Raw genomic sequence first — 72,089 nt, forward strand, 5'->3', positions numbered from 1 at the left:
CATGTTTCATGAGCTGAATGAAAAGATCCTGTGGGATCGTCTGAGACCAGCCACCCGGACAGCTGATGAAACTGAGGAGTATTTCTGTCTGTAAGGTGGTTTTTGGTGGGGAAATAATTTGATTGGCTGGGCCCTTGCTCCCCAGTGGGTGGGCCTGGGTTCTAAGTGGGTGGGTTGATTCCCTCCCAGGCCCATCCATGGCTGCAACCCTGCCCAGTCGTGGAAATTCATAGATTAGAGCCTAATTTATTTATTTCAATTGACTGATTAAATGAACTGTAACTCAGTAAAATCAGAGAAATTGTTGCGTTTATAATTTTTAATTAGTATTTCAGGAGCCCTAACGTTATTCACTTGATTGGTCACCCCCCCTCTCTACTCAGCCGCCTAATCTTAGCCCCCCACCTCCGTCCCTGCCTCTGCTCGGCCTCCCATCCACTTCCGCACAGGCTGGGATTACCCACTAACCTCCCAGTATTTAAGGTCTGTTTCAGCTCCGGTGTTAGATCGAATGCAAAGCTTACACCCGAACCTGTCTCAGCTTTCTGGCTCACCCTGGTTTTGGGATCCGGACCTGCCCTGTTTTGGATACTCAGGAGAACCAGACCTGCTTTCTGCCATAGACTAATAATCCCCGGTAACCTGACAGCCTTCTGCCTTGCTACTACGTATTTTGGATTTCCCTTGGAACTGTACTGCTGCCTGGCTTCATCTTCCACCCTGTGTGGTAAATTTCCCCAGGACTCTGGGACCACCCACCACCGAAGGACGAGATCAGCTGCCACTGGGGGTAAGATCAGCGCATTGGACGGACCCTGTTACCCCTGGAGCCTATTCACTCCCTACTTCCTCTTTTCCTTAATTAATAAACTTTGGTGTGAGCAATTGGGTGGTGGCATTTGTCTGAACGGATAGTAAGATCTGACCATTATGGACTCACCTTACTTCTCCCAATGGAAACCGAGTGAGCATGAGCATGGCCAGCAGCAATAAAATAACAATTTTAACTCCTCACCAACCTTACCCAGCCAGTTGCTCAGACCAGCACCCAGCTTCCGAGGTTACCTGCCCCGGCTGATTGCAGCCGCTTGTTCGCGAACCGAGATTGGAAACCCCGAGCTGGTTCAACGGCGATTCAACCGCAGGTCGATTCCTGATTAGCTGCTTGACTTCAGTTTCTGCAGCCGACCTGCACGGAGGGGGGCGTGGGTATGCATCACGCACCTGACGGGCCGAAAGCTCGACTCTGGGGAACAGCAGAGTCTCAACGTCAAACCCTGCATGTGCAACCTTCGAACTGCCCTGCTGGAGTGAGATATGTGTGAAAATATGAGGGGAATGGGTTAGGTATTCGACAAGGCAGACGAATGAATTCATGAAAGAATTGGAACACTAAACTGGGGACGGCAATGGTGATATAAAGGATAGTTGGTCTCTAGGCGAAACTGCCTTCCACTCTTGATGGGGCCAATGACTGACGGTAGGATCGACAGAAGGATACAGACCCGGTCAATGTGAGAGGGGGCGCTGCAAGTCACCTACTACGCATTCGGAGAGATCGACTGGGCTCCCTGGGTAACTGACACTCACCCAGGTAGCTTGATCAGTCTGAGCCTATGTGAGATTGGGTTTAGCTCTCCCTCACTTCCTGCAAAGAGCGCCAGCAGCCGCTCCACCTCAAACCTCTGCCTCATTGGAGGTGATGGACATCGTAGGGTAAATCTCTGCCCTATTTAAGGGCCTACGGGAAGGTTGAGCTTCAATGACCATCCAGTCCTCCGACCGCAAACCCCCGCTGCAAGTTACCTCCGCCTCTCTGACTGGCCAACCTACACCCTGGCTGCTCTGGTGGATTCTGCGCAGGCCAACATAATGGATAATGGCTGGCACGCCAACTGGGACTGGAGAACCTCCGTTGAGACTCCCATTCTGCCCGGGCACTGGATTGGAGACTTGACGATGGTACTTATGAGGCCCGTGGCGGGGTTTGTCGGAAAATCAAGAAATCATCCAGTTTCACCTGCTCTTCCAGGCCAACCCCATCGGAGGTCAGACAACCTCAGCCGATCGGGTGACCGGGTGATCAGGGAGTGGGGAGAGGACTGCCACCAACCTGCCCTAAGCTGAGCTGCCGCACTACCCCCTCGGCCAGTACCTACTAACCCGCTCCGATTCTCCAAGTCCAGAATGCTGCATGGTTAGAGAGGTGTTAAGCGAGAGCCATATCCCTGCCCCCTCACCGATCGTGTGGACGACTGTGCCAACGACTCTCGGGAACATCAAGGGGTAGTTATTGTTGTCTGCTCTTTGGAAAGAAAGTCATGGAGGACTAATCAATGGAGCTCTTGTCAGGATTAATCGCCCATCTTCATCTCTCTGCTGGAGCTGGGTAGCAGATGATCTCATGCCCTGCATGATACAGGGACAACGAACACAGGGAAAAACATCTGCCTCTGCTCACCTCTGCTTGCATACCAGGGAGCCACTGTTTTTACAAGTTGGATTAGTGATACTACCCAGGGATGGGAGGGAGATGGGAATGGAAAACCGCATTCAATACACCAAACAGTGTTACTAGAGGAGGCCTCACCAATGCTCCCGCGGTTAGGCTTAGGGTGTAGCGACAGGAAATAATTTGCCTGCTTATGGGAGGATATCTAATTTATCCAGAAACTGTCTGAACACACATCAGCAAGTCCCTCATCGAGAATTTCCACGGAAGGCAGAGAAATGTGAGTTTCACGTCAAGACAGTGGGCCTCCTGGGAGAAGAGAGGCAGAATAGGGATCAAATGGATCCTGCCAAAGTGATAGAGTACTTAGGATGGGAGAAAAAGAATGCAACAGTTAACTAACTTATAGAAGTTATGAAAATACACCTCACGCTCTAACTAGCACCAAGCAACCCCTCACCTGACCGCCCCAGCAGCCGACATGGGTGTTCAGTACCTCGCAAGGTGAGTTACACTCGCCTCCCATCCTCCAGATGCCTGATGTGGGACCGTGGGCACCATTGTGGGAGGTGGACGCCGGATGTGGGAGTTGGTGGGTGATTTTAGTGGGTGCAGAGGATAGGAAGCTCCATCTCTGTGCTTTTCTCACGAGCGTCCCCTCTGAGTGCAATGACGAATAGGAACGGAGCTGCTGGCTGTGGAAATTATTGGAGGAGTGGCGCCAACTGACTGGAGGGGTCCACTGATTCATTTCTCGCTTTGGATGACTTTAGAGAACTTCTGGAGTACATCCGCACGGTCAAACGTGCTTGAACTCCAGGCAGTATGGCTGGGCCCTGGGCTTCACCAGGCTCTGCACTCTCGCTTGTCATACCGGCCTGGGGATCACAGAAACACAAGCTGAGAGCCCCTTCCCCATTAATTCAGAAGGATGGAGTAATTCTGCCATGACTCCCAGTGTCGATTCTGCTAGTTCATCAGAGGAGCTCTGACTGGGCAAGCTGAGGAGACAGGTGCTGGAGCGCTCCCCACAACCAGCCAGGTCTGACTCTGCCCCAGCTGGTCAGCCTCGTTGTCCCGAAGACCTTGAGGTCCCAGGTCATTGGGGACATGACTCCCGCCTGCGTTGTACCCTGGCTCACCGGGCACTTGCAACGCCGCTTAGGAATTCTGGTGGTTCTGGAGGAAGGATAAGGAATAAAGCCATTTGCAACGAATAATAAGTCGTCCTGTCGGCCCCTTCAGCTCCGATTGCTGTGCAGCCTTGCCTGTGCCCCGAGACGCCCCTGGTTCACATCGGATTGTACGTGCCTTTAAGGTTATGAGGAGTCTTAATCGGAGAGGCAAGATGGCACACTTCATTTCTCCCCAAGGCTCCTAACCGCCAAGTGAGATCGCTTCCAGGTCTGTGAAAGCCGGATCCACTTGGACTGAGGTGGTAATTCCGCTTTGGAAGGAGTTGTACTGACAGACCGGAATCTAATCAAGGGAGTCAGAGCGGGAAGCACGACCGAGAAGAATGCATGATTCACGCAATCCCCACTCCTGGTGCAAATTGGATATGGGTGGAGTACGCACACAACTCTTTGACTGCTCTGCCATCGCATGTCTCCTCTTCCAATGTGGTTTATGGGATACAGCACTCTCATTTACAGCCAGGAGGAGGAGGTTACTTGCCCATCTGTGACTTGCTTTGCATGGCGATGTGCCAGCACCTGGCGTACAAGCCCCGACCAACCCAGGCGGCTACTACGGGCCAAACGGAGAGAATTCTGCTCCCACCTACCATGTTGAGTCTAAAGGGTGTGGTTGTTATCGGAAGAACGCCACTCAGGGTGGAGTTGCAGAAGCTGGCACTTGGTTCATTGGCCCAAAAGAGTGATTAGCCCAACTGGCAGTCCGGCCCCCCAACTGCCCAATTCCCTGAGGGTGATCCACTTTCCAGTGTGTCTAAGATTAAGCATCATGAGAGGGCGGTCCCTGCTGGGGCACTGGTCCCTCCTCCCTCCGATCGTGCCTGGCCGATGGTGGCCTGGTTTACACTGGCCCGCCGCTGCTTCGGGTCCAGAGAGGAGGGGTGCCAGACTTCTGATGGGAGGGCTATGGACTGAGGGAGGACCTGGGTGCGAGCATTGGATTGTGGATAGGACTCTATTAATTACGCTTTTCTACTCAACGATCTTGATCAACCTGCAATCCCGTAGCGCCCAGAGGGGTCCCTAACCGCCTCGGCCTGGGCCGGGGCTTCTGTCCTGTGCCTGATCCCTGTCTCGACTCGTCCATCTCCCCGACTAAACCTCGGCTTTCCGAGGATGAGGACGCTCACTGACCCATTAGCCCCCCTCCGGCCTCTCCCCCCGCCCGGCGTGGTGGAAAAAGGTGGGAGGGGCGCCCTGTTGGGGGTTGTCATGAGCCCACTCCGGATAACACCATTACTCTGCTCTGCACTCCCTCTTCTACTCAGCCCAACTAGCCTCACACCTGTCCCTGGCCTCTGCCTCGGCTCTGATTATGCATGGCGCCTGCATTATCACTAACCTCCAGGTATTTAAGGCCCTGTCTTCAGCTCTCCTGTAGAAGAGTAAGACGAAAGCGGGCTACCGGTTTCGTGACCGACCTGCCTGGGATAATGCCCCAGGAGATCCATGATGCTTTCTGCCATAGATCTGACATTCTGTCGTAACTCTGGACCAGCCTTCTGTGCTAATACGCATTTGGATTTCCTTGAACTGTACTGCTGCCTGGTTTTCATTCCGCCCCTGTTCACTGTCAGCCCCAGGACTTCTGGGACCACCCACCACCGGCTCATAGGAGATCAGCCACTCTGGGGGGCATGGGCTGTGGTTGACGGGGACCCCCGTTACTTAGTCATTACTCCCACTTCCCTTTTCCCCTTAAGTTTAATAAACTTTCTGGGTGTGATAAATTGTGGTCTCTCCGGGCCGTCTGTCTGAAAAAGTATAAATTATTCACAGCAGTAATGGCTGCCAAAAGTGCTTCCACCAAGTATTAACTCTGGGGTTTGAAGAAATATGCAATCAGGACATGGGGGTGGGTTGGGGTGTTGTACAATTTTCTTTCACTTTGAAAATATGAAGTAGGTTGTGTAGATCTGTAGGAAAAAGATCTAATTTAATCCCTAAAAAAAAATGAAAGGCAGCAAAATGTGAAGACTGGGCAGGGGTGTATAGACTTCCACTAGGCACTCAATGTTGTGATAAGAAGTGTATTTCCTTAACTGTGGCTTTTACTCATGTCTGGATTGTAATTTGACATACAGTACATGGCCATATCTAGCCAACCTAATTTGTTTCCCTCACCAAATTAACACATCTCAAACTCAGAATCGGCTTGATATCCTGTGTGTGGCCCGGGACACTGGAACCTATAGCCATAGGGCGAGATTCCGTAATGAGCCAATAATAATTAGTGGCCGGGTTGAAATACCCACATTCCCACTGTTTCCCCATATCTTCTGTGATGTTAAGGAAGTTATAAAAAATGCGTGGTGATCGTAGCTTATGTGTTCTCCCTCATATTGTTTTCATTGAAAAATACACAAAATGTATCTCACAGCAACACAATGTCCCATCATGCCTTGTGTCTTCCCTACAGGGCCGAGCCCATTCTTCTCAGGATCAAGGAGGACAGAACCCGCATTGTCTCGCCGTCGTTTGACAACATCAAGTATGACACGTTTGAGATCGAGGAGTATCCGCTGTCTGCTCATGGCTTCGACTGGGAGCTGTGGTGTCGCTACCTGAACCCGCCCCAAAGCCTGGTGGACCCAGTACAACCACACCGCCCTATCAGGTCACTGTCAGCAAAGACTTAGGAATCAACTGTTGTCTTGTGCTATTTTACAGGCACTGTGTTGCATTGAAGAATCCACACAATTTTGTGTCTGTGGCTTATTCTATTTGATTTTAATAACATGTAAGAACAATGTGTGCGAACCTGTTGCATCAGTTTGATGTAGATCTCCTGGTTGTTTTTAGACAGCCGTTACTTAGAAACGTGGGAAATCCTCATTCTTGACGACAAATAAAAGGAATAGGCAAACAACCTTGTAGGTTTATTATTGAAAACATTTAACAATAAATCAAATGTGAAAAATCTTCGGCTGAGCACAGAGGTGTTACAAATACGCTAGGAAGTACTAGGAAGTAGTTAATAGAACCACAGCTCATAATTGACTGTTTCTCTCTCTTTTTGACATCTTTGTACCAGGAGCCCAGCTCTTATTGGCTGTTTTGTGGTGGACAGGAAGTACTTCGAGGAGATTGGCCTATTGGATGAGGGGATGGAGGTGTATGGTGGAGAGAATGTGGAGCTTGGCATCAGGGTGAGTGGAGTCCAAATTATAATCAGCTCAGTAGTATGCCAAATCCTAACTTGAGATCGGTCCCCCATTGACATCTATGGTAACAAAGAGTCACTAACAGCAACCAAAACAAAACAGGTGGGGTTCTAAAAGACACTCATGGGGGGTGTCCACTGAAAGTTGACAAGCAACGACAACTGGGAACTAAGACACCCACCATGAGCGCCCACTAAATTTGCCCAAGAAGAGGCAAATAAAATGAAAACCCACAACAAACTTAGACAGGAAGCAAACCAAAAAGTGGAACAAAACAAAAACAGGGAAGAAAAGATAAAGGATTGTTTTTTAAAATCAAAATGGAGAGAGCCAGCTAAAGGTGTTAACCCTCCACTTCTCTCAAGCCAACTGGAGCACTGTGCCAGCCGCTCTTAAATATCCCCTGTGCCAGTACAGGTGAAACGTCTTCTGACTAACGAGATGACAAGCCAGCACAGGGTAACACATACTAACGAGGTGACACCAATCAGTGCGCCTAAGGTCCAACCTTTTCCAATGGAAAAACCAAAACCTGTAACAATAATTTACACAACTTGAGTTACGTACAAACCCGGAATCTCAAGTTAGGATTTGGCCCATATTGACGACTCTTGGACTCATTAGTGTGTGTGTAATAATCTGCAGCTGCTGTATGTGAGTACCTGGAGGATACAGCCAGTCAGCTCAGCCTTCCTCCAGATGGGCCATGAGTGGAGCTGCAGTGTGCCAGGGAATACCCCAAAGCGAGCTGACATTCACCCAGCTCAGCGACTGTACACTTCCATAGAGCTGAAAGTATATCAAACAAACCCTTAGAAATGACTATGGGACATGCATGCACACTCCACATTAGTGAGACAGACACAATGGGTCTTGTGTGGATATCTGTGCCTCCTTTCCCTTGCAGCTTTGTGGTCCTGCAGCATCAGGAGGGAAGGGAACAGCCTACTCTTTGGGAGGAGTAAAAACTCCCTTCAAGACTGGGTGTTAATAGAATGATAATGGGTCAGAGCAGCTGTGGTTCAAGATGTCACTCCATAGGCTGTATCTTACAGTAGCTTTTCTGATTGGCTACCTTTATCCTGCAGAAGGGAGAAATGTGCTCTATAGCAACTATATTGATTTATGTATTGCATTATGGACCTGGCTGAATGGGAAATACTTATTGTGTGGAAATATGGCAAAAGTTCAAGGACTGTCTAGATAATCCTATTGAGACTGAAATGATGGTATAACAAATCCATTGAATTGGTGGTTCATCAAGATCACAAGTATGCTGGAGTGACTTTTCAATACAGTACGGCAAAAGTTCAGGGACCGATTTTAGTGTTGAGTGTATGGCCAACTTGAAATCCTCTATAGAATGGCTTATCTGCGCTCTCTTAACAGGATCTATATGTGCAGTGCATACGTAATGTTGCAGATAACAGACATCAAGTCATGGATCATCAGTGTTGTTGTCAATGATTATGTAAATGAGGCGTTTTCTTGACAGAATCAGGAACTGCACATCTGTCCACGGGGCATAACATCCCCGTAATGAATAGTTGTATTTAGGCCCGCCAAAACAAGGGATGGGATTTTTCTGTCTTTCTACAGATGCTTCCTCCCTGGTACCCAATAACCACATGCTGTGCTTTAATAAATACTTCATTTATAGATCTATCTTCATTATATTTTTGTTTATTTACTGCCATTAGATTATTTTAGTATTTTATTACATTTACATTTTAGTCATTTAGCAGACGCTCTTATCCAGGAGCGACTTACAGTTAGTGAATACATTATTTTTTTATACTGGCCCCCCGTGGGAATCGAACCCACAACCCTGGCGTTGCAAACGCCATGCTCTATCAACTGAGCTACATCCCTGCCGGCCATTCCCTCCCCTACCCTGGACGACGCTGGGCCAATTGTGCGCCGCCCATGAGTCTCCCGGTCGCGGCCGGCTGCGACAGAGCCTGGATCCTAATCTCAGCTCATTACCTGTATAAAAGACACCTGGGAGCTAGGAAATCTTTCTGATTGAGAGGGGGTCAAATACTTATTTCCCTCATTAAAATGCAAATCAATTTATAACATTTTGACATGCGTTTTTTGTTGTTATTCTGTCTCTCACTGTTCAAATAAACCTACCATTAAAATTATAGACTGATCATGTCTTTGTCAGTGGGCAAAGGTACAAAATCAGCAGGGGATCAAATACTTTTTTCTTCACTGTAGGTGCCCTTCTTTGCGAGTCATTGAAAAACCTCCCTGGTCTTTGTGGTTGAATCTGTGCTTGAAATGCACTGCTCGACTGAAGGACCTTACAGATAGTTGTATGTGTGGGGTACAGAGATGAGTTAGTCATTCAAAAATCATGTTTAACACTCTTATTGCACACAGTGAGTCCATGTGACTTAAGACATTGTTTTATTATCCTGAACTTATTTAGCCTTGCCATAACAAAGGTCTTGAATACTTATTGACTTTTCATTTTTTAATTAATTTCTAATCATTTCTAAAAACATAATACAATTGACATTATTGGATATTGTGTGTAGGCCAGTAAAAAAATTGGGAGTGGCTCCTAATCCATGACCGGATCTTTTATTTCTGAGGCTCCGTATCCGTGAGTGTGCAAATTCTCATGGGAATTTGGGACATCAGTCAACATGCCTAAACCGGATTAGATGCAGCTAGTTAGATCAGAGTTAAATGCCAAAAAGATGATATTCGCAAAGTCACTAAGCAAAACAAACAGACAACCAAAACCGCAATAGCCACTACAATGTCAAAACATGATTTTGTTAATGAGTTCAGTACCATTTGCATGATTCTTTGGACCCATGACTGATGTATCGTCATTAGCAAGCCAGAATTGGCTACTTAGCTAGCAAACTCTAGTCCAATACTATCCATGTGCATTTCTATGTATGCCTGACTCTCATACATACTTTCACATATCCTGCCCTATTTATCTGGGTATATTGGTTATTTGGTGTCTTTACATGTACTTATTTGCCCAACCGTTTATGGTTGAAAGTGCTTTTTGTAGAGATTGGAGCTAATAATATTCAGTCATACACCCAATAATATCCACATCTGTGGCCCTATCAAATTTGTCCTTGCTCGTAGCGTAGTTCTGTAGTACAGCTATCAAAATTGTGCCTCTGTTTTTAGACTGATAAGAATTGTATTTGACAAACTGTGTCTGTACTCAAACAGCATCTGGAGTGAATATAGCTTCATAAATGTGTAATATTTCACAACTGTGCCTCGAATGCCTTTCAATGTTTGGTTTATATAGTATTATCTGAAGGAGGAATCTCTAAAAAAGGTATTATGCATTGGCTGGGAATTGAACCCGGGCCACCCGGCTCACGTGCAGCAGGCGAGAATTCTACCACTGTACCACCCATGCTTAGATGAGTATCGGGTGTATCCTGCTCTTTTGAACGAGACCGAGAGCCACGTCACTAAGGGGTTGGCCAGAGAAGAGGGAGAGGGGAGGACTGCCTGGAGGAGAAAAGGTGAGGGAAGGGGGAGATGAGTCATTCTTCTCCTCCTGCTAAGGTGCTCTGAGCCATACCCTCCCTGCCTGCACATGTTTGCTCTGCCTCCCCCTCCCCCGCCATCTAGGGTGAGTGAGGGGGAAGTAGTGTATGAAGAATGCGCCATAAGCTGCCATCAGCCTGTAATCACATTAGGCTGCTGGTAACCCACCCCTCTCCCTGACAATAGCAGGTCAACAGCAGGAGTATTTAAGGTACTCAAAGTCTGTGAGAGTCCAGGGTTCTGTTCTCAATGTACCTTTTGTTATACATGCTCATTCAGTCTGAGTCTCTGTGCTGAGAAAATCCGCCGTCCTGCTTTGACATACTCAGTCACTTGTTTGCTGTGCTCCTCCCCTTCACTCTGGTTGGTGGTCACTCTCAGGCTAGATTATTTTGTGGAATGAAGTTCCTTTTTAAGCCATAAGCAGGGAAATTCTAGCATGTAAAGCATTGGTGGTTCAGTGGTAGAATTCTCGCCTGCCACGCGGGAGGCCCGGGTTCGATTCCCGGCCAATGCATGCATTTCCTTTTGCTCTGGTAGTGGATTTGAATAAATGGGTAACACATTTGGCATTGCTATGACTTGTACCGTGAACATTTTCAATAAAAGTTAGAATGCATTTTCTGTTTTAGCTTGTCCTCTGATGGTTTTCCACAATATTTACATTGAGGGGAAAAAAGTATTCGATCCCCTGCTGATTTTGTATGTTTGCCCACTGACAAAGACATGATCAGTCTATAATTTTAATGGTAGGTTTATTTGAACAGTGAGAGACAGAATAACAACAACAAAATCCAGAAAAACGCATGTCAACAATGTTATAAATTGATTTGCATTTTAATGAGGGAAATAAGTATTTGACCCCTCTGCAAAACATGACTTAGTACTTGGTGGCAAAACCCTTATTGGCAATCAGAGGTCAGACGTTTCTTGTAGTTGGCCACCAGGTTTGCACACATCTCAGGAGGGATATTGTTCCACTCCTCTTTGCAGATCTTCTCCAAGTCATTAAGGTTTCGAGGCTGATATTTGGCAACTCGAACCTTCAGCTCCCTCCACAGATTTTCTATGGGATTAAGGTCTGGAGACTGGCTAGGCCACCCCAGGACCTTAATGTGCTTCTTCTTGAGCCACTCCTTTGTTGCCTTGGCTGTGTGTTTTGGGTCATTGTCATGCTGGAATACCCATCCACGACCCATTTTAAATACCCTGGCTGAGGGAAGGAGGTTCTCACCCAAGATTTGATGGTACATGGCGCCGTCCATCGTCCCTTTTGATGCGGTGAAGTTGTCCTGTCCCCTTAGCAGAAAAACACCCCCAAAGCATAATGTTTTCCACCTCCGGTGGGGATGGTGTTCTTGGGGTCATTCTTGAGCAGGGGGGACCTTGCGGGCGCTGCAGGATTTCAGTCCTTCACAGCGTAGTGTGTTACCAATTGTTTTCTTGGTGACTATGGTCCCAGCTGCCTTGAGATCATTGACAAGATCCTCCTGTGTAGTTCTGGGCTGATTCTCACCGTTCTCATGATCATTGCAACTCCACGAGGTGAGATCTTGCATGGAGCCCCAGGCCGAGGGAGATTGACAGTTCTTTTGTGTTTCTTCCATTTGCGAATAATCGCACCAACTGTTGTCACCTTCTCACCAAGCTGCTTGGCCATGGTCTTGTAGCCCATTCCAGCCTTGTGTAGGTCTACAATCTTGTCCCTGACATCCTTGGAGAGCTCTTTGGTCTTGGCCATGGTGGAGAGTTTGGAATCTGATTGCTTCTGTGGACAGGTGTCTTTATACAGGTAACAAGCTGAGATTAGGAGCACTCCCTTTAAGAGTATGTATAAAAGACACCTGGGAGCCAGAAATCTTTCTGATTGAGAGGGGGTCAAATACTTATTTCCCCTAATTTAAAATGCAAATCAATTTATAACATTTTTGACATGTGTTTTTCTGGATTTTGTTGTTGTTATTGTCTCTCACTGTTCAAATAAACCTACCATTACAATTATAGACTGATCAGTTCTTTGTCAGTGGGCAAACGTACAAAATCAGCAGGGGATCAAATACTTTTTCCCCTCACTGTATAGGCTACAGTAAATACATTGCTCTCGATCATTCAATGCGATCACTGGCAACAATCAATTTATAATTTACACCTAGTGGTGCACACAGTATTAACATTGGCTACTATTTAGCTTGAAAGGGTTTTCTGATGGCTATGACTCTAAACAACCTCTGTTTGATTTCAGATATGCTCAACGCGTCGCAGGAGTCTGTGGGGTTTCAGCAACATCTGCTTCTTTACTCCCACAAGGTAAGTGCTGAGTGATGTGAATTGTGCAGTTAGTAATTAGCAGAGGTGTGGACTCGTCACATGACTTGGACTCTAGTCTGACTCGAGTCACAAATTTGATGACTTGAGGCTCGACTTGATAAATAAAATGACTTGACTTGCAGCCTCAACTCGGGACTCGACTTTGACTTGAAATTTTCTAGCCAGGTTTTGTCACTCATTTTGTGGCTCTCCACACAGCCAGACAGTAGCCGCAGCATCGACTTGCAAACAAATAAAAATATTACGTGCAACCGATTGGCTAGTGAAACGAACACTCAGCCCTCTGATTGGATCAGCGAACTGTCAACACCGGTTAAGTGAGCTAGCACAGTGGTTTTCAAAGTGAGGTTTGAACTGAATGGAAAAAATACATATTTATTATACATTTTAATAGGCTACGTATAGCCTACATTTTGTATTTTATATATATTTGCCTATTTATTTACGACCTCAGAGACATCAAACATGCAACAGGACGCTATACATTTTAGTAATTTAGCAGACACTCTTATCCTGAGTGACTTACAGGAGCAATTAAGGTTAAATGTCTTACTCAATGGCACATCAACAGATTGTTCATCTAGTTGGCTCGGGATTCAAACCAACGACCTTCCGGTTACTGGCCCAACGCTCTTAACCACTAGGCTACCTGCCAAGGTGGAATCCTATTACACCGGCTCCTCGGATGTGTCAGGGCTTGCAGAAGATAACGGATTACCAAGGGATACCCATCCGTGAGGTGACTCAGAACTCCCAAACGAGCTAAATGCCTTTTACAGTGAGGTAAAAAAGTATTTGATCCCCTGCTGATTTTGTACGTTTGCCCACTGACAAAGAAATGATCAGTCTATAATTTTAATGGTAGGTTTATTTGAACAGTGAGAGACAGAAGAACAACAAAAAAAATCCAGAAAAACGCATGTCAGAAATGTTATAAATTGATTTGCCTTTTAATGAGGGAAATAAGTATTTGACCCCTCTCAATCAGAAAGATTTCTGGCTCCCAGGTGTCTTTTATACAGGTAACGAGCTGAGATTAGGAGCACACTCTTAAAGGGAGTGCTACTAATCTCAGCTTGTTACCTGTATAAAAGACACCTGTCCACAGAAGCAATCAATCAATCAGATTCCAAACTCTCCACCATGGCCAAGACCAAAGAGCTCTCCAAGGATGTCAGGGACAAGATTGTAGACCTACAAAAAGGCTGGAATGGGCTACAAGACCATCGCCAAGCAGCTTGGTGAGAAGGTGACAACATTTGGTGCGATTATTCGCAAATGGAAGAAACACAAAATACCTGTCAATCTCCCTCGGCCTGGGGCTCCATGCAAGATCTCACCTCGTGGAGTTGCAATGATCATGAGAACGGTGAGGAATCAGCCCAGAACTACACAGGAGGATCTTGTCAATGATCTCAAGGCAGCTGGACCATAGTCACCAAGAAAACAATTGGTAACACACTACGCCGTGAAGGACTGAAATCCTGCAGCGCCCGCAAGGTCCCCCTGCTCAAGAAAGCACATATACAGGGCCGTCTGAAGTTTGCCAATGAACATCTGAATGATTCAGAGGAGAACTGGATGAAAGTGTTGTGGTCAGATGAGACCAAAATCGAGCTCTTTGGCTTCAACTCAACTCGCCGTGTTTGGAGGAGGAGGAATGCTGCCTATGACTCCAAGAACACCATCCCCACTGTAAAACATGGAGGTGAAAACATTATGCTTTGGGGGTGTTTTTCTGCTAAGGGGACAGGACAACTTCACCGCATCAAAGGGACGATGGACGGGGCCTTGTACCGTCAAATCTTGTGTGAGAACCACCTCCCCTCAGCCAGGTCATTGAAAATGGGTCGTGGATGGGTATTCCAGCATGACAATGACCCAAAACACATGGCCAAGGCAACAAAGGAGTGGCTCAAGAATAAGCACATTAAGGTCCTGGATTGGCCTAGCCAGTCTCCAGACCGTAATCCCATAGAAAACCTGTTGAGGGAGCTGAAGGTTGGAGTTGCCAAACGTCAGCCTCGAAACCTTAATGACTTGGAGAAGATCTGCAAAGAGGAGTGGGACAAAATCCCTCCTGAGATGTGTGCAAACCTGGTGGCCAACTACAAGAAACGTCTGACCGCTGTGATTGCCAACAAGGGTTTTGCCACCAAGTCATGTTTTGCAGAGGGGTCAAATACTTATTTCCCTCATTTAAAATGCAAATCAATGTATAACATTTTTGATATGTGTTGTTCTGGATTTTGTTGTTGTTATTCTGTCTCTCACTGTTCAAATAAACCTAGGATCAAATACTTTTTTCCCTCACTGTGTGTGTATATATACACTGCTCAAAAAAATTAAGGGAACACTAAAATAAGACATCCTAGATCTGAATGAATGAAATAATCTTATTAAATACTTTTCTTTACATAGTTGAATGTGCTGACAACAAAATGACAAAAAATTATCAATGGAAATCAAATTTATCAACCCATGGAGGTCTGGATTTGGAGTCACCCTCAAAATTAAAGTGGAAAACCACACTACAGGCTGATCCAACTTTGATGTAATGTCCTTAAAACAAGTCAAAATGAGGCTCAGTAGTGTGTGTGGCCTCCACGTGCCTGTATGACCTCGCTACAACGCCTGGGCATGCTCCTGATGAGGTGGCGGATGGTCTCCTGAGGGATTTCCTCCCAGACCTGGACTAAAGCATCCGCCAACTCCTGGACAGTCTGTGGTGCAACGTGGCGTTGGTGGATGGAGCGAGACATGATGTCCCAGATGTGCACTGTTGGATTCAGGTCTGGGGAACGGGCGGGCCAGTCCATAGCATCAATGCCTTCCTCTTGCAGGAACTGCTGACACACTCCAGCCACATGAGGTCTAGCATTGTCTTGCATTAGGAGGAACCCAGGGCCAACCGCACCAGCATATGGTCTCACAAGGGGTCTGAGGATCTCATCTCGGTACCTAATGGCAGTCAGGCTACCTCTGGCGAGCACATGGAGGGCTGTGCGGCCCCCCAAAGAAATGCCACCCCACACCATGACTGACTCACCGCCAAACCGGTCATGCTGGAGGATGTTGCAGGCAGCAGAACGTTCTCCACAGCGTCTCCAGACTCTGTCACATGTGCTCAGTGTGAACCTGCTTTCATCTGTGAAGAGCACAGGGCGCCAGTGGCGAATGTGCCAATCTTGGTGTTCTCTGGCAAATGCCAACGTCCTGCACGGTGTTGGGCTGTAAGCACAACCCCCACCTGTGGACGTCGGGCCCTCATACCACCCTCATGGAGTCTGTTTCTGACCGTTTGAGCAGACACATGCACATTTGTGGCCTGCTGGAGGTCATTTTGCAGGGCTCTGGCAGTGCTCCTCCTGCTCCTCCTTGCACAAAGGCGGAGGTAGCAGTCCTGCTGCTGGGTTGTTGCCCTCCCACGGCCTCCTCCACGTCTCCTGATGTACTGGCCTGTCTCCTGGTAGCGCCTCCATGCTCTGGACACTACGCTGACAGACACAGCAAACCTTCTTGCCACAGCTCGCATTGATGTGCCATCCTGGATGAGCTGCACTACCTGAGCCACTTGTGTGGGTTGTAGACTCCGTCTCATGCTACCACTAGAGTGAAAGCACCTCCAGCATTCAAAAGTGACCAAAACATCAGCCAGGAAGCATAGGAACTGAGAAGTGGTCTGTGGTCACCACCTGCAGAACCACTCCTTTATTGGGGGGTGTCTTGCTAATTGCCTATAATTTCCACCTGTTGTCTATTCCTTTGCACAACATCATGTGAAATGTATTGTCAATCAGTGTTGCTTCCTAAGTGGACAGTTTGATTTCACAGAAGTGTGATTGACTTGTAGTTACATTGTGTTGTTTAAGTGTTCCCTACATTTTTTTGAGCAGTGTATATAAATAAATAAACAAAAACATGGGGGGATTGGAATTGATGCAGACAATTACATTGATGGAAGTTACAATCTATCTGCAATATTAAGCTGATCTACCCCCTTAAAAAAATCTGGCCTCTGGCTGGGCAACTCAAGGACATTCAGAGACTTGTCCCGAAGCCACTCCTGCGTTGCTTTGGCTGTGTGCTTAGGGTCGTTGTCCTGTTAGACTGGGGGCGACGGTTCACCTTCCGAGGTCCTGAGTGCTCTGGAGCAGGTTTTCATCAAGGATCTCTCTGTACTTTTGCTCTGTTCATCTTTCCCTCGATCCTGACAAGTCTCCCAGTCCCTGCCGCTGAAAAAACATCCCCACAGCATGATGCTGCCACCACCATGATTCACTGTCGTTATGGTGCAAGGTTTCCTCCAGACATGACACTTGGCATTCAGGCCAAAGAGTTCAATCTTGGTTTCATCAGACCAGAGAATCTAGTTTCTCAAGGTCTGAGAGTCTTTAGGTGCCTTTTGGCAAACTCCAAGCGGGCTGTAATGTGCCTTTTACTGAGGAGTGGCTTCCGTCTGGCCACTCTACCATAAAGGCCTGATTGGTGGAGTGCTGCAGAGATGGTTGTCCTTCTGGAAGGTTCTCCCATCTCCACAGAGGAACTCTGGAGATCTGTCAGTGACCATCGGGTTCTTGGTCACCTCTCTGACCAAGGCCCTTCTCTCCTATTGCTCAGTTTAGCCGGGTGGCCAGCTCTAGGAAGAGTCTTGGTGGTTCCAAACTTCTTCCATTTAAGAATGATGGAGGCCACTGTGTTCTTAGGGACCTTCAATGCTGCAGATATATTTTGGTGCCCTTCCCCAGATCTGTGCCTCGACACAATCCTGTCTGAGCTCTACGGACAATTCCTTCAACCTCATGGCTTGGTTTTTGCTCTGACATGCACTGTTAATTGTGGGACCTTATATAGACAGGTGTGTGCCTTTCCAAATCATGTCCAATCAATTGAATTTACCACAGGTGGACTCCAAGTTGTAGAAACATCTCAAAGATGATCAATGGAAACAGGATGCACCTGAGCTCCATTTCGAGTCTCATAGCAAAGGTTCTGAATACCGGTTCGCTTTGTCATTATGGGGTATTGTGTGTAGATTGAGGGGGAAAAAAAGTAATTTAATCAATTTTAAAATGACGCTGTAACGTAACAAAATGTGGAAAAAAATCTAGGGGTCTGAATAACTTCCGAATGCAGTACCAGTCAAACGTTTGGACACCTACTCATTCAAGGGTTTTTCTTTATTTTTACAATTTTCTACATAATGCCAAGAGTGTGCAAAGCTGTCATCAAGACAAAGGGGTGGCTATTTGAAAGATCTCAAATATAAAATATATTTTGATATGTTTACCTCTTTATTTGGTTACAACATGATTCCATATGTGTTATTTCATAGTTTTGATGTCGTCACTATTATTCTAAAATGTAGAAAACAGTAAAAAAATATAAAGAAAAAACCCTGTAATGAGTAGGCGTGTTCAAACTTTTTGACTGGTACTGTGTATCTATGTATCTATCTATAATTTATCTTAATTTTTGTATTTTATTCCTCTTATGAATTGTGACTTGACTTGCTCTTAGAATGCGCGACTTGCACTTGACTCGAGACTCTGCCTGTTCGACTTGGAATTCGACGTGAGACTCGGACATTGAGACTTGCTTGTGACTCGAATAATAGTGACTTGGTCCCACGTCTGGTAATTAGACATTTGATCAGTTTCATCAATTCATATTTCAATTTGTTAGTTTCTCAAAGTGCTGTTTGATTGTCAGACTGCCCTCTGCAGCTGTATTAGTTGTAAATGGTTAATCTGGTGAGAGATTATTTAACAAAATAGGTATTTGTATTTCAAATGTATACCTTCCCTGTCGGCATCCCAATATTCACTGGCAGCATGTTCAGAATGAATGCAGATGTCCTAGAAAAGAAATCCAGATTGGTCTTAATAATAGTAATATATGCCATTTAGCAGACGCTTTTATCTGAAGTGACTTAGTCATGCGTTCATAAATTTTATGTATGGGTGGCCATGGCAACTGGCTGGAATGATTTCCTTTGCTCTGTATGCCCCCCACTTGGGGGGCCTGCATTTAGCATTCATATATGATTAACCACAAGTTAGCCTTCTCTTCCCTATGAGACCTCGTAAAGAAGTTCCAAAGACCCATGTTCTGCTCCACTGTGTCCACGGTGACACCCCACCCTGGCCTGAAGAGTACCACAGTCCACCTCCAACTCTCCAAGTACTTAGACAACCCTTAGGATGTACTCTATAAAACCCTTAGGATGTATCCCATACAACCCATCACATATTCAGTCAGGTCCATAATTATTGGCACCCTTGATAAAGATGAGAAAAAAATACTGTATAAAATAAATTATATAAATACTGAGCTATATTGGATGCTCAAAAACATTTGGGAAATTATTACGTCAGATGACATGAGCTTTCTGACCATGCATACCAGTGGTGTGTTTGGTGTTGAAAAACAGAAGCATATGTGACTTGTTTCAGGAAACTAGGCGTATGTCGCACGTCACTAGTTCACAGGAGAGGCATTTGAACTTAAACGTATTTTTTTTATCAATGTGTTTTTTGGCAGAAATGCCTTCTGGAACGTGAACTTTCATGTTCCTTAATAACAAACTTGTATGCCGTCTCTAAATACGAATACAATTGTTAAATAATGAGCCTAGTTGGTTTAGCCACGGAAAAAGACAGGAACCTTCCTGCTAGCCATGATTGGATGAGATAATGGATGGGCTTGACATGCCGAGAGATGAGTTCGGATTGGTCTGCCATGTAGCATGCTTCTGTCTATAACATGAGCTGCTCAGTATGTGTAGGTAATCCTTTCTAACGCTGCTTTTTTGAAAGATATCACGAAAACCTGCAAAAGTGTTGCAAATGCTCCACTTTCTGGAGGACCGAATTTTGAAATCAGTGGAATGCCCGGTGGAAGCAGAGTATGATAGCTAAGGAGATGGAGAAAATTCTGGCGTTTGATTGCAAATATGCGGAGTGAGTCAAAGACAACACACAGAAGGCTGTTGTATAAAAACACTGGATTACGTCTTCAAACTAAGGGCAACCATGTATATGGCTAAGAGAGTCTAGCTAGCAACATGTCAGTCGTTTTCATAGCAAGTTAAAGCGTACTGTTAGCTAGCTAGTTAATGTTAGCTGGCTGGCTTGTTTAGGTCAACGACATCATGAACTTTACCAAGTACCAGGACATTTTAGGCAAACTCCTGGTTGCCTCTGCCAGGAGGCTGAAACTTGGCCGCAAGTGGATCTTCCAGCAAGACAATAACTCCCAAACACTAATCGAAATTCACAAATAAATTGTTAATTGACCACAAAATTAACATTTTGCAATGACCATCTCAGTCTCTGGACTTGAACCCCATTGAAAACTTGTGGTTTGAATTGAAGAGGGCAGTCCATAAGAGCAGACAAAGGATATCAAGGATCTGGAAAGATTCTGTATGGAGGAATGGTCTAATGATCCCTCCCAACGTGTTCTCCAATCTCATAAAACATTTTAGAAGGAGAGGGTGCTAGAGTATTGAAAATCGTGGTGCCAATAATTTTGACTGATCTTTTTGAGATTTTGTATTATTATTACTTGTTTGACCAAATCTCTGCGCATTTATGTAATTATTAAATATAATTTCACAATTATTTTGAGCATACAATATAGCTAATTTTTATTTGTCTTTTTTCTCATCTTCATCAAGGGGTGCCAATAATTATGGACCTGACTGTATTTATTATTATTGACCCTTAGATTAGTGGTGTACTCCATTCAACCTCTAAAATATGGTGTCCTACTCCATACAATGCTTAGATTACAGCAAAGCCCTGAGTGCAACCTTTAGTGACGTACTGCTCCTTGCAACCCTTGTTATGCATGAAACACACCGAGAATCTCACTGCCGATAGGTTCTTATCACAGTGGGAGGCCGTTCTTTCTCTTGCTAGAACAAAAACTGTACCATCTGTGCGATGAACCTGCCGTTTCTACTTGTAAAATCGCAATGCTCGTCAGTAGCCAACAACTTGACTTTGAGCCAATCACCGAGCACGAACACCCACGTGGGGGAGGCAACAGGAGAGACAACAAAAATGAAAAAAATAGGGAATTTTCTCCGTACATCCACGTTTAAATGTCATGAGCCAGTCAACTTCAAATGCAATGTAGTATAAGGGATGGTAGTTAGCTAAGTGCACAGACTAAGTGCACACAACACTAAATACTTCCTCTAAGCTAGCTAACCACTGTAGCTAGTATTGATATTATAATTACATCACAATGGATTAGTTTCCATGAAACAGCTACCTGTGTTAGCTGCTGAGTTAGTGTAGTGTCCTTGGCTAGCTAGATAGCCATGTTGCGCTAGCTAGCGAATATGCTAACGTTAGCTAGCCAGCTACATGTTTGGCTATGGGCTGGCACTGGCAGTATGAAATTATGGAGAGTGAATTCAATTGTTTTTTTGTCATCTTGCTAGGTAGGTTTCTATCTGTGGCCATCTGTCTAGTATCAACAAGGGCTGTCTACAAAATAGTAACATTTGTGCAGCTAGCTAGCTAACGTTGGAATCTAGATCATAAACTAAGCAACACATGGACATGCATGCTGTTCCAACACAAAAGAGATGAACTGCCGACCCTGTTTAGAGGTGCCAAGTACTGTCGGCAGGCAAACGTTTGACAATCCTACCTGTTTGTCTGAGCTATTGGATTACTTACAGTGAAGCCTTCCTGTTATTAATTAGACCAGATGTCACTGTTTTGCATGGAGACGAAATGTCATGCTTGTGTCTGGCCCCGTGACTGGTGCCATGTATTCGCAAAATCTTCAAAGCTATTGTCATTTGTCTAATCCTTGACATAATACACTTAATAAATTCTCACATGAAAACATTGTATCCTCTTTTTCCACTTTGGCAAGTCACTTCTACAACACTGATAGTTTGACTTTTTTTGTGAGTATAGTATACTGAACAAAAATATAAACGCAACATGCAACAATTTCAACTAATTTACTGAGTTACCGTTCATGTAAGGAAATCAGTCAACTGAAATAAATTTGTTAGGCCCTAATCTATGGATTTCACATGACTGGGCAGGGCGCAGCCATGGGTGGGGCCTGGGAGGGCATAGGCCCACCCACTAGGGAGCAAGGCCAAGCCAATCAGAATTAGTTTTTCCCCACAAAAGGGCTTTATTACAGACAAATACTCCTCAGTTTCATCAGCTGTCCGGGTGGCTGGTCTCAGACGATACCGTAGGTGAAGAAGCCGGATGTGGTTCTGGGCTGGCGTGGTTACATGTGGTCTGCGGTTGTGAGGCTGTTTGGACGTACTGCCAAATTCTCTAAAATGGTAGAAATTAACATTCAATTCTCTGGCAACAGCTCTGTTGGACATTCCTGCAGTCAGCATGCCAATTGCACGCTCCCTCAACTTGAGACATCTGTGGCATTGTGTTAGTGGCCTTTTATTTTCCCCAGCACAAGGTGCACCTGTTTAATGATCATTGATATGCCACACCTGACAGGTGGATGGAATATCTTAGCAAAAGAGAAATGCTCACTAACAGGGATATAAACTAATTTGTGCACAAGATTTGAGAGAAATAAGCTTTTTGTGTGAATGGAACATTTTATGGGATCTTTTTATTTCAGTGCATGAAACATGGCACCATCACTGTACATGTTGCGTTGATATTTTTGTTAAGTATAGAAGTGGCAAAAAAGTTGTGCATGCATTGGCCGGGAATCGAACCCGGGCCTCCCGCGCGGGAGCCGAGGATTCTTTGGCTAAAGTGCCCTTAAAGCGTTTCCCATTCATTTCCTATGGTAGTGCTAAACCACTACGGATGCAATATATGTGTGGCCACGTATGCCCTCCGAGGCGCTGTGGCAGGTTTTACGTAAGAGGTGGCGAAGATAATAGCCGAATTACAACGAACCACAACAAACACCCGGGAACAACTCATCTGAGCCTTATTTACTTTCTGATTCGTGAATTTCTTTTACATTTCAGCATTTGATCCGAGCATTTTACGTTTTGTTACATTAGCGGTTTTAGCTACGTCAGACACACAACAGCTTCAATTCGTAAGGACTGCCAAAGGTAAGTCGTGTTTTTTACATACAAAATATGAGTTCTTTATCATCGATTGTCTTTTTTTTTATTTGTCTTCGGATCTTTTAATAATGCAATAATAGTAAATACAGCGGATATTCGAGAGTAATTTTGTTAGAACGTAATCTGAATGAAACGTGGACTTGTGGAAACTATACGTTTCTCATATATATTTGTAAGTATTATAGTATTATAGCGCGATCTAAATAAACAAGTATTCTATGTTTTCACGAATTATACAATGTGAATGCGTTCATAATAAGTCACTTAAATGATGTAGCTATTTCTGTATAGATATTACAGAATAGTCGAAAGCTATAGTTCATAATAAAGTTAATTACAAGATTGTTAATTGTTAATTACTATTGCAAGTGTTGTCCAGTGTATATGTGGGGAGGGGTATTGGTTTGTCCAGATGAGGTTGTATATTTGGGGATTGGTTATAGATCTGTATAGTTGAAGGTTGTGTGTGTATATTATACATTGTACTGTATAATTAGTACATTAGCCTGAAAGGTATCATTAAAAATAATTAAATAATTAATTTTGTTTACTCTTTGCTTCATCATTTAGATTAACATGTCACACAGGCCTCGGTGTTTTTTCCCTGGCAAGGTCCAAGTTACCTTCGGAGAGGCGCGTTAGGTTACCTTCTACAAGTCCCCTCTGATGCCGCCAAGAAGATCAAAGACAACCCTTCTATGCAGGACAAGTCTCTGCTCCTCTGAAGGAAGAGGTTGTCAGGAAGAATGCCATCAGCGTTGTCTTACAAAGAGGGGGGGGATGTGTCAGATAAAGCTGAGGTGTTGGGGGAGTACATACTACAGTTTGGGAAGTACAGAGGCAAGTCCTTCAGGTGGCTGCTGGAAAATGATGTTGGATACACTATGTACCTCATCAAAAAATTTGGAAAAAGAAAAAGAGGCAGGCCATTTCAGTACAGAGGGGAGCAGCAAAATCAGTTTGCAGTCCTTTTTGGAATATGCCATGAGCTTCAAAGATATTGAGGAGCTTTCAAAGTTTGAGTCTCACAAAACGAATTCTCCTGCTGTGACCTCAGATTGTGACACTCTGGTTGGCTTTGGTAATCGGGCCAAAAGTACATGGGGAGAAATATGGGAGAGCAGAGCTGCTGGGTACGCTTTCTTCATTATGTCAAGGAAATGTGGTACAGGTTCAAAAATGACAAACTGCAGCAGTACCTGCTAATGAAAAAAGAGTCATTGCCATCAACCGTTACATCACCAGCCTCTACTGCAACTCCTTACTCCCAAGGTATGCTCAAAAGTAAACACAAATCATCTGAAAAAATATTGCTTGTGGCATCATATATCTTTTTTGGTTTTCATTATGTTTTATTGCATAGCAATGGATGAATGAAGTTTTCCTGGAGAAAGCTATACTGAGTATTTCACCTTCCAAAATCCAGACCATGCTCTGAGTTAAACATGTTTTCTATGTATTTTTAAACACATAACCATTTTACTGAGTTTCCATTTGAGTTAGGAATGTAAGGATTATTCAACAAATAGTTGTGCTACATTTGTGAGGAATTATTGTCACTTATTTTCTAGCTATTTTGACAACTACATTAACTATTGTGTATCGTTGCTACTTTAGGCAAATTACTTCAAATCTACTCATTGTAAACTGTAATGTAACTGCTTGCAACCAAGATCATGTGTGTATGTTAAACTTTATTTCAGATTCACCAGCATCAGCAGCTGTAGGAGCACCATCTGTGTCTACTGGCAGAGGTTTTTCTCCATCAGTTTGGCAGGACTATTCACTGAATTATTCTGCCTAACAATATACCTTAGTTATTATTTTGGCCTTGTTCTGGCTTTGTTCTGGCTATGTTCTGGCCATGTTCCTAATTGTTATTTTGCTTGTGTTCTACTAACAAATCAAAAGGACATGTTCATGACAACATGTCCATCAAAACCTCCGTCTCCATGAGGGTAAGTGTTCATTTGAGTTCCCTTTTTGCATGTCCTCTGAATTTCTGTGCATGTGCATGTATGATATATTTAGTCTACAAGGTCATTCAATTGTGTATTTGTGAAATAAGTGTACTATAAGTAAGTAATCACTGTAGTCTACATGTTGATTTTTTACCTTTTGGTATTTGTGATTCCAGCACCAACACACCCTGCACGTCAGCCTGTGCCACCAGCACCAACACGCCCTGCATCTCAGCCTGTGCCACCAGCATCAACACGCCCTGCATCTCAGCCTGTGCCACCAGCATCAACACGCCTGCATCTCAGCCTGTGCCACCAGCATCAACACGCCCTGCATCTCAGCCTGTGCCACCAGCATCAACACGCCCTGCATCTCAGCCTGTGCCGCCAGCATCAACACGCCCTGGATTTCCACCCTCACTTCCACTGCCCAGATATGACCAAGAAATGATTCACTGGAACTGCTCTCAACAGCAAAAGGTATGGATGAAGATGGAGCTGGAAGCCATGGGACTGTGGCCGGAAGTCCACCTGTGAGGCACCTTACTAACTCTGTCTCTTTGTGGCGTCTACCACCTCAGCCTGAGCTCATTGAGACTGCCTGTGGGCTTCCATCCCCCAAATATTTCCAGCTACATCCATTCTTCATCTGGAAACCAGAGAATGACAGCATCATGGGAAGGCTGGAGAAACAATTATGTTCTCCCCATGTCTTCACAGTTGTTCTCGACCACAGATAACTTCATCAGGTGTAGGAAGGCCTCGAGTGGTTGTTGGCATTGTCAATCAATATTACTTGTTTGCATCTCGGCTTTGCTGCAAAGCATGCAAAAGGAATTGGTTTGCTGACAATCCTCGTGGCTGGCAAAGCTCCCTAAAAGGTATACCAACATGTTGCCAGCCCTCCTTACCTACAAGAAAGCTGATCTGTAAATCTGTGGTAGATGAATTAAGACGCACTGGCCAATCAGCTGATGGAGATGATGCACCTAAAGTATGAAAGAGCAAACCTGGCCTACCTGCTAAGTGTGCAGAACATCAAGGATGCTGAGGCAGGGTTGTATGGTCAGAGCACCATCAGCAAATACCTGAGGAGGGACAGTACACCTGCTGCATTTGGGGTATGAAGACACAGACGGCTGGTGTGGAATGTCTGGTCGTCATATTACTTTACAGACTGTCTTCTGCAGGAGTTTCAGAGGCAGGAGCCATCAATCACGCAGCTCTTACAGGGCACATTTGGACAGGTGTTGAGATCCGACCACACCCGGAAGATTGCCAGGAAAGTCACTCTTACATCAGGCACAATGTCATCTTATGCTGTGATGAACGAGAACTGGATGATCATCTGGGTGATGGTGCAGTCCGAGAGTGAAAAGGTCTTTGGAGCCCATGTAGGAAGTCTGGCCACACGCTACACTGCTGCTGGAATTGAAAAGGCCAATTACCATTGGGTGGACAGGTATTTATTATATAATTTGTTTAACAATTGTATAAGCCTTTTCAGCTTACATATGTTATTTAATGATATTAATAATTTCATTTAAATCTCAAATAGGGAAGAAAATTCATTATATTTAATCATGTAACTTTTTTTTAATCCTCTTCTATTTCTGGACATTGTTATGTTTCTTTGTACATAGGGACTGCTGTGCAGCCTTCAGGGTCCAGAATTCTCATCCAGCTGAGCACCTTTTTGAGGGAAGCCTGGAGGACTACAGAGGCTACTGTTGCAGAGGGTGACATCCGGGGACTTGACCAACATCTCTGTGGCTTCGAGGTCAAAGTTTAATGAGTTCATCTCTGTAAAGCTGGACTTGTTCCACTGGGTATGAGACGATTCTGCCGGGAGTGTGTCTCAGAGCATCATTCCTTATACAGCTCTTTCTGTCAGCCCTCTCGGCTGCCCTTCACAATTGTGGATCAGCAGGATCTGAAGAGACTGGGAAGGAGGCCTATGTCTTCTGTGGGATCGTGCCAGCAAATCCAACAAAGCAGCATATCCGGGAGCACTGCAGGACAAAGATCCCTCAGCCACGAGAGCTTGTGAAGAGAGTGGAAGAAGTTCTCCTTCACTTCCACCTGTTAAAAGATGTAAATGACATCCTCTCTTCAAACCGTCCATGCTGAAAGCCTGGAGGATCCAGCGAGTCCACATGCTGAGGGGCTGTCTCAGTGACCCAGAACGGGAGGATGGGATTCTGTACAGATACGGTGGCACGCTGCAACTCAACCATGTCTCCAGGGTGAAGGGGCATCTGTGCCCGTGTGGATTCCAATCAGAGGCACTTCACAGCAAGAGGGCTACCACTTCCACCAGGCTCAGTGGGATGACTGGGAACAAAGTCTCCCCAGAGTTATTTCAGGCCCAGGGTATGACTGGTGTGGTACGCTGGAATTTCCAGAGATTGGTGGATCTCAAACAGCCGGGTGTGGTTTTGCCTGCAGTGTTTGACCCACTACTGATCACAGACTTGAACATGGCCTCTGTGAATGTGACGGGGAGCGCCGCAAATATCCAGCACTCAAGTCTCCAACAGGGACACGGGAGAGAGGTTTGGACTCGAGTACGTTGAGCAAGGGTGCCGTGCTGTTCCTCCTCGACTGGGAAAGCACAGATCTCAGAAGAGGACAGACATGTCCGTATTCCTGACCCCTCTCCCTGTTGAGAAATGTCAACCCTCAGCAACACAGCTGCCGCCGACTGTCAGATTTCCTGATTCTGCAGCTCCTGCTACTGAGGCTTTAAAGAGAGAAAGCACTGAGGAGCCCCAGATGGACATAGGTAATTCAGAATAATACCACAAACATAGGCATATCTCTCTCACACTAACTCAGTCACACGCACCTAAATATGCTTGCAGACACATGCATTCTGCATAATTACTTTCACTGAAGAACTGTTCCTCTCTTTCAGATCTGCCCTGCACACCTCCACTGCCTATGACCGCCTCACCAAGAAGTGCACGCACGGGGCCTATCAAGACTGGTGGCCGGGTCTTTGTGTTGGACCACAATCGGTGGCCTGGCCCAATGAGGGTGGCTATTGATGGTCTGCTTGCCAGGCATCATGGACAGAAGGACATGCTGAAACTGGTGGACTTTGTCTATGCTTCCATGGTGCAAAGTTCATGTGCAGACCCCAACAGCCTGCTTCACCCAACCACCAAACACCACATTGGAAGGTATATTAAACACCTGGCCAAATTAAAAAAACACCAGTTCCTCCCTTAACACCAGTCCTGAAAAGCTCTTGGAGACCCAACAACTGTGGCAGCACTTAACCATGGGTAGTGACACAACCTGTGTCCCTGTAACAGCACTCCCACCTGCAGTTGTGAACCCACCCGCACTGCCCACACAAAATGCTCCTCTTACTGAAGCTGCCATAGAGAAAATTGTTTTGGGACTGATGGAAAAGCAGCAACAGTCAGAGCAACAACAGCAGCAAAAGAAAAAAATGACAAAAACCTGCCTTTCATGTGGCCAACCCAAGTCCCGTTACATGAATGATGGCTCCTCAATTCATTATTTTTATCAGAGTGGGCATGTTAGGTACTTCTACTGCTCCACAAAAGTATTTAAAACATATGGAGCAGAGGGGCCTCACAAACCCCAAAATGTCTTTTGAGGATTTCATGTCAACACCCTTCTTTCAACAAGAACTTGAATCCATAAAACAGAAAGTGGAACAACAGAAGGACAAACAAAAGAGGAAGTCAGCAGATGTGGTACCCTCTGGCCGTTTTGTGCAGGTTCTGCCATTTGGAACTAAAACAGGGCCCTAATAGTCCTCACATTCACACAGGGTTCCCCGGAGTGGCAGGGAAATATATTTATTGTCCTGCCAAGCTGTTCTCCCTCTACCAGGCCAAGGGTATGGAGAAAGAAATGACCTGGAAGGAGTTCCAGGCATCTGTTTTTATCATGATGAAAAGAAAAGATGGATGGATGAAAAGAGGAAATGTTGATTTACACACACACACACGCATCCAACACACACACACACACACAAACAAACAAAATGGCCATAATCTTTTAATAAAACAATTTTGAAGTTCAATACAATCTCTCTTGCCTTTAATTCATGTTTACATATTGAACATACTGTACATGAAGTCAGACAGGGTTGCTTATAATTACATTGTGGCACAAGGTACATGAAAAATCAACTGACAGAAAAGTTTGGTTTGTGTAACCCCAAATCTAAGTTAAGATTGGCAAGGAGGTCAAAGGCTGGTCTGTGCATTCAAGTCGACTGCAGGGCTGAAGAAGGTTTTTACCAGGTCATCGGATGAAGTACTTTTGTTTCCTCAACAGGTAGGGCTGATAAGTAAGAATAATCCACTGCAATCTTTAACTGAAGAGGAAAATCTTATGGTAGAATATGTGCAGTACATAAATGTGTTAATTATTTTGAAAGGTGTTATCTTTAAATTAATTTCACATCAGCATAAATGAATGAAGTAATTTGGTCTTTAAAATAACACTTTCACAAAAGCAGAAAATCCCATTACAAAATACTATTATTTTAATACACTGGATATAAACTAGTACACCTGAAATAAGATGGGGAATGTATAATATTTTGAATACATTTGGAGTATATTATCAATGTTCTGAAATATTATTCATCAATCATATGTTATCAGTATACAAAAATAGCAAGTAAAAGTGGGTCTATATTAAAACACTGAATTATACTTATACTAAATAGTATAGTAAATATAACTATTTAGTGTACAAAGGTACAATATAAACGTTCCAAGTAATACACTTCAAGTACACTGTGTTTTGGGCTTGGGAAAATACACTGCATGATCAAATAAAACCAATAGTGACAAAATCTAATTATAATCTATCATTCAATTCCCCAATACATGGGGAAAAAAATATCAGAATACAGTTTCCTTGTTTAGAATTGAACCCCCAATAAAACGTTTCAAGAAAAAGGCAGCCTGAAAAAAATAAAAAGAGCCCTAAAGCGTTTCCCATTCATTCTCTATGGTAGTCCTAAACCACTACGGATGTAATATATTTTCGGCCACACACTGATTCAGTGGCGCTGTTTCGACAAAACGGCTGTTACAGCTATACGCGACTGGCCCCCGCGTGGCAGGCGAGAATTCTACCACTGAACCACCAATGCTTAGCTGTGGAGAAAAAGGGTGCCTCTGTTTTTGAAGGAGAGAAGAATGCTACAGCGCAGCAGGGTTGGAAGGGGGGAGGGATTTGGGAAAAGTGAGGAAGCTGCAGACGTAAGTTGGGTGGAATGAACGAGTAGACCTGCAGAGAGGCTAGAAGCTGTTTGGCTGTGCTCAGATAAACATTGGGAACTGAGGAGGATCTGTCACGATAAATGTTTGCTCATTCATTTACATGGAGCTAGTTCGGACACACATACAGTGCGTTCGGAAAGTATTCAGACCCCTTCCCTTTTTCCACATTTTGTTACGTTACAGCCTTATTCTAAAATTGATTAAATTATTTTTTGGACTCATCAATCTACACACAATACCCCATAATGACAACGCGAAAGCAGGTTTTTAGACATTCGCTAATTTATATATAAAAAATAAATAAATCCTTATTTACATAAGTATTCAGTGGTCGAAAAAGTACCCAACTGTCATACTTGAGTAAAAGTAAAGATACCTTATTAGAAAATGACTCAAGTCAGTCACCCAGTCAAATTCTACTTGAGTAAAAGTCTACAAGTATTTGGTTTAAAATATACTTAAATGTCAAAAGTAAATGTAATCGCTAAAATGTACTTAAGTATCAAAAGTAAAAGTATAAATCATTTCAAATTCCTTATATTAAGCAAAACAGAGAGCACCATTTTCTTGTTTTTTTCTATGTATGTATAGCCAGGGCACACTCCAACACTTAGACATAATTTACAAACAAAGCATGTGTGTTTAGTGAGTCCGCCAGATCAGAGGCAGTAGGGATGACCAGGGATGTTCAGTTGATAAGTGTGTGAATTGGGCAATCTTTCTGTCCTGCTAAGCATTCAAAATGTAATGAGTACTTTTGGGTTTCAAGGAAAATGTATGGAGTAAAAACTACAATATTTTTTAAAGGAATGTAGTGAAGTAAAAGTTGTCAAAAATATAAATAGTAAAGTACAGCTACCCCAAAAAACTACTTAAGGTAGTACTTTAAAGTATCTTTACTGAAGTACTTTACACCACTGAGTATTCAGACCCTTTGCTATGAGACTCGAAATTGAGCTCAGGTGCATCCTGTTTCCATTGATCATCCTTGAGCTGTTTCTACAACTTGATTGGAGTCTACTTGTGGTAAATTCAATTGATTGGACATGATTTGGAAAGGAGCACACCTGTCTATATAAGGTCCCACAGTTGACAGTTCATGTCAAAGCAAAAACCAAGCCATGAGGTCGAAGGAATTGTCTCTAGAGCTCCGAGACAGGATTGTGTCGAGGCAAAGATTTCGGGAAGGGTACCAAAACATTTCTGCAGCATTGAAGGTTCCCAAGAACAGTGGCCTCAATCATTCTTAGAAGTTTGGAACCACCAAGACTCTTCCTAGAGCTGGCCGTCTGGCCAAACTGAGCAATCGAGGGAGAAGGGCCTTGGTCAGGGAGGTCAGGGAGGTGACCAAGAACCCGATGGTCACTCTGACAGAGCTTCAGAGTTCCTCTGTGGAGATGGGAGAACCTTCCAGAAGGACAACCATCTCTGCAGTACTCCACCATCAGGCCTTTATGGTAGAGTGGCCAGATGGAAGCCTCTCCTCAGTAAAAGGCACATGACAGCCCGCTTGGAGTTTGGCAACAGGCACCTAAATGACTCTCAGACCATGAGAAACAAGATTCTCTGGTCTAATGAAACCAAGATTGAACTCTTTGGCCTGAATGCCAAGCGTCATATCTGGAGGAAATCTTGCACCATCCCTACGGTGAAGCATGGTGATGGCGGCATCATGCTGTGGGGATGTTTTTTCAGCGGCAGGGACTGGGAGACTAGTCAGGATCAAGGGAAAGATGAACGGAGAAGTACAGAGAGATCCTTGATATAAACCTGCTCCAGTGCGCTCAGGACCTCAGACTGGGGCGAAGGTTCACCTTCCAACAGGACAACGAACCTAAGCACACAGCCAAGACAACACAGGAGTGGCTTCGGGACAAGTCTCTGAATGTCCTGGAGTGGCCCAGCCAGAGCCTGGACTTGAACCCGATCGAACATCTCTGGAGAGACCTGAAAATAGATGTGCAGCGACGTTCCCTATCCAACCTGACAGAGCTTGAGAGGATCTGCAGAGAAGAATGGGAGAAACTCCCCAAATACAGCAGTGCCAAGCTTGTAGCGTCATACCCAAGAAGACTTGAGGCTGTAATCGCTTCCAAAGGTGCTTCAACAAAGTACTGACTAAAGGGTCTGAATACTTATGTAAATGTTATTTTAGTGTTTAAATTTGTATAAATGTGCAAACATTGATAAAAACCAGTTTTTGTCCTTTGTCATTATGGGGTATTGTGAGGGGGGGAAATGATTTATTCCATTTTAGAATATAAGGCTGTAATGTAGCAAAATGTGGAAAAAAAATCAAGGGGTCTGAATACTTTCTGAATGCACTGTAGATAAACTCTCCAGATTTCCTGTAGTTCCTGCTGGCCTAGCTGTGCTGTAGATCTGTTTGAACTGAAAGCTTGTGCATCGTGTCCTCTAGAGCAATGCTGACATGCTGTATCGCCCAGCTCTGTTGTGCAGTCCAACACCTATGTCTCATTTGTGTGGGTCTACTGTTTTCTGTTATACCCGACCATGCCTCAAAGGCATCTACAGTGTTTGATCTTCCTCTGTGGCATTTTAGTATCTGCTGTTAGCTGTTAAATATTTTGGAGTATGTGTTCCCATCATAACTTTGATGTCTTGTGTACTTCCATTCTTATCTGTATTCTCTCTCCTGGACAGTGCTGACCGGTCACAGGTGACCCTTGACCTTGATGGGATAGTTCAGGTGCTGGACCGCCACCTGCATGACTCCTCCACCGGTATGATGACCCGCATCGCCGTGCTCAAGTGGTTGTACCACCTCTACATCAAGACACCTCGCAAAGTGAGTCGTATTACCAATGCTGCTCCTTTCTGTGGAGTGTTTTACAGTATGACTATCAGCACACTAATCTGTGTGCCTTTGTGACGTGTAGATGTTCCGGCACACAGACAGTTTGTTCCCCATGTTGCTGAAGACACTCTCTGATGAGTCTGATGAGGTGAGTACTACATGCACCCCCAGTTCAGAATCTCGCTAATGTTAAAGGTATACTTAATCCAAGTAGTCTATGGACAAGGTTGAACAGCAATCCATGCTTTGGTTTTGTTTGCTCGGCCACTGTTTCAAATGCTAACTTTTGATCATTTGTGGCAAATCCAATTGGCCAGGTAAACAAAACCAAAGCATGGATGCTGTCATACCTTGTCCGTAGACTGCTTACATGGTAAGGAAACCAATATGTAATTTTGTAATTTGGCTGAACTATCTTTTTAATACATGTTTTTACATAAGTAACCAACCCCACCTCACCCCCATCTATCACTCAGGTCATTCTTAAAGACCTGGAGGTTCTGGCTGAGATTGCGTCATCCCCAGCTGGACAGACCGATTCCTCAGGCTCCTGTGATAATTCTGACAGCAAACTGGAGCTTCAGGTTCCTGAGGGGGCGAAGGCAGGCCCACAGACAGTCGTGGGTGAGTAGAAAATGGCTCTGGAACAGTAGTATAAAGCATAAAAGTAAATGATACATTTAGCATTCATTCTCACCCACCAGGTTCCAAAGTAGGCGACTCATCCCCCTCTACCCCCAGCATGAACTCCTACTTCTACAAGTTCATGATCAACCTGCTGAAGCGCTTCAGTTTGGAGAGAAAGCTGCTGGAGAACAGAGGAGCCTTCATCATCAGGTAGTGACATATGTGAAACAAAATGTGCTGAAACTCCCAAGTTTCTCATGAGACCATGGATTCATTGTTTTTCAACCTACTCCACCCCTCTGGGATTGTTTGTAGTTTGAGTTACCATCACCTCTCACTCTTCTTGCACTCATTCCCTCCAGGCAGCTGTGTCTTCTCCTGCATGCAGAGAACATATTCCACTCCATGGCAGACATCCTGTTGAAGGAGGAGGACCTGAAGTTTGCATCCACCATGGTGCAGACGCTCAACACCATCCTGCTCACCTCCGCAGAGCTCTTTCAGCTGCGCAACCAGCTCAAGGACCTGCGCACACAGGTAATGCCTGAGAAATGGGAGCCATTCCTCTGTATGGCTGACCACCACCATGGTTGGGTCATGTACAGAACATGAATTTCAATTCACTTCTTGAATGGACAGAATGGTAATGAATTGAACCCAACCCTGTTGACCAATGAGGTAGGGTAGTTTTCCCAGCTGTGTGTACTCATGTTAACTGTGTGTTTGGTGCCCCCTGCAGGAGAGCTGTGCCCTGTTCTGCTGCCTGTACCGCTCCTGGTGTCACAACCCTGTGGCCACCGTGTCTCTCTGCTTCCTGACCCAGAACTACCGCCATGCCTACGACCTCATCCAGAAGTTGTATCCTTTCTGGTTGTCTTTGATATACATTTTGCATATCAGCATTGTTGCTCCTCGTAGTGTATGCTTATTGGTATATTATGGCGTACTATATTTCCTTAATGTTATCCATTTAGCGGTGATTTGGAGGTGACTGTAGACTTCCTCATGGAAGTCGACAAGCTGGTACAGTTGATCGAAAGCCCCATCTTTACCTGTGAGTCTCACAGCTCAATATTAGATCAGAACACACACAGTGAATCCCAAACCACCCACTCGCCCCTACCAACTCACATGGATGGCCCTCTGTTTTCACGTGTTGCTAATGGAACTCTTAAGGGAGACTTACAGAGAGTTGCGAGGGGATCAACCCTTCAACTTTGGGACACACTTGTGACTTGAATGATGCAATTCATGTTCCACATTTCAATAATAAAACAAGTTAACAAATTAACAAATTCCCTCTGTCGTTTTACAAGATATAAACCTCAGTAACAGTTAAACATTTAATTTGGGTGGTATTTCAGTTGTTACATGTGTCAAGCCTCAATCAGACGTAACACGCCTCCATTATTTTTGTATTAAATTGCACAAACGCCAAACATATCGCAGTGTGTGTCGGGATAGCACTTTGCCCTGGAGCCTGCAGCCTTGCTGGCTTGGCTGAAGTGGCTATCGGAAGGTCTAATTAGCCCCTACACCCTCAATCATTTTCACTCCCTCAGCTTTTGGACACTGGTGCATATGGCAGAGGTGCAAATGGAGGGGGGAGGGAAGGTACTGATTTGGGATTCAGCCACACACTGCACCGCACCGCACTACAAACACACACACTAACCAACCAACCTGTCTCAACTGTTTGTTTTTCTAGACCTGCGTCTCCAGCTGCTGGATGTGGAGAACAACCCATACCTGATCAAGGCCCTGTACGGCCTGCTGATGCTGCTGCCCCAGAGCCAGGCCTTCCAGCTGCTCTCCCACCGCCTGCGCTGTGTGCCTAACCCAGAGCTCATGAGGACAGTGTGAGTAGAACTAATGATTGTGTTATTGTGGTGTGCCCACTGCCCACAGTGTGCAGAATTCTATTCCCATGGCCATTACAATATTCGTCCCAACACTGTTCTCATCGGATGTGCCCCATGCATATGTATTGTTATAATTTATCTGGAAGCATGTTTTCATGTTGCAGGGATGAGTCGAAGTACATTGAGTCTAAGACTGTTGGCACCAAGCGTCCGGCCTACGCCCACATGGACTACAATGACCTGCTGCAGCACTTTGACCGGGTCCAGAGCAAACACCTGGAGGTGCGCCACCAGCGCTCGGGCCGCGCTGACCACCCAGACCGGAAGCTGGTGCTGTGACGCAGTGGGACCATCTTAGACCCCAGAGGCAGGGCACTGTGTAAAGCCTTCACCCACGCATGCCCACGCACGAAGACGCAAACACCCCAACCGGTAACTTAAAGGAACCAAACTGAATGAAGACTGCTCATCTCTTGTTTAGGAGAACCCTTGTGGTAATATTTTTTTTTGCCATTGAACGTAGTGTAAGCATAAAGGACATCGATTGTGATTTTCTTTTTTAAACAGTGTTTTTATTTAATTTTTATTAGCTTTTTTGTTCAGGTACTGGAAGTGTTGAGTTGCATACATACATGAACTCTCTCGCTCTCTCTCACACACACACACACACACAGCCCATACATTCATATTTAACCCTACTTTCTCCAGACATGTGGAACATTTGTTTAGGCCCACCCAACCCTAGTTGGAAGAAGTGACAGGACCTTATTGTTACTAGAGGACAATCAAAGCTTGAATTTAGGGCAGGGCAAATCGCTTGCATGTTATGTTCGTTTTTTAGTTCTCTCACTATTTAAAGGCTTGATGTTACTTGGCAGGCCCATATTCCACAGTTGTCACAAAAGACCTGTACGACGGACATGTTCCTCCGACTCTAGTTTTAGGCTCTTCTTGTTCCTCAAATCTAAACAACTGGACACTCCCTCCCCCTGAATTCAAGTCATGCTTGTTGAACAGTGTTACATATCTCTCTCTTGGCCCCAGAACTCTCCTCCACCCTTCCCTTCTCATTTCACTGATTTCATACTCTTCTCTACAGCCAGTTTCTTCCCCCCCACTGACTGCTGTGCACCCCTTTTCTCTTTTGAACTCTTATCATTTCTGTTCTTTTCTTATTTCTACCATACCTGCTTCCTGGGCAGGCCTTCTGTAGACCAACTCACCTCTTGTTATCAAGTGAAACGTATAAAATAAAGTGGACCATGTATAATGATTTGACTTCTTACTTTTAATCAGCTCGTATAGTCTACTATGCATGCGTATGTAAACAGCAGGTGACATCAGTCATGCTTTTATGGCTGGTGATTTATCTGTGGGTCAGGTGTTGGTTTCACAAGAACAATTAATTTCAGAAAGCCTATTTAAGATTTCATTTTTAAAGCCTATTTAAGATTTCATGCCACAAGTTGTTAGTACTTTATATTGAGCAAGGTGATCCTCACTCTCAGCAGATGTAGCTAGCGGAGTAATGTTTTGTCATACAGTAGCTAGCAGTTGGGCAGTAACAACAGTGGGGGCAGCATCAAGCAGGTGTGGGCTCATTTTGGACAAGGATGAAGGCATGGTACATGTCAGTTACCATGAATATGCAGTGTTTCAGTTTGTTTACAGCTGATGCGCTTCGGTGATGCTGCTCAGACCTATTGTAACACGCAAAGAGCGATCCAACTTGTGTAATTAGTCTTTGACGTAAACGTGTCTCCCGTGAGACACTCCAATAGTGTTTCTTTGATCTGTAATTCTTTTGAACACACCCTTTATTCAATGTTGGCAACTGCTCCGGCTCCGTGTGACATTATCACATCACCAATGCCGTCCCACCGTGACAAGTCTAATTACCACTCCTGCTTCTCACAGCTACAACTCACTGAGTGACTAACTAAAACTCTGGTTTCCTCTTACATGGGTGAAAATATTGACAATATCCTTACCTAACGCACACTTTTTAATGGTGCTAAAAAGGTTCTAGCAGTTGATTCTCGCTGGTATGGACCATAGAGCAAGGCAACTCGTAACTTTGACTAAAAAGGTTGTGATATCCACATTGTGTATTACAAATCAACAGTGAATTTGCCAGTTGATGTGCACAGAAGGTAATTGCAGTGTTATTTCTGTCATCAATCCCTGTGGATTTCTTCAGAATGACCTCTTGACCTCATTATAAAGATGAGTGCATCCATAACCTTATGCTGTTCTTTAACATGCACAGTTTCCCCCCAACACTGCGTTGACTGCACACATCTGAAAGATTGTTGGGTTCCGAAAACACATTTAATAATGAGATTTATTTAAAGGAATGTTAGATTGCTGTAATCTAACTATTGTGTTGAGTATAATGCATATGGGTGCTCTTGACACTAAAGCTGTAAGAGACCCATGCTTATACCAAGGTTTTCTGACTGATCAGAGCCAATTGCCCACATGGTTAATATAGACAAAAGGTGACCTCTTGTGGAATATTTAATTATTTATTGGTAATCAAAGTGTTGTAGATAAATGAAGTCCAGGGCCAGGAGATCACAGAGCCTGTCAGATACAAAGTAAAGTTAATATACTACATAAGATATAGATATCTACTGGACAGGTTATGGTACTACTTTTGCGCTGTCATGAAAACAGAGGCGTAAACTATACTGAACATAAATAAACGCAACATGCAACAATTTCAATGATTTTACTGAGTTACAGTTCATATAAGGAAATCAGTCAATTTAAATGAATTAATTAGACCCTAATCTATGGATTTCACATGACTGGGCAAGGGCGCAGCCGTAGGGTGGGCAGTTGGACAAACTGCTCAATTCTCTAGAAAGACGTTGGAGGAGGCTTATGGTAGAGAAATTAACATTCAATTCTCTGGCAACAGCTCTGGTGGACATTCCTGCAGTCAGCATGCCAATTGCATGCTCCCTCAATTTGAGACATGTGGCATTGTGTTGTTACAAAACTGCACATTTTAGTGGCCTTGTTTTGAGGATGTCTCAAATTTTGAGGGAGCGCGCAATTGGCATGCTGACTGCAGGAATGTCCACCAGAGCTGTTGCCAGAGAATTGAATGTTAATTTCTCTACCATAAGCCTCCAACATCGTTTTTAGAGAATTTGGCAGTTTGTCCAACCGGCCTCACAAACGCAGACCATGTGTATGGAGTCGTGTGGGCGAGCGGTTTGCTGATGTCAACGTTGTGAACAGAGTGCCTCATGGTGGCGGTGGGGTTATGGTATGGGCAGGCATAAGACAACAAACACAATTGCATTTTATCAAAAGCAATTTGAATGCACAGAGATACTGTGACGAGATCCTGAGGCCCGTTGTCGTGCCAATCATGCGCCGTCATCACCTCATGTTTCAGCATGATAATGCACAGCCCCATGTCGCAACGATCTGTACACAGCCTGCATACTCAGACGCATCACCCATTGAGTATGTTTGGGATGCTCTGGATCGTGACGACAGCGTGTTCCAGTTCCCACCAATATCCAGCAACTTTGCACAGCCATTGAAGAGGAGTGGGACAGCAGGCCACAATCAACAGCCTGATCAACTCTATGCGAAGGAGATGTCGCCCTGCATGAGGCAAATGGTGGTCACACCAGATACTGTCTGGTTTTCTGATCCATGCCCCTACCTTTTTTAAGGTATCTGTGACCAACAGATGCATATCTGTATTCCTAGTCATGTGAAATCCATAGATTAGAGCCTAATGAATTTATTTCCTTATATGAACTGTAACTCAATAGAAATGTTTGCATGTTGCGTTTATTTTTGTTCAGTATAAATCCACCCTTCTAGTGGTATCAAGATTATTATAATTTTCAGATTTGGAACTATTGTAATCATTACCTTTTTTGAGTTTTGAAAAAAATGCAAAAACATTTAATCCTGATTTTAAAAATCTAATTGGATTACCAAATCCGAATCCCATAGGATTTGAATCTCATTTTTTAATTTTGAAGTACCAAATTCTAAGATTTATTTGAATCAGATTGTCAAAATCAGATCAGAAAAGTTTTTGAAAAACTTGGCCCTGGACACAGTTTTTCAAAAGTTATCTGATCGGATTTCAGTAATCGTATAGGATTAAATCTTAGAATTGGGTATTTCAAAACTGATTTTTTAAATTCTGGATAGGGATTCGGATTTGGTCATCCAATCTCACCTTTAAAGATGCACTCCAGCTATTTTGGAACTTGCTGTTAAAAAAAACATTCTACATTTAAATACAGTAATGTACACACAATTCATGGTAACAAAATATGTTTTGCGCAAAATAGTGTATTTTTAGATGACTGCAAACTTCAAGGAGTTGGTCTGATTGTCTTCGGCGTCCCCCTTTGCTTGCAGGAACAATAGACGGGTTGGTTGTTTAGCAACAAAACCAACGCGTGCGCAACTATGGGGCAAAACGGAGGGGGTTGACTTAGGTTGTTGACAACATGTAAACTATATTTGGTCTCCAAATGTTTATTGAAAACAAATACATTTGCACAATGAGTACTTGTCTCTAATACATTGTTAGTAGTTTATCTAGCTAGCGTATTTGACATATTAGCATTGACAAATCTGTCAAAACACCTCAAAACAAGACGCATGGTATCAAGAACAAGATAAAACTAGCTGAAACGAGCCACCTACGATTCTCCACATGGCAGCTTCTTGTCATTGTTGCTAGCCATCTGACCATTCAGAATCATAACAAAGCATAGCTTCCGGCCCCATCAAAGCGTGGGCATAATTTTCGTGATGTTGTCAGCCAACCTGTCTATAGAGGAGCAATAGAGAAAAAAATAGGAAAGGCCCACCCCCCATGTCATGAGGATACCTGGACCACCTATTGAGATGTGCCTTTTAAGTGAATCAGGTGATAAATTAGGTGAAAAGGGGACTGGAGTGGGACTTTAAGATGCTCTCCTATTGACTTTAAAACCCAGAAAAATTTACTTGGGGTTTCAAGGGTTGATGGGCTCATTGTCGTCAACTCATTGTTGATTCCCACTGCAAACATTGGGGTGGCAGCCTCATTTGAACTGTGGTAAATATGAATCATTCCAGTTGCCAACAACTCCACTAGATGGCGGTGAATGCTCACATCAATGTCTCTGCCCTTAAAGGTCCAATGCAGCCGTTTTTATCTCAACATCCTACAATTTCTGGATTACAATTAAGTACCGTACTGTGATTGTTTAAAATTAAAATTGTCCAAAATAAACAAAAATAGCTTCTTAGCAAAGAGCAATTTCTCAAGCAAGGACTGTCTGGGAGTGGTCTGAGTTGGGAACGTTATTGGCAGAGAGGTTTGGAACGCTTTCTTTTTTATCTAACTAATTTACCACCTGGTAATGTCACCAGGCAGGACAAAACTCCATCCCACCAAAACGGCAGTAAAAGGGTCATTTTCACAGTATTATTCCAACTTCATAAAACACAGGAAAGTCTAGGTTTTCACTGCGCTGGGCCTTTTAAGTAAATCAGGAGAAATTAAGCGAAAAGGAGACGAGTAAGACTTTAATCAGGATTAAATGTCGTTTTTCAAAAGTGATTAGGATCATTTTGATGCTAGTTTTTATGGAAATCAGGATTATCTTGATCCCACTGGAAGGGTGGATTCAGGGTGGATTTAGAAAGGTGAAAGGCACTACAAGCAAGGCATTTCAATGCAACTAATGTGACAAAGTTTTAAAATGTTCTTACAAAATGTAAAATGTAAATGATAGCCAAAGGTTCATTATGTTAAATTGACCACAGTATAGGTATGTGGTCAGTTGTTATATTGAGAAGTGTCAAATGTGTTTACTTATTAGTGATATAAAGGTTATCTTTTTATCTAGGTACCTTTTATGCAATTTACTCATTTCTGTTTCTCTATGACAGTGTAGAAGTAGTACCATAACCTGTCCAGTCGTAGATGGCAAATTGTAGGCCTGTTCAAAGCCCTGAAAATCCAGATTCTGTGATCTTGATATTGTGGTATCTGGATCAGAATAATCCTATTTATTTATTTATAAATACAGTGGGGAAAAAAGTATTTAGTCAGCCACCAATTGTGCAAGTTCTCCCACTTAAAAAGATGAGGCCTGTAATTTTCATAATAGGTACACGTCAACTATGACAGACAAATTGAGATTTTTTTTTCCAGAAAATCATATTGTAGGATTTTTAATGAATTTATTTGCAAATTATGGTGGAAAATAAGTATTTGGTCACCTACAAACAAGCAAGATTTCTGGCTCTCACAGACCTGTAACTTCTTCTTTAAGAGGCTCCTCTGTCCTCCACTCGTTACCTGTATTAATGGCACCTGTTTGAACTTATCAGTATAAAAGACACCTGTCCACAACCTCAAACAGTCACACTCCAAACTCCACTATGGCCAAGACCAAAGAGCTGTCAAAGGACACCAGAAACAAAATTGTAGACCTGCACCAGGCTGGGAAGACTGAATCTGCAATAGGTAAGCAGCTTGGTTTGAAGAAATCAACTGTGGGAGCAATTATTAGGAAATGGAAGACATACAAGACCACTGAAAATCTCCCTCGATCTGGGGCTCCACACAAGATCTCAACCCGTGGGGTCACAAGCAAAAATCCCAGAACCACACGGGGGGACGTAGTGAATGACCTGCAGAGAGCTGGGACCAAAGTAACAAAGCCTACCATCAGTAACATACTACGCCGCCAGGGACTCAAATCCTGCAGTGACAGACGTGTCCCCCTGCTTAAGCCAGTACATGTCCAGGCCCGTCTGAAGTTTGCTAGAGTGCATTTGGATGATCCAGAAGAGGATTGGGAGAATGTCATATGGTCAGATGAAACCAAAATATAACTTTTTGGTAAAAACTCAACTCGTCGTGTTTGGAGGACAAAGAATGCTGAGTTGCATCCAAAGAACACCATACCTACTGTGAAGCATGGGGGTGGAAACATCATGCTTTGGGGCTGTTTTTCTGCAAAGGGACCAGGACGACTGATCCGTGTAAAGGAAAGAATGAATGGGGCCATGTATCATGAGATTTTGAGTGAAAACCTCCTTCCATCAGCAAGGGCATTGAAGATGAAACGTGGCTGGGTCTTTCAGCATGACAATGATCCCAAACACACCGCCTGGGCAACGAAGGAGTGGCTTCGTAAGAAGCATTTCAAGGTCCTGGAGTGGCCTAGCCAGTCTCCAGATCTCAACCCCATAGAAAATCTTTGGAGGGAGTTGAAAGTCCGTGTTGCCCAGCGACAGCCCCAAAACATCACTGCTCTAGAGGAGATCTGCATGGAGGAATGGGCCAAAATACCAGCAACAGTGTGAAAACCTTGTGAAGACTTACAGAAAACGTTTGACCTGTGTCATTGCCAACTAAGGGTATATAACAAAGTATTGAGAAACTTTTGTTATTGACCAAATACTTATTTTCCACCATAATTTGCAAATATATTCATAAAAAATCCTACAATGTGATTTTCTGGAAAATAAATTCTCATTTTGTCTGTCATAGTTGATGTGTACCTATGATGAAAATTACAGGCCTCTCTCATCTTTTTAAGTGGGAGAACTTGCACAATTGGTGGCTGACTAAATACTTTTTCCCCCCACTGTATGTATGTATATATATGTGTGTGTGTGTGTATATATGTGTGTGTGTATATATATATATATATACACACACTACCATTCAAAAGTTTGGGGTCACTTAGAAATGTCCTTGTTTTGGAAAGAAGCAATTTTTTTGTCCATTAAAATAACATAAATGGCTATTGTAGCTGGAAACGGCTGATTCTTTATGGAATATCTACATAAGCATACAGAGGCCCATTATCAGCAACCATCAGTCCTGTGTTCCAATGGCACGTTGGGTTTGCTAATCCAAGTTTATCATTTTAAAAGGCTAATTGATCATTAGAAAACCCTTTTGCAATTATGTTAGCACAGCTGAAAACTGTTGTGCTGATTTAAAGAAGCAATAAAACTGGCCTTCCTGAGACTAGTTGAGTATCTGGAGCATCAGCAATTGTGGCTTCGATTACAGGCTCAAAATGGCCAGAAACAAATAACTTTCTTCTGAAACTCGTCAGTCTATTCTTGTTCTGAGAAATTAAGGCTATTCCATGCGAGAAATTGCCAAGAAATTGAAGATCTCGTACAACGCTGTGTACTACTCCCTTCACAGAACAGCGCAAACTGGCTCTTAACCAGAATAGAAAGAGGAGTGGGAGGCCCCGGTGCACAACTGAGCAAGAGGACAAATAGTGTCTAGTTTGAGAAACAGACGCCTCACAGGTCCTCAACTGGCAGCTTCATTAAATAGTACCCGCAAAACACCAGTCTCAACAGTGAAGAAGCGACTCCGGGATGCTGACCTTCTAGGCAGAGTTGCAAAGAAAAAAGCCATATATCAGACTGGCCAATAAAAATAAAAGATTAAGATGGGCAGTCTGAGATATGGCGTTTTCTTTGCAACACTGCCTAGTTGCCCTCTATGGCTGTCAAAGGCCCGTCCAACTGATTCGTTCTGGCACCGGCCCTGATTGTAATGTTTTTTTTTACACTGAGTGGCTTGCAAATTATTCACCCCGTTGGCATTTTTCCTATTTTGTTACTTTACAACCTGGAATTAAAATTGATTTTTGGGGGGGTTTGTATCATTTGAATTACACAACATTCCTTCCACTTTGAAGATGCAAAATATTTGTTTATTGTGAAACAAGAAATAAGACAAAAAAACAGAACTTGAGCGTGCATAACTATTCACCCCCCCAAAAGCCCAGCTCTGTGGAGTGTACGGCTTAAAGTGGTCCTATGGACAGATACTCCAATCTCCGCTGTGGAGCTTTGCAACTCCTTCAGGGTTATCTTTGGTCTCTTTGTTGCCTCTGATTAATGCCCTCCTTGCCTGGTCCGTGAATTTTGGTGGGCGGCCCTCTCTTGGCAGGTTTGTTGTGGTGCCATATTCTTTCCATTTTTTAAATAATTGATTTAATGGTGCTCCGTGGGATGTTCAAAGTTCCTGATATTTTTTTATAACCCAACCCTGATCTGTATTTCTCCACAACTTTGTCCCTGACCTGTTTGGAGAGCTCCTTGGTCTTCATGGTGCCGCTTGCTTGGTGGTGCCCCTTGCTTGGTGGTGTTGCAGACTCTGGGGCCTTTCAGAACAGGTGTGTGACGGATCAAGTGACAATTAGATTGCACACAGGTGGACTTTATTTAACTAATTATGTGACTTCTGAAGTTAATTGGTTGCCCCAGATCTTTTTAGGGGCTTCATAGCAAAGGGGGTGAATACATATGCACGCACCACTTTTCCGGTATGTTTTTTTTTTTAAACAAGTATATATATTTTTTACTTCATCAATTTGGACTATTTTGTGTATGTCCATTACATGAAATCCAAATAAAAATCCATTTAAATTACTGGTTGTAATGCAACTAAATAGGAAAAACACCAAGGGGGATGAATACTTTTGCAAGGCACTGCAGTCAAACTTTTGCAAGACACTGCAGTCAATTGAACAGGTTTTTTAACAGGTTTCACCTTTCTGAATCCACCTTTCCAGTGGGATCAAGATTATCTCGATTTTCTGCATCAAAGCTATCCTAATCACTACCTTTTTGAGTTTTGAAAAACGCAAAAACAACATTTAATTCTGATTTTAAAGGTCAGATTGGATTACCAAATCCGAACCCCCGTATGCAGGATCAGAATTGTATTTTTCCACTTTGAAATACCCAATTCTAACATATAATCCAATTCAATTGCTGAAATCTGATACAAGTTTTGAAAAACTGGGCCTCATTTACTTCTTTAAATTGGGTTGCCTCATTCTCTATGGGTTGCCAATGGTTTGTAAATGGCTTTAAACTGTATCACTGCCATCTAGTGGCCGCAATAAATGAATGACAAGATTTGGTTCAGGACTCCAGCACTGCATGTGGCAGTAAATTACCAATATTCGCTTTTTCCAAACACAAAAGAAGACAATTGACTACTTTAACATGGAGATGGCATGGGCAACGTCATTGAGGCTGGCACAGATGCCATAATGGCACAGATGCAAAGATGATTCCTCTTTCTATCTCCATGGAATAGACAGTCAAATTACCTTAATCTTGAAACTGCATGGAAAGAAACATTGATTAGTTTGGATTAAATCAAATTGTGATAATTTCAATTTGCACATCATACCTGCATTTAAATAATCCCGAATTAACCCCTTACACTCGTGGGAATTGGCCTATATGGATAGGGCAAAATTGAAATGTTTCCTACTGAAGAAAGATGAAAATCATATGCATAACCATGGTAGCATTTGAAAAGGGAATAGTTTAGAGATTATGGGGAAATTATTACACTAAAGGTGAGGACACAACAGTTCACCTGACATAAGACTGAATCCAAACATTACACTGTTGATTTTATGTGCATTTTACATTTACTGTACTTTTCGCTGCATTTGTTGATAATGAAATCTGAAAATACTCTGTATACATTCAGTAACATGAGAAGAATATTCTTGGAAAATATGGGGTAGGTGCAACATAAGACAAAATAATTACAAGGGTTTGAGTGAGAGGCCTAACTGGTTTTTCCAAATGGCGCCACACCTCTCCAAAGTGTGCACAGTTCCTAAATAATTTCAAAGCACTTTTATGACTCAAAGAAGAGTCTTCAACTATAATTGCTTTTTTGTTGTTGCTCCTAGCTGTGCTGTTGAGGAACTAGAGTGAGCACACTTGTAGTTGATTTGTTTGGAACAGCCCTGCATCCCCGCCTTTACACAATTACCATTTTTGTTTACTCAATCCAAAAACGGTCCATTATAAATCGCAATCTGGGTCAGGTGGGCATAATTTGAAATCTTATTCTATTGCCAACATGACTAGCTCAATTATAAAATACGATCTTACAGTGTTGGGGAGAAGCAGATCTTACCTGCACTCTGGTCAGCAGATTAACTTTCAAGGTCTTCAAAGCCAGCGTCAGAGGTGTCATTTGTAATTTAAACCTGCTTGGCCTATGTCTGCTAAGAGTATCAGAACCTTTGGCTTCGTAGTCAAATGGAATCGATAAGCTGAGTTGAAAGCTCCTTGGAGTGGCTCTTCTGTAGTAGCCAACAAGGGTGGCTAATGGTCTAAGTGTCGCAAAGCTGCGAGGCACTACTGGGGTACTTTTTGACCTGAAGTCTGCAGGAAAAGTTCTACTCTGGGGTGAGGAACTGTGGACCTGGCCATGCTGGCTGGGGTGATGTGCTTATCTGTGGTACTGGGGCTCCTCCATGAGACTGTCCACTCTCAGCATATTGACCCTTCGCTAAGTCCTGCCCCAGAATTTTGGGCAACCAATCGCAGCACTCCATTGGATAGCAACTGAGAATTGACCCTTCGCTAAGCTCTGCCCCAGAATTTTGGGCAACCAATCGCAGCATTCCATTGGATAGCAACTGTCACTAACCAGGTTCGAGTCGGGTCCGACCAGCCTCGACAAGCTCACATTTAAAACACAAAGAGGCCAATGAGGGCAGTGGCAATAGCTGACAGTTTTCATGAAAAAATAAATGGTTTAAATGGTTAAATAATTGATCAGTGCACCAGGGGTACTTGCAACTGTAATTCCTGAAATGAAGAGCCTGTTGGACTATTTTTCGAATCCGAAATGTATACTTTTGTTCCATTGTTTGCTAGCTGGTTAGCTAGCTGTATATGCCACCATTGAAAATGCTGCTAATGCTAGTTAGATAGCTAGCCAGTAATTATAACTCGTTTTCTCAATGAATGTTAAGTTAGCTATATTATGAATATAACTCATCTGCTGTTGACATCAGGATACGATTTGAAAGCACTCATTAGCTACATAAGTGGTTAGTAACATTGACTGCATGCTTACAGTGCATTCAGAGCCATGCAGTGGCTAGCCACACTAAAAACATTATTTTACCAGGTTCCCCTGAAGCAAATGTTATAGTTTAAACTTATCAGGACAATATATGGCCACTAGAACAGACATATGACTGCTTACTAAAATATACAAGTTACACTAAGTGAAAGACAGGCTCTCCACGTATTGTATGAATGGGGACCATGTTAAGTCAAGCTTTAGTCGGACAAGTCAGGACAAGGCGGCAAGCTGGCATTCGCCTGACGTGTGGGAACATTCTGATCTAGGGGAAGTTCTCCAAAAATAGCAGTGAACGGGTTGGGGCTAATGGTTTTATTACACATATGTGAGAATGCCTAAAAAATGTGGTCCCAGAAGCCACTCAAAGATTGGCATGACCAAAACGTGTCCCACAGTCGCTGGACTCCGATGGCATCTCAAACACATGGGGTCAACATGATATATTTTTGCCAATCTGTAATTTGAGTAATGGAGACGGTGCCTTATGCAAAATGGTGTGGATACACTCAATACTGTGTTGCCATATGTAGGGCTGTGGCAGTCATGAAAATTTGTCAGCCGGTGATTTTCAAGCAAATAACTGTTGATCTCACGTAATTGACCACAATTAACATAAACTCATTTAGCCACGGATGCAGACCTTTGGAACATCTTCATTTAAAAAAGTCTAAATCTATGTAATATAGCCTACACCTTCACAATAAATCGATTCTTTATTTTAGACCGGTCTAAACAAGCATGATATGAAGAAAATGTAGCTTATTTCAGAAGAACAGAATAACATACTCTGAGTTGTCCTTATAATAATAATAATAATATGCCATTTAGCAGACGCTTTTATCCAAAGCGACTTACAGTCATGCGTGCATAAATTTTTTTTGTGTATGTGTAGTCCCGGGGCTTATGTTAGGTCCTGATCTGGCTATGCCAAATGGCTGTGGGCTACACTAGTTAATTTAGCAGACAAGATTTGCTTAGAATTCCGTGGCATTATTTAATATTATTTTATAGTATGAAGAATACAATTTAACAAAGCTGAATGAAATCGAAAGGATATTTTCTCCAAACGATTTGAGGGAGTGCGCACATGCGGCTATTCTGTGTTGAGCGCTTAACAAAGAAATAGGTACTCCAGAAACGACAGAACAAATAATGCAACAAATATCGGGGTTAAACTCAAATATACTAATTGATTAAAAAAACTATATTTTGACAAAATGTTTAAAAAAGATATAATCTTCGTAAATGATATCATAGGTAGGACTGGTGGAGTTATGTCACACATGCAGGTAACAAAAACATATGGAAATGTCTGCTCTACCCAAAACTACAACCAAATAATTGCAGCATTACCGCAAAAAATAGAAGAGGAAAGTGGAAGGGGGGAAAAAGTAAGGAACTTGTCTGTCGGCCCTGCATTAAAGAACATAATTGGTTAAAGAAAATTGTGATAAATAAAAAAGTATACCAGTTTCATTTAAGGACCAAAGGAATGACAGCCGTCTCATATAGATTGCAAAATAGTTGGGAAGAGATTTGACGTACCGATTCCATGGCATAGTGTTTATGAACTGATACGCAAAACGACGCCCGGATTCAAAACTTAGAATTTTTCAATTAAAATTATTATGTAAAATGTTTGCTACCAATAGAATGTTATTTATATTGGGGATACAATCTTCCCAGCTCTGCAGATTTTACTGCGAAGAGACAGAATCATTAGATCATTTATTTTGGTACTGTCCATTTGTAGCTTGTTTTTGGACACAGGACCAGTTTGAACTCGTTACCTGTATAAAAGCCACCTGTCCACACACTCAATCAAACAGACTCCAACCTCTCCACAATGGCCAAGACCAGAGAGCTGTGTAAGGACATTAGGGATAAAATTGTAGACCTGCACAAGGCTGGGATGGGCTACAGGACAATAGGCAAGCAGCTTGGTGAGAAGGCAACAACTGTTGGCGCAATTATTAGAAAATGGAAGAAGTTCAAGATGACGGTCAATCACCCTCGTCTGGGGCGCCATGCAATATCTCACCTTGTGGGGCATCAATGATCATGAGGAAGGTGAGGGATCAGCCCAGAACTACACGGCAGGACCTGGTCAATGACCTGAAGAGAGCTGGGACCACAGTCTCAAAGAAAACCATTAGTAACACACTACGCCATCATGGATTAAAATCCTGCAGCGCACGCAAGGTCCCCCTGCTCAAGCCAGCGCATGTCCAGGCCCGTCTGAAGTTTGCCAATGACCATCTGGATGATCCAGAGGAGGAATGGGAGAAGGTAATGTGGTCTGATGAGACAAAAATAGAGCTTTTTGGTCTAAACTCCACTCGCCATGTTTGGAGGAAGAAGAAGGATGAGTACAACCCCAAGAACACCATTCCAACCGTGAAGCATGGAGGTGGAAACATCATTCTTTGGGGATGCTTTTCTGCAAAGGGGACAGGACGACTGCACCGTATTGAGGGGAGGATGGATGGGGCCATGTATCGCGAGATCTTGGCCAACAACCTCCTTCCATCAGTAAGAGCATTGAAGATGGGTCGTGGCTGGGTCTTCCACCATGACAACGACCCAAAACACACAGCCAGGGCAACTAAGGAGTGGCTCCGTAAGAAGCATCTCAAGGTCCTGGAGTGGCCTAGCCAGTCTCCAGACCTGAACCCAATAGAAAATCTTTGGAGGGAGCTGAAAGTCCGTATTGTCCAGCGACAGCCCTGAAACCTGAAGGATCTGGAGAAGGTCTGTATGGAGGAGTGGGCCAAAATCCCTGCTGCATTGTGTGCAAACCTGGTCAAGACCTACAGGAAACATATTATCTCTGTAATTGCAAACAAAGGTTTCTGTACCAAATATTAAGTTCTGCTTTTCTGATGTATCAAATACTTATGTCATGCAATAAAATGCAAATTAATTACTTAAAAATCATACAATGTGATTTTCTGGATGTTTGTTTTAGATTCCGTCTCTCACAGTTGAAGTGTACCTATGATAAAAATTACAGACCTCTACATGCTTTGTAAGTAGGAAAACCTGCAAAATCGGCAGTGTATCAAATACTTGTTTTCCCCACTGTATATGTGTGTGTGTGTGTGTGTGTGTGTGTGTGTGTGTGTATATACATACATACATACATACATACATACATACATACATACATACATACATACATACATACAGCTCTGGATAAGAGCGTCTGCTAAATGATGTAAATGTATCGTTTTTGCAAGTCGGTTAGGACAACTACTTGGTGCAAGACACAAGTAATTTTTGCAACAATTGTTTACAGACAGATTATTTCACTGTATCATAATTCCAGTGGGTCAGAAGTTTACATACACTAAGTTGACTGTGCCTTTAAACAGCTTGGAAAATTCCAGAAAATGATGTCATGGCTTTAGAAGCTTCTGATAGGCTAATTGACATAATTTGAGTCAATTGGAGGTGTACCTGTGGATGTATTTCAAGGCCTACCTTCAAACTCAGTGCCTATTTGCTTGACATCATGGGAAAATCAAAAGAAATCAGCCAAGACCGTAGAAAAAGAATTGTAGACCTCCACAAGTCTGGTTCATCCTTGGGAGCAATTTCCAAATGCCTGAAGGTACCACGTTCATCTGTACAAACAATAGTACGCAAGTATAAACACCATGGGACCACGCAGCCGTCATACCGCTCAGGAAGGAGACGCGTTCTGTCTCCTAGAGATTAACGTACTTTGGTGCGAAAAGTGCAAATCAATCCCAGAACAACAGCAAAGGACCTTGTGATGATGCTGGAGGAAACAGGTACAAAAGTATCTATATCCACAGCAAAACGAGTCATATATCGACATAACCTGAAAGGCCGCTCAGCAAGGAAGAAGCCACTGCTCCAAAACCGCCATAAAAAAGCCAGACTACAGTTTGCAACTGCACATGGGGACAAAGATCGTACTTTTTGGAGAAAAGTCCTCTGGTCTGATGAAACAAAAATAGAACTGTTTGACCATAATGACTATCATTATGTTTGGAGGAAAAAGGGTGTGTGTTGCAAGCCGAAGAACACCATCCTAACCGTGAAGCACGGGGGTGGCAGCATCATGCTGTGGGGGTGCTTTGCTGCAGGAGGGAGTGGGGCACTTCACAAAATAGATGGCACCATGAGGAAGGAAAATTATGTGGATATATTGAAGCAACATCTGAAGACATCAGTCAGGAAGTTAAAGCTTGGTCGCAGATGGGCCTTCCAAATGGACAATGACCCCAAGCATACTTCCAAAGTTGTGGCAAAATTGCTTAAGGACAACAAAGTCAAGGTATTGGAGTAGCCATCACAAAGCCCTGACCTCAATCCTATAGAAAATGTGTGGGCAGAACTGAAAAAGCGTGTGCGAGCAAGGAGGCCTACAAACCTGACTCAGTTACACCAGTTCTGTCAGGAGGAATTGTCCAAAATTCACCCAACTTATTGTGGGAGCTTGTGGAAGGCTACCTGAAACGTTTGACCCAAGTTAAACAATTTAAAGGCAATGCTTCCAAATACTAATTGACTGTATGTAAACTTCTGACCCACTGGGAATGTGATGAAAGAAATAAAAGCTGAAAGAAATCATTCTCTCTACTATTATTCTGACATTTCACATTCTTAAAATAAAGTGGTGATCCTAACTGACCTAAAACAGGGAATTTTTACTAGGATTAAATGTCAGGAATTGTGCAAAACTGAGTTTAAATGTATTTGGCTAAGGTGTATGTAAACTTCCGACCTCAACTGTATATTAAGGCTAGCCTATAGAGAAGCTGATGGGATACTCCTCTTTTTAATAGAGGCCATCACTCTGTTTTCTCGAGCAATTGCATAGCCTATAGAAATGTTGTGCAACATGAGCTCATGGGCTCTCATGAAGTGTTTGATTAGATTTTCAAATACATTTGCATTGATGTCAGATTGATTAGAGGGACAATAGAGTGCTGAGTACCAGGCAGTTAGCAAGTTTGGTAGACTACTAATGACCATCAACAGCATCAGAGTTTGGAGAAGCCTAATTACCATTACTAAACGGTCATGTGGAATTTGACTGCCTTCAATACTCGTGAACGCGTGTGTGGCGGTAATACGGTCACCACAACAGCCCTAGCCATATGTCATCGGGTAGCTTACCACCCATGTCTTGCTCCCATGCAGATTTTGGATTTGCCCAGGAAGGCGGATTAATGTTCTGTATTATGTCATATAATCTGAAGATTGTGCCCTTCAGATACGGGTTAAGATCTAAGCACCTCTCGACTGGACACTAGAGTGGAAATGAAGGGAAATGTTGTTTAGCAAATCTGCGCATTTTCAGGTACCTAAATAGATGGTATTGGGAATATTATTGTCAACCCTTCAGAGTATCGAATGAGACAAATGTGTTATCAACAAATACGTCACAAAAAAACACCAGACCATTCCTATGCCAGAACTGGAATGCTGTGTCAATCTGCGATGCTGGGAAAATATTAGATAATAATGGGGAGAAGCAGCTTGCTTGTTTAAGGCTGAAGTGATTTTGGAATTGGGACCAGATTTTAAGGGAGTTGGGATTCAAAACATGGGTGCGTCACCCCGCTCCTCCGCACACTCCACTGGCTTCCAGTTGAAGCTTGCATCTGCTACAAGACCATGGTGCTTGCCTACGGAGCTGTAAGGGGAACGGCACCTCCGTACCTTCAGGCTCTGATCAGTCCCTACACCCAAACGAGGGCATTGCGTTCATCCACCTCTGGCCTGCTAGCCCCCCTACCTCTGCGGAAGCACAGTTCCCGCTCAGCCCAATCAAAACTGTTCGCTGCTCTGGCACCCCAATGGTGGAACAAGCTCCCTCACGACGCCAGGACAGCGGAGTCACTTACCACCTTCCGGAGACACTTGAAACCCCACCTCTTTAAGGAATACCTGGGATAGGATAAAGTAATCCTTCAATTAATGCGACCTGCTAATTAACTGGGAAGAGACGACAACCTTGTGAAATCCTGCTTAGTGCGCTCCAGGAGTGTTTTGAAGTTATGTTTAAACAGCTTTAAATGAGCGTGTGACCTTTATCCCCAAATAAGTAAAGACCTGATGCTCCACTTTAAACGGGAAATTGGCATAGCCAATACCTTCTGCTAACTGATTAATGGGGAGGAGCACACTTTTTGTAAGGTTTAACTTATAAGCAGAGAATGTCCCAAAACCTTGTAGCATGTCTAAGAGATAGGGTATAGACTCCACAGGGTTAGAGATTTATAGAAGAAGATCGTCTGCATACAAGGACACCATGTGAGTTAGGTTGACCCTTAGTATTCCCTTAATCCTCTCCTCCGCCCGCAGGGCGATAGCAAGAGGCTCAATAGCCATATCAAATAGGAAAGGGGAAAAAACAGCAACCCTGCCTGGCCCCCCTGTAGAGAGGGAAGTATCTGGAGGTTACATTGTTGGTGCGAACAGAAGCCACTGGGGACCAGTACAAAATCTTAATTTTGATGGGCCAAACCCAAATCTCTCTAGTACTGTAAATAGATATTCCCACTCAACCCAGTCAAAAGCCTTCTCAGCATCGAGAGATGACGACCTCTGACCTCTGGCTGTCGAGTTGAGTGGGAAGAATAAAGAACAAGGCGCATATTATATAAAGATTGCCTACCTGAGATAAAGCCGGTTTGGTCAGAGTTAATTATACACTGCTCAAAAAAAATAAAGGGAACACTTAAACAACACATCCTAGATCTGAATGAATGAAATAATCTTATTAAATACTTTTTTCTTTACATAGTTGAATGTGCTGACAACAAAATCACACAAAAATTATCAATGGAAATCAAATGTATCAACCCATGGAGGTCTGGATTTGGAGTCACCCTCAAAATTAAAGTGGAAAACCACACTACAGGCTGATCCAACTTTGATGTAATGTCCTTAAAACAAGTCTAAATGAGGCTCAGTAGTGTGTGTGGCCTCCACGTGCCTGTATGACCTCCCTACAATGCCTGGGCATGCTCCTGATGAGGTGGTGGATGGTCGCCTGAGGGATCTCCTCCCAGACCTGGACTAAAGCATCCGCCAACTCCTGGACAGTCTGTGGTGCAACGTGGCATTGGTGGATGGAGCGAGACATGATGTCCCAGATGTGCTCAATTGGATTCAGGTCTGGGGAACGGGCGGGCCAGTCCATAGCATCAATGCCTTCCTCTTGCAGGAACTGCTGACACACTCCAGCCACATGAGGTCTAGCATTGTCTTGCATTAGGAGGAACCCAGGGCCAACCGCACCAGCATATGGTCTCACAAGGGGTCTGAGGATCTCATCTCGGTACCTAATGGCAGTCAGGCTACCTCTGGCGAGCACATGGAGGGCTGTGCGGCCTCCCAAAGAAATGCCACCCCACACCATGACTGACCCACCGCCAAACCGGTCATGCTGGAGGATGTTGCAGGCAGCAGAACGTTCTCCACGGCGTCTCCAGACTCTGTCACGTCTGTCACATGTGCTCAGTGTGAACCTGCTTTCATCTGTGAAGAGCACAGGGCGCCAGTGGCGAATTTGCCAATCTTGGTGTTCTCTGGCAAATGCCAAACGTCCTGCACGGTGTTGGGCTGTAAGCACAAACCCCACCTGTGGACGTCGGGCCCTCATATCACCCTCATGGAGTCTGTTTCTGACCGTTTGAGCAGACACATGCACATTTGTGGCCTGCTGGAGGTCATTTTGCAGGGCTCTGGCAGTGCTCCTCCTGCTCCTCCTTGCACAAAGGCGGAGGTAGCGGTCCTGCTGCTGGGTTGTTGCCCTCCTACGGCCTCCTCCACATCTCCTGATGTACTGGCCTGTCTCCTGGTAGCGCCTCCATGCTCTGGACACTATGCTGACAGACACAGCAAACCTTCTTGCCACAGCTCGCATTGATGTGCCATCCTGGATGAGCTGCACTACCTGAGCCACTTGTTTGGGTTGTAGACTCCGTCTCATGCTACCACTAGAGTGAAAGCACCTCCAGCATTCAAAAGTGACCAAAACATCAGCCAGGAAGCATAGGAACTGAGAAGTGGTCTGTGGTCACCACCTGCAAAACCAGTCCTTTATTGGGGGTGTCTTGCTAATTGCCTATAATTTCCACCTGTTGTCTATTCCGTTTGCACAACAGCATGTGAAATGTATTGTCAATCAGTGTTGCTTCCTAAGTGGACAGTTTGATTTCACAGAAGTGTGATTGACTTGGAGTTACATTGTGTTGTTTAAGTGTTCCCTTTGTTTTTTTGAGCAGTGTATATACACACATATACAGTACCAGTCAAAAGTTTGGACATACCTACTTTTGACTGGTACTGGTCCTCTCACTGTCAACTGCGTTTAATTTCAGCAAACTTAACATGTGTAAATATTTGTATGAACATAACAAGATTCAACAACTGAGGCATAAACTGAACAAGTTCCACAGACATGTGCTAACAGAAATGGAATAATGTGTCCCTGAACAAGCTGATGATGCTGTGACACACCGCCCCAGACCCTCCACCTCCAAATTGATCCCGCTCCAGAGTATAGGCATCGGTGTAACGCTCATTCCTTCGACGATAAACGTGAATCCGACCATCACCCCTGGTGAGACAAAACCGCGACTCATCAGTGAAGAGCACTTTTTGCCAGTCCTGTCTTGTCCAGCGATGGTGGGTTTGTGCCCATAGGCGACGTTGTTGCCGGTGATGTCTGGTGAGGACCTGCCTTACAACAGGCCTACAAGCCTTCAGTCCAGCCTCTCTCAGCCTATTGCGTACAGTCTGAGCACTGATGGAGGGATTGTGCGTTCCTGGTGTAACTCGGGCAGTTGTTGTTGCCATCCTGTACCTGTCCCGCAGGTGTGATGTTCGGATGTACGGATCCTGTGCAGGTGTTGTTACACATGGTCTGCCACTGCGAGGACGATCAGCTGTCCATCCTGTCTCCCTGTAGCACTGTCTTGGGCGTCTCGCAGTACGGCCAATGCAATTTATTGCCCTGGCCACATCTGCAGTCCTCATGCCTCCTTGTAGCATGCCTAAGGCACATTCACACAGATGAGCAGGGACCCTGGGCATCTTTCTTTTGGTGTTTTTCAGAGTCAGTAGAAAGGCCTCTTTAGTGTCCTAAGTTTTCTTAACTGTGACCTTAATTGCCTACCGTCTGTAAGCTGTTAGTATCTTAACGACCGTTCCACAGGTGCATGTTCATTAATTGTTTAGGGTTCATTGAACAATCATGGGAAACAGTGTTTAAACCCTTTACAATGAAGATCTATGAAGTTATTTGGATTTTTACAAATTATCTTTGAAAGACAGGGTCCTGAAAAAAGTACATTTCTTTTTTTGCTGAGTTTATATATATATATATATATATACAGTATACATTAATTTTAATAGCAGGACACTGTAAAGTCCATTATCCCTCTGAAGAGTATGAATTAGGCTTTTTGAGAAGGTTTGAAATCCAAGCAACCTGCCTACACATAGCTTGAAGTACAGTACCAACATAGTTACTGTAGTAGGTCAAAGCTGTGTGCTTGAAAACCTTGGTAGAGCATGGGTGTAATAGGCATTGTGGTGCTCATGTGAATTTCCTTTCTTTCTCGGCTTCAGACCAATTCCTATTCTCACTTAAAACATATTTTTTTGTTTTTAATTTCCATGTTTCTGCAACGGAAGGTGAAGAGCAATATTATAATACAACATTATAGTTCAGCTTAACACATGCTCTTCTTGTGAAGTCAGTGGTTCCTGCACCATAGACAGGCAATTGCTTTGGAGTTGAAAGTTTCTATATGATCAACCCATAAATAATCTAGACCTACATGCAACAGTGCCTCTTGCGTTTTTGACAATGATTTCACAAGGCCTGATTCACATGATATATGCCTAAATACTTATAACCACTAGGCTAATAAATAATCACATATTTTTCTTTCGATTATTTCATTAACCAACATCATGTTATTTCAAGCACAATATCACGTTGTTAAAAAAGATGCCTAAATTGGTCATGCATGTAAATGGGCAATTTAAAGTATTTAATTGTGTTTGGTAAAAATCATAGACCTTTCAAATGTTTATGCAACTTTATCGAGTGTGTGGATATAACAGTAATATTATCAAAATTCCACTTTTAAACCATTATACTGTATGATTCAGTTCAAAATGCTTATCACAAAATTCAAAATATCGGAATTGGTAAAAACAAAATGTTTTATGCATGCCAACATATTAGGCAAGAATTAAGAATAGGCAAAGTGATAGTGTCAGGCGAAAATTAGATCAAAGGTTTTACCATTGCAACATTTGATGTACAGTCACATTCACCGTGGTTGTTTGAAGCGTGCTATGAATTTCACAGCTGGTGATGCCTCATCGCGATTGGTTATTCCCCATCATTTGCAACATGTCAGTGAGCATCATCACTAGCTTTCCTTTGAAAAGATGAGTGCCAACCAATTAAAGCATATGTCAATACATTGCATTCTATGGGAAAAGATAAGTCTCACAGGGTTGACACTTATGTCAATACATTGCATTCAAAAGGAAAAAATGAGTGTCAACCAATTGAAGCTTATGTCAATACATTTCCAGTCAATGGGAAAATATGAGACTTAGACACAGATGTCTCTCTTGCTCTGTCTCTCTTCTCTAATCCCCTCTCCCCATCTATCTCCCCTCCCTCCCTCCCTCCACTTCTTTTTGCCTCCCTGTGTCTCTCTCTCTACCGCCTCTTTATCCCCCCTTCTCTTCTCTCTCCCTCCCCCTTCTTTCACCCCCTCACCCTCTCCCCCTCTCTCTCCCTCCCTCCCGCTCTCTCTTTCTCCCTTCTATCTCCCTCCTATCTCTACCCTCCCTCCTCTTTCTCCCCCTTCCTCCTTCACCCTCTCTCTACCCTCCCTCCTTCCCCCTCCTCCTCTCTCTCCCTCAACTCTGTCTGTCTGTTGACTCTCTCTCTCCCCCTCCCTCCTTCACCCTTTCTCTCTCCCCCTCTCTCTCCCCCTTTTCTCTCTCCCTCCTCATTCTCTCTCACTTCTTCTTTCCCTCCCTCCCCCTCTTCTCATCTCTCTCGCCCTCCTCCTCCTCTCTCTCCCTCCTCTCTCCCACCTCCACAGACAGAATATTGACGCATAAATATGCGTCAAGAGCATTGACACATAAGTAGGGCTGTGGTGGTCATGACATTTTGTCAGCCGGGGATTGTCAAGCAAATAACTGCCGGTCTCACGGTAATTTACCATTAATTAACATAAACACATTTACCATCTCCTGGCTTCCAGGCATAGCCTACAAGCCACTGATGCAGACCTTTGGAACATCTACATTTGAAAAAGTATAATAAATCCATGTAATACAGCTTACACCATGACAATAAATCCATTATTTATTTTAGACTGGTGTAAAGAAACATGATATGAAGAAAATGTACAGAATAGAATACTCTGACTGTTCCCTATGTTGGGTCCTGATCTGGCTATGCCGTATGGCTGTGGGCTACACTAGTTCATTTAGCAGACAAGATTTGCTTAGAATTCCGTGGCATTATTTTATAGTATGAAGAATACAATTGAACATAGCTGAATAAAATAGAAAGGATATTTTCTCCAAACGATTTCCGAGGGAGTGCGCACAAGCGGCTATTCTGTGTTGAGCGTTAACAAAGAAGCAGGTCCTCCTATATGCTTAATTTAGAGTAATTTATGCAGCTTTAGTTATGATACAAACTTTGGGCTATATGCTTTGATTTTTAATACATTCTAAGGCTGCATGATGCGACTCTAATAATGATTTGAAAGAGGTCGCATGAAAGGCATGAGCTCTGCTTTGTTTTTTGTGCAGGCTGCATACACTTCATCAGTCTCTCTCATTCACAATTTGACAAGCACTTGATAATATTCTCACCAGGCTTGGAATTTCCCGGCGGCATCCCTCGTGTGGCTGTAATGCCCCTTAAAAAATACATGCCTTTTGCGGCCAAAGTGGCCATTGTGCCCTTGGGCTGAATATAATCATTATAATTCCCTTCTCCCGGCTGCCAATTGCAGTGCTACGAAGCACCTATCACTCACATGACTCTCTCAGACATTTCAATTCTTATTAGCCAATGCCTGTCATGTTATTGGGTCCTTCTCACAGGCATCTCAGCTCCGAAGTAGGCTACAAGTGAAGACAGACACATCGGGGACGCAACTGCGCGCATCCTTATCAAATTCCGAGGCGCATATTGAAGATGTTAGAACTGTACACATTTACTTTTCGTCAGACAACAAGATGAGTAGGCCTAACGAACAGTAAAAGCACTAGCCTATGTCAATCTACAATCCCCCATAGTACAAAAATTGACCTATTCTATTGGTCAACTTGTCCTATTCCAAACATACTCTGGGACAGTTGTGGGATGCGAAATATATATATATATATATACACAGTTAAAGTCTGAAGTTTACATACACTTAGGTTGGAGTCATTAAACCTCATTTTTCAACCACTCCACAAATGTCTTGTTAATAAACTATAGTTTTGGCAAGTCGGTTAGGACATCTACTTTGTGCATGACACAAGTAATTTTTCCAACAATTGTTTACAGACAGATTATTTAACTTATAATTCACTGTATCTCAATTCCAATGTTAAAAAAAATAAAACAACTTGAATGAGTAGGTGTGTCCAAACCTTTGACTGGTAGTGTGTATACATATATATACAGCTGTGGGAAAAAAATAAGAGACCACTGCAAATGTTTCTTAAATCAGCATCTCTACATGTATGACAGCCATTCCATTCCAGTGTCTGTTGAATTCCAACACAGGCACACCTCATTCTACTGAATTAGGTACTGATTAGGTGATCACATGAACCAAATCTTATTTAACGAGGAAAAGTATAAAAACCACTGCTGTGGTCATCACTATCCTCTTGCAATAGGACCAGCTTGATGGCAAAAACAGTTCTAATAGTACCTCAAAAGTAATATTAATAAAAAAATAACTATTGACCATGCCAAAATAGTTGAAAAGGAAAGTTTTGAGTGAGGAAAAGAAGGGTTCAATTCTGGCTTACTGGCAGAGGGATACAGTGAGCGTCAGGTTGCTTCCATCCTTAAAATTTCAAAGACGGCGGTTCATAAGAACAAGGTCAAGCAGCAGACATTGGGGACAACAAAGCTACAGACCGTCAAAGGGCGAAAATGACTCTCTACTGACCGGGATGACCGCCAACTAATTCGAATGTCACTCAACAACCATAGGATGACATCAAGTGACCTACAAAAAGAATGGCAAACGGCAGCTGGGGTGAAGTGCACAGCGAGGACGGTTCGAAACAGGCTCCTAGGGGCAGGGCTGAAGTCGTGCAAAGCTAGATGAGATGCAAAGAAGAGCCAGGCTGAGGTTTGCAAAAGACAATAAGGATTGGACCGTAGAGGACTGGAGTAAGGTCATCTTCTCTGATGAGTCCAATTTTCAGCTTTGCCCAACACCTGGTCGTCTAATGGTTAGACGGAGACCTGGAGAGGCCTACAAGCCACAGCGTCTCGCACCCACTGTGAAATTTGGTGGAGGATCGGTGATGATCTGGGGGGTGCTTCAGCAAGGCTGGAATCGGGCAGATTTGTCTTTGTGAAGGACGCATGAATCAAGCCACGTACAAGGTTGTCCTGGAAGAAAACTTGCTTCCTTTTGCTCTGACATTGTTCCCAAACTCTGAGGATTGGTTTTTCCAGCAGGACAATGCGCCATGCCACACAGCCAGGTTAATCAAGGTGTGGATGGAGGACCACCAGATCAAGACCCTGTCATGGCCAGCCCAAGCTCCAGACCTGAACCCCATTGAAAACTTCTGGAATGTGATCAAGAGGAAGATGGATGGTCACAAGTCATCAAACAAAGCCGAGCTGCTTGAATTTTTGCGCCAGGAGTGGCATAAAGTCACCCAACATCAATGTGAAAGACTGGTGGAGAGCATGCCAAGACGCATGAAAGCTGTGATTGAAAATCAGGGTTATTCCATCAAATATTGATTTCTGAACTCTTCCTAAGTTAAAACATTACTATTGTGTTGTTTAAAAATGAACATAAACTTTTTTTTTTTAAATTATTCGAGGTCTGACAACACTGCATCTTTTTTGTTATTTTGACCATTTGTCATTTTCTGCAAATAAATGCTCTAAATGACAATATTTTTATTTGTAATTTGGGAGAAATGTTGTCAGTAGTTTATAGAATAAAACAAAATGTTATTTTTACCCAAACACATACCTATAAATAGTAAAACCAGAGAAACTGATCATTTTGCAGTGGTCTCTTAATTCTTTCCATAGCTGTATACAGTTGAAGTCGGAAGTTTACATACACCTTAGCCAAATACATTCAACTCAGTTTTTCACAATTCCTGACATTTAATCCTAGTAAATATTCCCTGTCTTAGGTCAGTTAGGATCACCACTTTATTTTAAGAATGTACTATTATTCTGACATTTCACAGAGAATGATTTCAGCTTTTATTTCTTTCATAACATTCCCAGTGGGTCAGAAGTTTACATACACTCAATTAGTATTTGGTAGCATTGCCTTTAAATTCTTTAACTTGGGTCAAACGTTTCGGGTAGCCTTCCACAAGCTTCCCACAATAAGTTGGGTACATTTTGGCCCATTCCTCCTGACAGAGCTGGTGTAACTGAGTCAGGTTTGTAGGCCTCCTTGCTCGCACACGCTTTTTCAGTTCTGCCCACAAATTTCCTATAGGATTGAGGTCAGGGCTTTGTGATGGCCACTAAAATACCTTGACTTTGTTGTCCTTAAGCCATTTTGCCACAACTTTGGAAGTATGCTTGGGGTCATTGTCCATTTGGAAGGCCCATTTGCGACCAAGCTTTAACTTCCTGAGTGATGTCTTGAGATGTTGCTTCAATATATCCACATAATTTTCCTTCCTCATGATGCCATCTATTTTGTGAAGTGCACCAGTCCCTCCTGCAGAAAAGCACCCCCAAAGCATGATGCTGCCACCCCCGTGCTTCACGGTTGGGATGGTGTTCTTCGGCTTGCAACTGTAGCCGGTACGGTCTGCTCGTTGCCGACTACTGCGTTGTGTTCCGGTGCACTGAAGACAAGACACTGGCGTACTTGAAGGCACTTTATTGTGTACAACTCTCTCAATCTGTTCAACATCAAGGAGAGAAAATGTTAAAAACTCTACCCTCGACCAGAATCCGCCTCTCTCAGTCGAGTAGAATGCAGACTCAGTATAATCACATTCAAAAATACAAGGAATAAAATACAACATAATTGGAAAATAAACATGGCATCTGGTGTATATCTTATGTATGTGTCATATTGCATGTTATCTCTGCCAAAAACTCTGAGCTTTTAGCCTTTACATTAATACTGTGCAACATGACATAAACCATCTTTCAAATAGGTAATACATACAGTAATATGCACGAAGCAACATGTAATCCTTCACATTTGAGCTTTTCAGTGCCATTAAACACTAATCAATACATGAAAACATTTTTAAATGAACACGTATTTTTAACCTGATATAGGGAATACATACCTGTTCAACATCAAGGAGAGAAAATGTTCAAAACTCTACCCTCGACCAGAATCCGCCTAACATAAAAAGAACAATGTGGGCTTCAACACAAGAGGATAGAATGACGATTGCTAATTTACAGCTAAACAAAACACGAGGTTAGCTAAGTTAGCAATTTCTCAAACTCTCAAAAATAGCTAAATTCACGACACAGCTTGATTAAATGTACGTACACTCATCATATAATATACATACAAGTTACTATGTGCACTGAAACGTTTTAGTTTTAACAGGTATATCAAGTTTATATCACGCCGAAGTGAACACATACCCTCTCAGTCGAGTAGAATGCAGACTGAGAAAAGCATGAGACCACTCCGCATATAACCAAACCAACACTCTAGAGGGCGCACTTACACAACTAACTCTCCCAATATCTGTAAACTACACGAAATGCTGAACAATACAATATTTTGGTGAAATCAACTCACAAAATAAAATAAAAAATAGAAAATGAACGGTTGCAAAAATCTGTAATTCTTTGACCTGTTACACAACACTCCCACTTTTTCCTCCAAACATAACGATGGTCATTATGGCCAAATAGTTATATTTTTGTTTCATCAGACCAGAGGACATTTCTCCAAAAAGTACGATCTGTGTCCCCATGTGCAGTTGCAAACAATAGTCTGTCTTTTTTATGGAGGTTTTGGAGCAGTGGCTTCTTCCTTGCTGAGCAGCCTTTCAGGTTATGTCGATATAGGACTCATTTTACTGGGGATATAGATACTTTTGTACCTGTTTCCTCCAGCATCTTCACAAGGTCCTTTGCTGTTGTTCTGGGATTGATTTGCACTTTTCGCACCAAAGTACGTTAATCTCTAGGAGACAGAACGCGTCTCCTTCCTGAGCGGTATGACGGCTGCGTGGTCCCATGGTGTTTATACTTGCGTACTATTGTTTGTACAGATGAACGTGGTACCTTCAGGCGTTTGGGAATTGCTCCCCAGGATGAACCATACTTGTGGAGGTCTACAATTATTTTTCGGAGGTTTTGGCTGATTTCTTTTGATTTTCCCATGATGTCAAGCAAAGAGGCACTGAGTTTGAAGGTAGGCCTTGAAATACATCCACAGGTACACCTCCAATTGACTCAAATTATGTCAATTAGCCTATCAGAAGCTTCTAAAGCCATGACATCATTTTCTGGAATTTCCCAAGCTGTTTAAAGGCACAGTCAACTTAGTGTATGTAAACTTCTGACCCACTGGAATTGTGATACAGTGAAATATAAGTGAAATAATCTGTCTGTAAACAATTATTTGAAAAATTAATTGTGTCATGCACAAAGTAGATGTCCTAACTGACTTGCCAAAACTATAGTTAAGAAATTTGTGGAGTGGTTGAAAAACAAGTTTTAATGACTCCAACCTAAGTGTATGTAAACTTCCGACTTCAACTGTCATTTAGGTCAATATTTTGGACTCATTACAATGTTTTTGATCCATCCTAAATTTTCTCCCATCACAGCCATTGAACTCCATAGCTGTTTTAAAACCACCAATGGACTCATGGTGACATCCCTGAGCAGTTTCATTCCTGTCCTGCAGCTCAGTTCAGAGGGACAACTGTGTATTTGATGTGTCTGGGTGGTTTAATACATCATACAGTGAATTATAAGTGAAATCATCTGTCTGTAAACAATTGTTGGAAAAATTACTTGTGTCATGCACAAAGTAGATGTCGTAAACGACTTGCCAAAACTATAATTTGTTAGGAAGACATTTGTGGAGTGGTATGTAAGTGTATGTAAACTTACGACTTCAACTGTGTATATATATATATATATATATATAACACACACACACACACACACACACACACACACACACACACACAGTACCAGTCAAAAGTTTGGACATTCCAGGATTTTTCTTAATTTTTTTACATTGTTGTAGAACTCTTTGAAGCATTTATTTGGGCTGCCATCTGAGGTGCAATTAACTCTAATGAACGTATCCTCTGCAGCAGAGGTAACTCTGGGTCTTCCTTTCCTGTGGCGGGCCTCATGAGAGCCAGTTTCATCATAGCGCTTGATGGTTTTGCGACTGCACTTGAAGAAACTTTAAAAGTTCTTGAAATTGTCCGGATTGACTGACCTTCATGTCTTAAAGTAATGATGGACTGTCGTTTCTCTTTGATTATTTGAGCTGTTCTTGCCATAATATGGACTTGGTCTTTTACCAAATAGGGCTATCTTCTGTATACCCCCATACCTTGTGACAACACAACTGATTGGCTCAAATGCATTAAGAAGGAAAGAAATTCCACAATTTAACTTTTAACAAGGGACACCTGTTAATTGAAATGCATTCCAGGTGACTACCTCATGAAGCTGGTTGATAGAATGCCAAGAGTGTGCAAAGCTGTCATCAAGGCAGAGGGTGGCTACTTTGAAGAATCTCAAATCACAAATATATTTTGATTTGTTCAACACTTTTTTGGTTACTACATGATTCCATATGTGTTATTTCATAGTTTTGATGTCTTCACTATTATTCTACAATGTAGAAAATAGTAAAAATAAAGAAAAACCCTTGAATGAGTAGGTGTGTCCAATCTTTTGACTGGTACTGTATATATATAATAGGCTTAGCCTATAGAAAGCTGATGGGACCCTTCTCATTTTAATAGAGGCCATCAAAACTCTGTTTTCTCACGCAATTGCATAGTCTGTAGAAATGTTGCGTAACATGAGCTCATGGCTCTCATGAAATGTTTAATTTGATTTTTTATTACATTTGCATTGATGTCAGAGTGATTAGAGGGACAATTGAGTGCTGAATACCAGGCAGTTAGCAAGTTTGTGAGGCTACTAATGACCATCAGCAGCATCAGAGCTTGGAGAAACTTAGTTACCGTAACTAAATGTGACCAACCGCCTTGATTCGGTCTTATGTAGCAAAATTTGAAATTGTGTTTTTTACACTGGATAAAAGCAGACACAGCTACAAAATGGTATCATACACTGCATTTAAGGGAACAATGGGAAAGTAATTCTGCTTTGAAATTTGATCAACTTGTAATCTCACTTTTGACAAAATGGCCTTTGAATGTTTTGGTACCTACTCGAGCTCTTCTTTGTTTACACCCATTCAGCATCGTTCACTCCTCTTAAGCTTTAGCCCCACCCATCTCGTTTTGCTCTCAGAGCGTTCAGAGCGCACACTTGACGCTCTGGCTGATGAGTAGGGTTGATCCAAGCGTTCTGACCTCACAAAAGCAGTCAAGCACCCAAGCTAACTGCCTAACATTGGCTAGCTTGCTAGCTACTTCCAGTCACAAAATTGGGATTATGGTTCATTGTTTACCTCTGGATAACATGAAAACAGCCTAACCAGCTCTGCTACGGCGAGTAAAATGGTCAGTCGGGTGTTCTCTCATTAAATGACCTGGAACCCTGAGGCTGACTCTGCCTTCAAGAGGCTGAAGGAGAGGTTCACTACAGTGCCCATCCCAAAACACCCAGATCCATCTCGTCCTTTCATCCTGGAGGTGGACGATCGGAGTAGGGCATGGGTGCGGTCCTCTCCCAGCGGCACGGTAAGCCAGAGAAAATGTATTCCTGTGCCTTTTTCTGTAAAAAGCTTACCCCCGCAGAGAGGAACTATGGAGTTGGAGACAGGGAGCTGTTGGCGGTGGTCCTCGCTCTGGAGGAATGGAGCACTGGCTGGAGGGTGCAGTCCATCCATTCCCGATTCTTACTGACCACCGGAATTTGGAGCACATACGGGCAGCGAAACGGATGAACTCTCGTCAAGCCAGGTGGGCCCAATTTCTCACTCTCTTCCAATTAATTCTGTCATACCGCCCAGGATCCCAGAATGTGAAGGCCGACGCACTCTCCAGGATGCACCATACCGGAGAAAGGAAGGATCTGGAGGGTCCTATCCTGCCCTCGTCTCTCATCGTTGCTCCTGTCGCTTGGGGATGTGGATGAAGACATCCGCCTGGCGGCTCAGGAGGACCCAGCGCCTGCCAACGCCCCTCCGAGGCGTGTGTATGTACCCACCAGTGTCCGTGACTGCTGATCTGGGCGCACACCAACCTTACGGCAGGGCACTTTGGTATACGTGTACCCTGCATTCTCTAGCCCAAAAATACTGGTGGCCCACCTTGGCTTCTGATGTCTCCCCGCTACATCAACTCCTGTTCCGTATGTGCCCAAACGAAGACACCTCGGAACGCCCGGCAGGCAAACTAGTTCCTCTCCCAGTGCCTCAGCGACCTTGGTCACACCAGTCCATAGACTTTCTCACCGACCTTCCACGTTTCTGGACGGCTTCACCACAGTCATGGTGGTCGAGATTGGTTCTCCAAATCATGCCGTTTTTGCCACTAACTGGTCTTCCTTCTGCTCTCCAGGTTGCTGAAGTCCTGTTCCAACAGGTCTTCCAGATTTATGGACTTCCGGAGGACATCGCCTCGGACCGTGGCCCTCATTTCACCTCCCGAGGGTGGAAGGCTTTCCTGGAGAAGATTGGGGGCCATGGCCAGCCTCACTTCCGGGTATAGGCCTCAGTCGAATGGGCAGGTGGAGCGCATGAACCAGGAGCTGGGGAGGTTTCTTCATTGCCACTGTCAGGACCAGCAGGGTGAGTGGGCGAGGTTTCTTCCCAGGGCAGGATATGCCCAGAACTCCCTCGCTCACTCCTCCACGGGGCTCACTCCCTTCCAGTGCGTCCTGGGGTACCAGCCGGCCCTGGCCCCTTGGACACCCAGCCAGACTGATGTGCCCGCTGTCGACGAGTGGTTCCACAGGGCCGGACAGGTCTGGGACGCCGCCCAAGTCCCATCTCCAGAGGGCCATTCGTCGGCAGAAGGACCAAGCCGACCGCCACCGCAGTGAGTCCCCTGTATTCCAGCCTGGGGATCGTGTCTGTCTGTCCACAAAAACCTCCCTCTCCGCCTGCCCTGCAAGAAACGAGCCCCCGGTTTGTGGGGCCGAAGGTCCTCCGGCGGATAAATGAGGTATCATACCGGCTGCCCTTCCCCTCACTACCGTGTCTCACCCACATTTCATGTGTCTCTCCTCAGGCCGGGTGGGTCATGGTCCTCTGGCGGATGCCGCCCCTGGGGTACGCCCCCGCCGCTGGACATTGACGGGAGTCCGGCGATGCGGTGAGGGACCTGCTGGGCCCAGGTTCCGTGGGGGACGGCTCCATTACCTGGTGGACTGGGAGGGGTATGGTTCTGAGGAGAGGAGCTGGATTCGGCTGGGGACGCCTCTGGACCCCAACCCAACTCGGGACTTCCACCGCCGCGCCCTGACCGGCCTGCCCTCGCCCCCGGGGTCGCCCCCCTGGCCGGGCGACGCCCAGCGGATGGAGCCACGCGTCCGGGGACATGGGGACGGGGGTACTGTCATGTCTCCTCCCGTTGCCCTCCGGCGCTCTGATTCGCCGGTCTACTGAGCCACTGGTCTGAGCGCACCACCTCGGGTACACCGGAATGGAAACCCAACGCACCCTAATTACCTCCAGCGCACCTGCACCTCATTATCTCATCACCACCCCTATTTAGCCCTGGCCTGTTCTGGATGATGTTGTGTGTGATTGTTTAACTTCGTGTCGCTTTACTCTATCTTTGTTATTTCTCTTGCTCATTGTTAATAAACCTTGACCTTGATAATTCCTGCGTCTGCGGCCTGCCTCTTCGATACTCAGTACGCGTCACACTTACCTCTTTAGTGCTAACACTCACAGGCACTCCTGTTATCACCCCTTTAATCCACTGCTTCCCTGCTTGATCAGTCCATCTGCTCGACTCCACCTTACACTTCCCTATTTGCTTCACTCTGAGAGCTTTTGCCATGTCCTTACAGAACACCAATAAGCTCCCATCTCTTAACACTTTAGCATTGACAACTTCCCCCCATCAACTATTTTATCACAGCCGCCAACCTTATCGGACTCATCGCCCCAACTCCCCCCTTCCTCCCTAAACTTCAGAATCACTTTATGCTCCTCCTCACCTCCATGTTCCCCTCCTATCTTGCCCTTCCTCTGCACTTTCTACCTCCGAACTTCCGCTAGCGTTGGAAGCTAGGTTGCTCTCCTCAAACTTTTCTGCCTCCTCTCTGCCTCCATTGACCTCTCTCTCCCCTTCATACCCCTACTCCCTTTCTCTCCCGCTTTCTTTTTCTCTTCTTACTCCCTCCTTTATTTGTACCGCTATGTTCCATACTTGCTTCACTTTCTTCTCCATCACTATCTCCTACCATCTCTGACCCATTCACAGCACAGCCATGCCGAACCTCCGCCACACTGAGTAAAGTTTGTTTGTTTTTCAACGATTTGTTCCACCTACCCTCTAACCTTCTCCAAACGCAACCTTCCTCGGTCGAGTAAGCCCACTATCTCTGACCTTGATTTAGCTTTTACAGTATTAGTAGCCATATTGTACTTTCAAAATTTGCAGAAAACTTTGTTTACTAAATCGAGCTGTACGTAACGCGATGCGCCACTTCCTTGTCTAGATTTCCAATGGACACTAAACCACGTTGCGCGGGTGCTGAATACACAGGCTTTTCCTCAGGAAAGGACCATCTCATATTCCTGTAAAGCCCAGCTATTTGGCTATATAGCTAGCTATGTTTCAAAACGATAGGTGGTCATTGGACCAAGATACAGTCAATCAAGTGAACACTGCCCGCCCATTGGTGTGTAATCATGTCAGTTCTTGGTGGGCTCAAATAGCTTTTGTGTAGCCTATACGTCATGCAGAATGATGAAGATGGGAGGTGTTGAATGGAATTGAAGGATGGGACTAAAAACAACTAACAACAAACAATAACAAGATAACTAATAATGTAGGCACGCTGTGTCCATAATAAGTGTAATAATAATAATAATAATAACAATAATATTAATAATAAGGTTGGGAGCTTTTGTGAAGGAGCACAGTTAGAAAGATATGGCATGTAGAAGCAAACCGGATGAACATCATGGAAATGATCGGAGAGGTTGAGAGTAGAAGAAGTTCAGGAGAAAGAACAAACAAAAATGTAATTATTGTAAAATTGACTGTGTCCATAAAATGTAGATAGTGGGTATGGGCTGGAAGTAGAGGCCTAGGCGTTGTTGTTCACTAGTTTACTCCAAGTGGGGAAGGGGTTGCGGGGTTGGAAAGAAATAAAGGGGAATATATATATATATTTAAAGGGTATGTATGTGTATGTATGTATGTATGTATGTGGGTGTGTATGTGTGTGTGTGTGTGTGTGTATGTATGTGTGTATATACAGTGGGGGAAAAAAGTATTTAGTCAGCCACCAATTGTGCAAGTTCTCCCATTTAAAAAGATGAGAGAGGCCTGTAATTTTCATCATAGGTACACGTCAACTATGACAGACAAAATGAGAAAAAAAATCCAGAAAATCACATTGTAGGATTTTTAATGAATTTATTTGCAAATTATGGTGGAAAATAAGTATTTGGTCAATAACAAAAGTTTCTCAATACTTTGTTATATACCCTTTGTTGGCAATGACACAGGTCAAACGTTTTCTGTAAGTCTTCACAAGGTTTTCACACACTGTTGCTGGTATTTTGGCCCATTCCTCCATGCAGATCTCCTCTAGAGCAGTGATGTTTTGGGGGCTGTCGCTGGGCAACACAGACTTTCAACCCTCCAAAGATTTTCTATGGGGTTGAGATCTGGAGACTAGCTAGGCCACTCCAGGACCTTGAAATGTTCTACGAAGCCACCCTTCAGTTGCCCGGGCGGTGTGTTTGGGATCATTGTCATGCTGAAAGACCCAGCCACGTTTCATCTTCAATGCCCTTGCTGATGGAAGGAGGTTTTCACTCAAAATCTCACGATACATGGCCCCATTCATTCTTTCCTTTACACGGATCAGTCGTCCTGGTCCCTTTGCAGAAAAAACAGCCCCAAATCATGATGTTTCCACCCCCATGCTTCACAGTAGGTATGGTGTTCTTTGGATGCAACTCAGCATTCTTTGTCCTCCAAACACGACGAGTTGAGTTTTTACCAAAAAGTTATATTTTGGTTTCATCTGACATTCTCCCAATCCTCTTCTGGATCATCCAAATGCACTCTAGCAAACTTCAGACGGGCCTGGACATGTACTGGCTTAAGCAGGGGGACACGCCTTGCACTGCAGGATTTGAGTCCCTGGCGGCGTAGTGTGTTACTGATGGTAGGCTTTGTTACTTTGGTCCCAGCTCTCTGCAGGTCATTCACTAGGTCCCCTGTGGTTCTGGGATTTTTGCTCACCGCTCTTGTGATCATTTTGACCCCACGGGGTGAGATCTTGCGTGGAGCCCCAGATCGAGGGAGATTATCAGTGGTCTTGTATGTCTTCCATTTCCTAATAATTGCTCCCACAGTTGATTTCTTCAAACCAAGCTGCTTACCTATTGCAGATTCAGTCTTCCCAGCCTGGTGCAGGTCTACAATTTTGTTTCTGGTGTCCTTTGACAGCTCTTTGGTCTTGGCAATAGTGGAGTTTGGAGTGTGACTGTTTGAGGTTGTGGACAGGTGTTTTTATACTGATAACAAGTTCAAACAGGTGCCATTAATACAGGTAACGAGTGGAGGACAGAGGAGCCTCTAAAGAAGAAGTTACAGGTCTGTGAGAGCCAGAAATCTTGCTTGTTTGTAGGTGACCAAATACTTATTTTCCACCATAATTTGCAAATAAATTCATAAAAAATCCTACAATGTGATTTTCTGGATTTTTTTGTCTGAATTTGTCTGTCATAGTTGACGTGTACCTATGATGAAAATTACAGGCCTCTCTCATCTTTTTAAGTGGGAGAACTTGCACAATTGGTGGCTGACTAAATACTTTTTTTCCCCACTGTATATACAGTGCCCTCCACTATTATTGGCACCCCTGTTTAAGATGTGGTCGAGGACTTCCAAAGATTCTCATTTTTTTAAAACAACATAGAACCCAAATGCAAAAAATCCAACCTTTTATTTAAGTACATTACTTTGGTGGTAAAAAAAAAATCACACATTTAGAAAAAAAACTTGAAATCATGTGTCCCACAATTATTGGCACCCCCTAACAATTCCGCTGAAAATTTTAATAGATTTTTTTAAAAAATATATTTTTCTGTAGTTGCCAAAGTTGGTCAGGGTATCTGGGAACTTTTAATTAGTAATTCATGACTTCCTGTTTCCTGGGGTATAAATATGACGTGACACAGAGGCCTAATTCTCTTACCCATTTGTCAACATGGCAAA

The 72,089-nt window shown here is 43.7% G+C and overlaps 1 protein-coding gene, 1 long non-coding RNA gene and 1 other non-coding gene across 3 annotated transcripts; all 3 read left to right on the top strand.

Moving 5' to 3' along the window:
• The first annotated feature begins 10,798 nt into the window (after window positions 1–10,798).
• On the top strand, window positions 10,799–10,869 carry trnag-gcc. Its single transcript has one exon. It is a non-coding gene; the product is annotated as a tRNA-Gly (tRNA).
• A 1,758-nt stretch (window positions 10,870–12,627) lies between these two features.
• On the top strand, window positions 12,628–35,898 carry LOC123487295 (protein VAC14 homolog; the record flags this gene model as incomplete). Its single annotated transcript, XM_045218497.1, has 10 exons — window positions 12,628–12,659; window positions 32,684–32,828; window positions 32,920–32,985; window positions 33,314–33,461; window positions 33,542–33,674; window positions 33,827–34,001; window positions 34,204–34,322; window positions 34,439–34,518; window positions 35,173–35,323; window positions 35,491–35,898. Coding segments are annotated over 10 exons (1,224 nt in total), but the record flags the coding sequence as incomplete, so codon positions are not given.
• On the top strand, window positions 23,559–24,960 carry LOC123487296. The gene is made up of 3 exons (XR_006659717.1): window positions 23,559–24,051; window positions 24,483–24,533; window positions 24,691–24,960. It is a non-coding gene; the product is annotated as an uncharacterized LOC123487296 (long non-coding RNA).
• Window positions 35,899–72,089: the final 36,191 nt, after the last annotated feature.

Source organism: Coregonus clupeaformis, unplaced genomic scaffold (genome assembly GCF_020615455.1).
Source record: "Coregonus clupeaformis isolate EN_2021a unplaced genomic scaffold, ASM2061545v1 scaf1614, whole genome shotgun sequence".
Lineage (NCBI taxonomy): Eukaryota > Metazoa > Chordata > Actinopteri > Salmoniformes > Salmonidae > Coregonus > Coregonus clupeaformis.